The sequence below is a fragment of the Somniosus microcephalus genome, chromosome 22, assembly GCF_052327205.1.
Source record: "Somniosus microcephalus isolate GS21.2 chromosome 22, FLI_Smic_1.0, whole genome shotgun sequence".
In the NCBI taxonomy this organism is placed as follows: domain Eukaryota; kingdom Metazoa; phylum Chordata; class Chondrichthyes; order Squaliformes; family Somniosidae; genus Somniosus; species Somniosus microcephalus.
Window position 1 is genome coordinate 32,186,473 of NC_141008.1, and position 64,825 is coordinate 32,251,297.

The window sequence follows — 64,825 nt, forward strand, 5'->3', positions numbered from 1 at the left end:
CATCCACAAAGGCCCAACCTACTCCACAACTCTATACGTCTAATGTTGAAGCAGAGATACCCAGAGCATCTACCTCCGATCCGGTAATACTGGAATCCGATGAACCTGAAACGGTCCTTCAAGCCGAATCGACCTTGCCAGAAGAACCTACTACGCCACCGAAATCGACTACACCACCGAGGCGTTATCCGGACAGAGTCCGGAAGCCTCCAGAGAGACTGAATCTGTGAACTGTTTCACATAAAGTTGTATATATGTTAAGATGTTATATTAATGGGAATATGTATATATTGTTAACCTAAAAAGGGAGGATTGTAGTGTATGTAACGTTCCACCTTTAAGAGAACTATTTTAAGGGTTGCACGACTTTATCTTGGCTACTGTATACTGTAATACCGGTGGTGACCACACCGGTATATAAGTGCTGTGTAAGGATTTATTGGGCAGATTCGCCCTGACCTTCGAATAGTAAAGTCCTGTTAAAGTTACTCTTGTAGTCTGTGTATTAATTCACCATATAACCCACAGACTTTACAGTTTTCCTTCTATCAGCAGCAGGCAAGTCTGAACGTGCCTTATTCCTCTCAGCTTGCAACTGTCTTGCGGGGGGAGGGGAATACAGCAGTTAAAAGGGGATTATACAGGTTTATCTACATACACACAGTGTTTCCCCAATGTGGCAACGCCACATACGCCCCCCCAGAATCCTCGTTAACTGTAAAAGTCAGTCTCTGCGGAGGTTTGACCAAGCGGCCGTAGCGGCTGCAGTAGCCATCTGGCGTGTGAGGAGGGCTGTCTGGGAGGTCGGCCGGTTGGTTCGTCGGCTGGTCTGGGGGCTGGTCTGCCGGTGGGCTGGCTGGACGGGCTGCCGGCAAAGGTGGGGTGGCAGCCGGGAAGTAAGGTTCTGGCGTATCTTGGTCCTCTTGTGGGGCCACCGCCAACGCGGGAGGTCTGCCCCGCCGTGGGGGAAGAGCCGGCCGAAACGGGAAGCTGAGGTCCAGGAGCGCCGGTTTGAGGCGGTCTACTGAAATAAGGTCCGGCTTCCCGCCGACATCGATAAGAAAAGCTTTATCCCCCGTCTCCAATACTGGGAAGGGGCCGGTGTATGGTGCCTGCAGCGGGCCTCTGTGCGCATCCCGGCGCACGAAGACGAACTCCGCATGTCGTACGTCTCGAGGCACGTAGGACGGCTGCGGGCCGTGTTGCGAAGTGGGTGATGTAAGAAAAAGGAGGCTTACCATCAAGTAACTTTAAAGTAAGCTTTAAGTAACTTATAAACACACTATATACAAGAGAGGTCTTTACCATGCCTCTGGTAGAAGCCTCTTACAATACTGAACAGACCAGTATTTATACCAGTCCAACAGGAAGTGACACATGACAGGAAGTGAGGTATGTACACAGTTCATAGTTCATAGTTCACAGTTCACAGGAAGTGATGACATAACTTCCCGGAAGTTATTATTTTTATCACATTCTTCCCTCCTGCAGGTTTAGGAGGCTGTGGTCTACCTTTTGGTCCACAGCCGCCGAACGAGGAAGAGTCGCACCCGTTTGGATTCCCGTCGTAGAGGGTCGCTGGTCCGCTTACATGCGGTTGGCCATTGGCCAGAGTCCGTGTGGCCTGGATTGCCCTGTGAAGGGTCGGGGAGATCATGGCTTCGAGTACGAGCCCCAATAGGTTCAAAGTCAGACTGCCTCTGTTCAGAGGGAGGTGCAGAGCTGGTCTGTGGCAGACCAGTACTTTCATGCGTGGTACTGGGAGGGTCGCAACCTTGAGCACGGGGTTCTACCAGCACCAAGCTAGTTGGTGTCCGATCAGGATCCTGGAGAGGGGTACCCGATAGGTCCCAAGAGTTTCCTGGTGAAATGCCATCACCCGATGTCCCACTAGGTCCTGGTGGGCAGGGAGCCAGATCCCGTAATGATACGGTAGATTCTCGGCCGTCGGAATATCGTATGTTTGCATAGGTGGGGTTGGCATCGGTTAGTTCGACCTCGTCTACAAGAGGGTCATTTTTAGACGTCCGAACGTATCTTCGGAGTAATACAGGTCCAGGAGTAGTTAGCCATGACGGGAGTGATGTCCCATGAGATGAGCGACGCTGGAATCCAAAGAACCGCTCATGAGGTGTAGTATTTGTGGCTGTAGAAAGCAGGGACCGTATAGAGTGCAATGCATCCGGAAGCACTGTTTCCCATTGCTGGTCTGGTAGGCCCCGAGATCTTAAAGCGAGACGTACGGAATTCCAGATGATACCGTTATACCTCTCTACCTGCCCATTTCCGATGGGATGGTATGGTGTTGTTTTGCTTGTAGCAATTCCCCGTTCTGAGAGGTAGTCCTTGAGTTCCCTCGACATAAAGGATGGACCCTGATCTGAGTGAATATAAGCCGGCATGCCACAGAGAGAAAATACCTGCTCAAGGCAGCAGATTACGGTGGACGCCAGCATATTGGAGCAGGGGAAGGCAAACGGAAAACGTGAATATTCGTCGATCATGGCGAGCAAATATGTGTTCCGAGTTGAAGAGGGCACTGGGCCCTTAAAATCGATGCTAAGTCGTTGCATCGGTTGGGTTGCATGTATGAGTATACCATCTGAGGGGCGGAAGAACTGAGGTTTTAATTCCGCACAAAGCCGGCATTCTGAGCATATTTTCTTTACATCTCCAGTGGAAAAAGGGAGATTCCGTGATCGTACGAAATGTAGCATGCGCGTAACGCCAGGATGGCACAAACCATTGTGGACATCCATGAGGGTGGAGGATGACATAGTGGAGCAGAATGCCTGTGTGAGGGTGTCCGGGGCCACATTCTCCTTGCCAGGCCGATAGAGAATGGTATAACCAAAAGAGGCCAGTTCCATCCTCCAAAGTTGTATTTTATTATTCTTAATTTTGGTTCGTTTTCGATTATCGAGCATGAAGGCGACTGATCGTTGGTCCGTGATCAATGTAAAGTGCTGGCGAGCTAGAAAATGGTTCCACTTCCGTACTGCCTCTATGATGGCTGTGGCTTCTTTCTCAACCGGAGGATAATGTAGCTCGGCACCTTGTAAGGTCCTGGACATAAATGCTACAGGACGACCTTCCTGATTCAGAGCAGCCGAGATCGCCACCTCTGAGGCATCACATTCAACCACGAAAGGGAGATTCTCATCAATGGAGTGAAGAGCCGCTTTCTCCAACTGTTTTTTGAGAAGGTTAAAGGCTGCAACAGCCGCTGTTCCCAGTGGAAATGATCTAGCATGCAGCAAGGGTTGGATTTTGTCCGAAAAATGAGGAATCCATTTAGCGTAGTATGCAAACAGACCGAGAGCCCGACGTAAAGAAGCCGGATTCTTAGGTGACGGGAGCTCTTGGAGCGGGCGAAGTCTTTCTGGGTCTGGCTTAATGATACCATTGCCTACGCAGTAGCCAAGGATGTTGATGGTCGGTTGCGACTCAACAGATTTGGATTCATTCAGGGTCAAATTACGGCGATGGAGGGCATCCCGAAATTTTTGGAGGTTGGAGTCGTGTTCCTGTTGATCGTGACCTGCAATGGTAATGTTATCAAGATCGGGAAAAGTGTCCCTTAGGTTTTCCTGCTTAACCAGGCCATCCATTGCCCGTTGAAAGACAGCCACTCCATTAGTAACCCCGAATGGGAGGCGACGAAATTGGTACAGCCGTCCATTAGCCTCAAAGGCTGTGTACTGCTTATCTGAGACCTTCAAGGGTAACTGATGATAGGCACTTTTTAAATCGTAAGTTGAGAACACTTTGTATTCGGCCAGTTTATTAACCATATCATCAATGCGTGGCAATGGGTAGGCATCCAAGTCGGTATATTGATTGATGGTTTGCGAATAATCGATGCATAGTCGCTGTTTGTGAGGTTTTAGAGGGTTCTTGACAATGACGACTTGAGCCCGCCAGGGCGACGAACATGGTTCAATGATATCCTCTGCTAGAAGTCGAGAGATTTCAGCCGCAATAAAAGATTGGTCTTCCTGATTAAAGCGCCGCGATTTCGTTATTATCGGTTGGCATTGAGGTGAAATACTGGCAAATAGTGAGGGTTCATCAAGTGAAGCTGCTGATAATGCACAAAATGGTAATTTAGACGGTATATTAGAAATAGTAAGTCCGGGTTTGGATCCACCAAACTCAATGGTGAGTTTCTTATGCTGTTTTTGGAAGTCCAGTCCTAAGAGGAGATCACTACATAAGTCCTTGAGCACCGAAAGTCGGGTGGAGGGATACATACGACCATGAAGTGTCATATCAACAACACAAAAGCCGGAGATTCTGGTATTAAGTGATGACTGGGCCATCGCAATTGCCTGGTCCGATGGGAAGACATGTAGTTTCAATTTCGCAACAATCTGTTCCTTAATGAAACTATCAGTACTTCCTGAGTCAATTAAGGCATCTAAGGTATGCCCTTTAATTGAAATTTTTGTGGCAGCATGAGACAGGTTCTGTGGGCAAGCAGCTGTAATTGGTGTCGTTGCACAGAGAGTGGCTAAAACTCTCGGTGTGCTTCTTCGGGAGAGAGCTCGAGAGGAAGCTTGATAGGTCCTAGCTGGAGCATCTTGATAGGCCCTAATTGGGGCAGTTCGGTAGGCCTTAGCTGGATTGGCCCTCGTAGAGGCCCTTGATAGGCAAACTTTAGCAAAGTGTCCTTTTTTCCCGCAATAACTGCAGATTGCATTGCGAGCAGGGCAGGTTTTCCTAGGGTGAAAAGCATCTCCACAAAAGAAGCATTCCTTCCTAGATTGCCAAGAGGCTGCTAAAGTGGGGTCGTCCTCCTCTTCTTCATCAGAATTATCAGAATTAGATTCCCCCATGATAGGGTTCACCTGAGACCGCTTGAATTGTCTGGTTGCAGCTACAGCAGCAGATCGAGATCTGGGCAGCTGATAGAGGTCTGCATTTCTCTTTGCCAAATCCAGTGAACAAGCTAGGTCAAAAGCTTTTTGTAGCTCAAGTGTTTTACTTTCTAGTAGACGCTGGCGTATAAATGGAGAGGCAATCCCGCAGATGAAAGCATCACGAATAATTTCTTGGCGGTACAGCTCAGCTGAGGCTGCCTGGAAGTTACAATCTACGCTGAGCCTGCGAAGTTCTTGCAGGAATTCGTCAATTGATTCCCCTGGCCCTTGTCGGGCTGTGGCCAGTAGATGTCTAGCATAGACCTCATTTGGGGTCTTGGCATACAGTTTCTTAAGTGCCCGAATCACCTCATCGTAATTATCCCATTCATCAACATATTCGAACACTTTTGGGGTCACATAATTGATAAGTATCTTCAATCTAGCAGGAGCATCCGCTTCACATTCATCCAGAAAATTCTCAAAAGTACGGTACCAATGCTTCCATACCCTGCCAGCTGCTGGTGTATTCGGGTCCAAGTCCAGACGAATAGGTCTAAGGATTTTCTCCATGATGGGTGGTTCCCTGGATCCTTAATTCCGAGTTTGTCCGAAGGTCTAGTATTCGTGAGTGTAAATACTAAGTTACTTAAATTGATGTAAGAAAAAGGAGGCTTACCATCAAGTAACTTTAAAGTAAGCTTTAAGTAACTTATAAACACACTATATACAAGAGAGGTCTTTACCATGCCTCTGGTAGAAGCCTCTTACAATACTGAACAGACCAGTATTTATACCAGTCCAACAGGAAGTGACACATGACAGGAAGTGAGGTATGTACACAGTTCATAGTTCATAGTTCACAGTTCACAGGAAGTGATGACATAACTTCCCAGAAGTTATTATTTTTATCACAGTGGGCACTGGACGGAATTGCTGGGCCGCGTCCTGGTGCAGGGAAAGCTGTCTGGCGGCCGACCACAGTTCCGTTGTCAGGGGTAGGAAGTTGCCTGGTACTCTGAGCGGTTGGCCGTAGACCATCTCGGCTGCAGAGGTGCAGAGGTCCTCTTTGGGCGCGGTACGCAATCCCAGGAGAACCCAGGGTAGTTTGTCGATCCAGCTGGTGTCGGCCAGGCTGGCGCGGAGGGAGGCTTTCAAAGAACGATGAAAGCGCTCGCAGAGCCCGTTGGCCTGCGGGTGGTAGGCTGTTGTCTTGTGCAACTTGGTGCCGAGGCCGGCGATGATGGCATTCCACAAGTGGGAGGTGAACTGGGGGCCTCTGTCCGAGGATATGTCGGTCGGCACGCCGAACCGGGCCACCCATGTCGAGACGAATGCTCGCGCGACGTCGGTCGTGGTGGTGGAGGCGAGGGGAACCACCTCGTGCCATCTGGTGGTGCCGTCGACGATCGTGAGCAGGTGTGTAAAACCGTGCGACGGCGGCAAGGGGCCTACCAGATCGACGTGGACGTGGTCGAAACGCTTCTCGGGCACCGGGAAACACTCCAATGGCGCCTTGGTGTGCTGCTGGACCTTAGCGCGCTGACACGCCACGCATGTGTTGGTCCAGTCTCTCTCATCCTTGTGGAGTCCAGGCCAGACGAACTTGGCGGACATAAGTTTCTGAGACGCACGCATCCCTGGATGTGAGAGGCCGTGGATGATGTTGAAAACTCGCTTGCGCCAGGTGGATGGAACGACCGGCCTAGGCAAGGGGACTGAGACGTTGCACAGGAGGGTTGTGCCGGCTGCGTGGAAGTGGATGTCGGCCAGGATGAGGCTGGTAGTTGACGTCCTGAGGGCCTGGATCTCCGTGTCGGCAGCCTGGTCTCTCGCCATGCTGGCGTAGTCGACGCCCAGGTGCACTGCGTGGAGCGAGGGTCTTGAGAGGCAGTCGGCCACCAAATTGTCCTTGCCGGCGACGTGGTGGATGTCCATGGTGAACTCCGAGATGAAGTTGAGTTGGCGCTGTTGGCGCGCGGACCAGGGTTCGGTTACTTTGGCCATGGCGAAAGTGAGCGGCTTGTGGTCCACGAATGCGGTGAACGGCCGGCCTTCCAGAAGGAAATGGAAGTGCCGGATTGCCAGGAACAGGGCCAGGAGCTCTCTGTCGAACGTGCTGTAGGCCTGCTCGTTCTTGCGCAGCTGTCGGCTGAAAAATGCCAGTGGCTGCCACGCGCCTTCGACCCACTGTTGCTGGACGGCGCCGACGGCGTAATCCGAGGCATCCGTGGTGAGGGCGGTCTTGGCGCCCGGGATGGGGTGGGCCAGTAGTGTGGCGTTGGCCAAGGCGCTTTTGGTCTGGTGGAAGGCTGTTGCCATCTCGCTGGACCAGGTGAGTTGCTCTTTGCCCATTTTGCCCCTGGTGGCTTCGTAGAGGGGGCGCATGAGTGCGGCGGCCTTAGGCACGAACCAGTGATAGAAATTGACCATCCCCAAAAATTCCTGCAGCGCCTTAACCGAGGTGGGCTGGGGAAAGTCCGCCACCGCCTGCACCTTGGAAGGTAGGGGAATGGCTCCCCTTGGCGAGATTCTGTGGCCGAGAAAGTCAATTTGGGCTGCTCCGAACTGGCATTTGGCCAGGTTGACGATTAGCCCGTGTTGGCTGAGGCGCTGGAAAAGGGAGCGCAAATGCGCGATATGCTCGGCCTTGCTGCTACTGGCCACGAGGATATCGTCCAGATAGATGAACAGGAAGCTCAGGTCCCGTAGGACGGAGTCCATGAGCCGTTGGAAGGCCTGTGCGGCGTTCTTAAGCCCGAAGGGCATGCGCAGGAACTCGAACAGTCCGAAGGGGGTGATGACCGCCGTCTTCTGGACGTCTGCGTGGTGGACGGGGACCTGATGGTAGCCGCGAATCAGGTCGACCTTGGAAAAGACAGACTTTCCTGCTAGGTGTGCCGAGAAGTCTTGGATGTGCGGAATGGTGTATCTATCGGGCGTGGTGGCATCGTTGAGCTGTCTGTAGTCGCCGCAGGGGCGCCAGCCACCGCCTGGCTTGGGCACAATGTGGCGGGGGGACGACCAAGGGCTGTTCGAGCGGCGGATGATGCCCAGTTTTTCCATCGTGGCGAATTCTTCCTTGGCCACCGCCATCTTGGCTGGGTCCAGGCGTCTGGCTCGAGCGAACACTGGTGGTCCCGTAGTGGCGATGTGGTGCTCGACCCCATGCTTGGCTGCCGCGGCTGAGAAGGTCGGTTGTGTGAGCCTCGGGAAATCTGCGAGTAGGCGGGCGTAGTCGTCATGCGCCGGGGCGGAGCAGGACCCGACGAGGGCCGGGCTGTTGCTCTGCTGGCAGGCCAGTGAAGCGAAAGTTGCTGCGTCGATCAGGCGCCTGTCGCGGACGTCGACCAGGAGTCCGTGGGCGCAAAGAAAATCGGCGCCCAGCAAAGGATGTGCCACCGAGGCCGTCACGAAATCCCACGTAAATCGCTGGCCGTTGAAACAAACCTCGGCCCGTTCCTTTCCGAAAGTAGCGATGGCTGCGCCATTTGCCGCCACGAGGGGTGGGCCGCTGCGGCCTGCCTGGATGTCGAGCTGGGAGGCAGGAATTATGCTGCATTGGGCTCCGGTGTCGCAAAGGAATCTGCGCCCTGAGAGTCGGTTATGTACAGCAGTTTACCCACGGTGCCGATGGCCAACGTGGCGGCGGGGGTGCGGTCGAGCGGGCCTAGGCGGCGGCGCGGGGCTGGTGCGTTGGGCCGGGCGGCCATCTTGGTTTGATCGAAAGAGCAGGGTGCTCTGCAGCGATGGGCCTTATGGCCGAGACGCGCATGGTAGTAGCATAGTTCTGCGGCCTGGCGTGGTGGCGGCGCTCGATGGTATCGGGGAGCCTCGCGGCTGCACAGCCGAGTTGGGCGACGGCGAAAACTTTGTCCGCGGCGGCTGCCAGTTGTATGCAGTCCGTGATCGGGGACCCTGCGAGGGCAGTCTGTACCTGCTGAGGAAGCAGGCTGAGGAAAAGGGCCCGAAACAAAAAGCACTGCGGTTCAGAGCCCAGGAGCGCACGCATCCGGCTCATCAACTGGGTCGGGGTAGAATCGCCGAGGCCTGGTAGTGAGAGAAGCCTGCGGGCCCTCTCCTCCTTGGACAGGCCGTAAGCCTGCAGCAAGCGGCCCTTAATGGTTGAGTACTTGCCGGTCTGTGGTGAGTTCCCCAGCAGGTCGAGAACTTCGGCGGCGGTAGAGCTTGCTAGTGCTGAGACTACGTGGAGGTACCTTTCTTCATCATCTTGAACCCTGCGAAGGGTGAATTGGGCCTCCGAGTGTGCAAACCAAGCTGGTGCTTGGTGTTCCCAGAAGGTGGGGAGCTTCAAGGACGCGGCGCCGGCCGACATCAGGCTGCTGCTGGTTGCCATCGGGTTGTTGCTGGCCTCTGTAGGGCTACGTGAGTCGGGGGCTTCGGCCGCCGACATTCAGGGTCACCAATGTGGGGGACTATGGTCTCCCGCATAAAGAAATAGGCAACACAGCGAGCTACAAGAAATAGGTCTTTACTCCAACTCTCACAATACAGTACTGAATTCGTGAAGCCCGCGAACCTGTGATGACTCACGGATTGGTCACCTGCTGGAACCTGATTGGTTTTCCTTCTATCAGCAGCAGGCAAGTCTGAACGTGCCTTATTCCTCTCAGCTTGCAACTGTCTTGCGGGGGGAGGGGAATACAGCAGTTAAAAGGGGATTATACAGGTTTATCTACATACACACAGTGTTTCCCCAATGTGGCAATGCCACAGTAGCACTCCTGCCTCTGAGTCAGAAAGTCGTGGGTTGAAGTCCCAATCCAAAGACTTCATGTACATAACCTAGGCTGGTATATGATCTGGTGCAGTACTGAGGAAGTGCTGCACTGTTGGAAGTGCCAGCTTTCGGATGAGACGTTAAACCGAGGCACCATCTGTTCTCTCAGGTGGACGTAAAAAATCCCATGGCCTTATTTCAAATGAGCAGTGGAGTTCCGGTGTCCTGGCCAACATTTATCCCTCAACCAACATCACTACAAGAGATTATCTGGTCATTATCTCATTGCTGTTTATGGGACCTTGCTGTGCACAAATTGCCTGCTGCATTTCCCTACATTGCAACAGTGACTGCACTTCAATAGTGTTCCTTGGCCATGAAGCATGTTGGGATGTTTTGAGGTTGTTAAAGGTGCTAAAGGTTAAATGCAAGTTCTTTCTTTCTTCTATTTGCAATGTGACCCCATCATCAAGCAGATTGCGATAACATTGTGGAGCAAATATGACATGACGAGCATCAGCGCTTCACCCCTTTATTACTGAAGAAATCCTTAATCAGACATTCCAATGCAGGCTTATATCTAGACTAGGAATGCCTCTATTTGTACACTCATTGACATCTAATAATTGTAAATTAACATGAATGATGCATTAAATAAAGATCTGAAATTATGACAGTATGACATAGTGCAGTCTCACAATGTAGCTTGACAGGGTCACACACATTGCTTAAAGGTCAAGCTCCCAATCTACTCTGTGCAATCCTGCTGGGTGAAGGGGAAAGGTGTGAAGAACAGAAGCCAGACTAGACCCCCTGCTTATAATGAGGGAGGCTAAACTGGAGTAAATATAACGCTGAATATTGGGAAGAAGCCCGGGACCATGCCCTCACAATCGGGGCGCTGTGTGGAATGAGAAAAAGACTTTTACTTTTCTGCTTATGTGACACACTGTTCTATTACTTTTCTGATTATTGGGTAACACACCACGGTACAAACTCCAAGAGCATATACCTACTACAAGCACAAACTAGGCCCGCACTGTGACTGAATGCCAAAGGAAATCTGGGGAGGAGCAGAGGGCGGATTCACAGCAGCCAATGACAGGCAGTGCAGCTTTCCAGCAAAATATGTTGTGCTTATAAGATCAAGCCAGGTAGAAATTTTTGTTCTTCTTCAAACTCACTAAGGTGCTTCTGTTAACTCTGATTCATCATGGTGAGTACAGCCCATTGTGATAAATTCAATGCAAATGTTCCTGTTAAGTGTATTGCTATGGAAGCTGAGTATGGTAGGAAAGATGGTGGAGGTGCCCTGGGACTATGCATTTATGGATATATAAAATCTCAGACACCAATGTGTCTCATCAGTTCAAGGGAAATAGTCACTGGTCATTGCCATATTCAATTTATTCCAGAGATTGATTTATGACCAGAGTCAAAGGTGGAATCTGGAAAGCAGAAAAAGAAGCTAGAGACCCTTTTCTGCCATGTTTTCTGGTGTACAAGGTCCCACAAGGTCTGGCTAGGTGGGTGCGATTTTGAAGTCGGGCCCGAAACAGGCGCGAAATTGGCGGAGCCGCCACTTCAGCCGTCCACTTGCGCCGGTGAGCGGTCTGAGCCACTTTGAGGGCCAGGCTTCAGGCACAAGCCGCCAGTGCACTGCGAGCGCCAAGTGGGTTTCCCGCTGCACATTGCCGGTTCGGTGAGCGCAGCAAATCAGCCGGATCCCGGATCGCACATTGTGGCCGCCGGCAGGGGAGTGAAGAGAAGCGATCCCGGTATCGGAGGCCTCAAACGGCTCGGTAGCGGGCTAGAGTTTTTTGGGGGGGTTCCTGGGCTGTTTTTTTTTGGCACATTCTCCCCCATTTGTACCTGAGAATCGCAATCTGGGTCTTACAACCGGCGTCGGACCCAGTTTGCATATTAAGGATGCCTCCCGCCTGTTGCCTCCAATTTTTAATCCCTGGTAACCCTGTTTCAGGCGAGAAAGTGGCTACCGGCAGGAATAGTTGGATGGAAATAGTATAGAGGAACAGCAAATGGCTGATGTGTCAAATGATTCTTCCCATCAGTCTTCACAAATGAAAATTGGGGACAAATTGCACATCGAGTCATTTTGGTTCATAGGTAGATGCCAATGAAGCGGGTGTCTGTACCTGGGAGATATCCCCAGGAATTCTCAGAAAGATAATGACAAAATAAATGAAACTTTTAATATTTTTAGTGTCATAGAGTTATACAGCACATTGTGTCCGTGCCGGCCATCAAGCCCTATCTATTCTAATCCCATTTTCCAGCACCTGGTCCTTAACCTTGTATGCTATGGCGTTTCAAGTGCTCATCTAAATGCTTCTTGAATGTTGTGAGGGTTCCTGCCTCTACCACCCTTTCAGGCAATGAGTTCCAGATTCCAACCACCCTCTGGATGAAAAAGTTTTTCCTCAAATCCCCTCTAATCCTCCTGCCCCTTACCTTGAAACTATGTCCCCTGGTTATTGACCCCTCTACTAAGGGGAAAAGTTCCTTTCTATCTACCCTATCTAATGCGCTCATAATTTTGTACACCTCAATCAGGTCCCCCCTCAGCCTTCTCTGCTCTAAGGAAAACAACCCCAGCCTGTCTAGTCTCTTCATAGCTGAAGCGCTCCAGCCCAGGTAACATCCTGGTGAATCTCCTCTGCACCCTCTCCAATGCAATCACATCCTTCCTACAGTGTGGCGACCAGATCTGCACACAGTACTCCAGCTGTGGCCTAATTAGCGTTTTGTACAGCTCCATCATAACCTCCCTGCTCTTATATTCTATGCCTTGGCTAATGAAGGCAAGTATCCCATATGCCTTTTTAACCACCTTATCTACCTGTCCTGCTGCCATCAGGTATATATGTACATGCACACCAAGGTCCCTCTGATCCTCTGTCCTTCCTAGGGTCCTACCATTCATTGTGTATTCCTTTGCCTTGTTAGTCCTCCCAAAATGCATCACCTCACACTTTTCAGGGTTAAATTCCATTTGCCACTGTTCTGCCCATCTGACCAAGCCATCTATATCGTCCTGTAGCCTGAGACTTCCCTCCTCGCTATTTACCACTCCACCAATTGTCATGTCATCTGCGAACTTACTGATCATACCTCCTACATTCATATCTAAATCATTAATGTACACTACAGACAGCAAAGGACCCAGCACCGATCCCTGTGGTACACCACTGGACACAGGCTTCCAGTCACAAAAACAACCTTCGACCATTACCGTCTGCCTCCTGCCACTAAGCCAATTTTGGATCCAATGTACCAAATTGCCCTGGATCCCATGGGCTCTTACCCTCTTGACCAGTCTCCCATGTGGGACTTTGTCAAAAGCCTTACTGAAGTCCATGTAGACTACATCAACTGCACTACCCTCATCCACACACCCAGTCACCCCCTCGAAAAATTCAATCAAATTGGTTAGACATGATCTCCCCCTGACAAAGCCATGCTGACTATCCTTGATTAATCCTTGCCTCTCCAATTGGATACTAATTTTGTCCCTCAGAATTTTTTCCAATAATTTCCCTACCACTGATGTTAGGCTCACTGGCCTGTCTTTCCCTGGTTTATCCCTACTACCCTTCTTGAATAATGGTACTATGTTAGCTGTCCTCCAGTCCTCTGGCACCTCCCCTGTGGTCAGAGAGGTTCTGAAAATTTGTGTCAGAGCCCCTGCAATCTCCTCCCTTGCCTCACACAGCAGCCTGGGATACATCTTGTCAGGGCCTGGGGATTTATCCACTTTTAAGCCTGCTAAAACCGCTAGTACCTCCTCCCTCTCAATACTAATTTGTTTAAGTATATCACAATCCCCCTGCCCGATTTCTATGCCTACATCGTCCTTCTCCATAGTGAACACAGATGCAAAATATTCATTTAAAACCTCACCCACATCTTCCAGCTCTACACACAGATTGCCACATTGGTCCCTAATGGGCCCTACTCTTTCCCTGGTTATCCTCTTGCCATTAATATACTTCTAAAACACCTTGGGATTTTCCTTTGTTTTGCCCGACAGTGTTTTTTCATGCACCCTCTTCGTTCTCCTAATTTCTTTTTTAATTACCCCCCTGCACTTTCTATACTCCTCTAGGGCTTCCACTGTTTTTAGTCCTTTGTATCTGCCAAAAGCCTCCCTTTTTTTCCTAATCCATTCTTGTATCCCTTGACATCCAGGGTTCCCTGGGCTTGTTGGTCCCACCCTAGACATGTTGGCGTTGTACTCTCTCTATTTCCTTTCTGAAAGACCCCCACTGCTCTGATGTGGATTTTCCTACAAGTAGCTGATCCCAGTCCACTTTGGCCAGATCTTGCCTTATCATATTAAAATCAGCCTACCCCCAATTTAGAACCTTTATTTCCGGTCCATCTTTGTCCTTTTCCATGACTACCTTAAATCTCACCGAATTATGGTCACTGTCACCAAAATGCTCTCCTGCTGACACTTCTACCACTTGCCCGGCTACATTCCCTAGAATTAGGTCCAGTACCGCCCCCTCTCTTGTAGGACTTTCTACATGCTGGCTCAAAAAGCTCTCCTGGATGCACTTTAAGAATTCCGCACCCTCTAAGCCTTTCACACTCTGACTATCCCAGTTAATATTGGGGAAGTTGAAATCCCCGACTATTATTACCCTATTATTTCTACATTTCTCTGAGATTTGCCTACCTATCTGTTCCTCTATCTCCCCCTGACTGTTTGGGGGCCTACAGTACACTCACAGCAAAGTGCGTGCCCCCTTTTTGTTTTTAAGTTCTACCCATATGGCCTCATTAGAGGAACCTGCTAAGATATCATCCCTCCTTACAGCAGTAATTGACTCCTTGATTAATATTGCGACACCCCCTCCTCTTTTACACCCCCCTCTGTCTCGCCTGAAGATTCTATACCCTGGAATATTGAGCTGCCAGTCCTGCCCCTCCCTCAACCATGTCTCTATGATAGCAACTATATCATACTCCCATGTGTTCATCAACACCTTCAATTCATCTGCCTTACTCGCAAGACTCCTTGCATTAAAATAAATGTCATCCAGCCTTGCCATACTCCCTTGTGCCGTTACATATTTGCTCTGCCTTCCAGGCTGACTTGTTTTTTCCTCTATATTTGGCTGTGCATCACCCCCTACAACAATTCCATAAGGGTTGTACATGAGCTCTGTGATTCGAATACTCATAAAATGAGTGAGGTGTGACCCTGATAATCATTGATTAACTAGCCAAACTTCTATAGTAGAAATAAATGAGGGAAATATCCTAGAGAGCATTGCACAGGATAAGGGAAATATCCTAGTGAGCATTGCACAGGATAAGGGAAATATCCAAGAGAGCATTGCACAGGATAAGGGAAATATCCAAGAGAGCATTGCACAGGATAAGGGAAATATCCAAGAGAGCATTGCACAGGATAAGGGAAATATTCAAGAGAGCATTGCACAGGATGAGGGAAATATCCAAGAGAGCATTGCACAGGATGAGGGAAATATCCAAGAGAGCATTGTACAGGATGAGGGGAAATTCTCATCTTAAGAATGTAGAGGCCATAAAGAGTGATCAGCATGAATTGAGAAGCAACCTGTCACGTCTCATAAATCTGCTGAAATTAATTGAGGGTGTAATGAGTGACTGAGAGCTATCCAGTGGATCTAATTGATTTGGATTTTCAGAAGGTAAATAATAGTGATGATAAATTGTTAAGAAAATTACTCATTGACCCATGCTGGATTTTCACATATACAAAGATGGGATGTGGGGTGCCATATACATTTCTGGATGCTGCACAAGAAATTTTAACATGCAATATATATATACACCTTGAATTGTGATCCTTGTAGGCTAGATCACTTGACTAAAATAGCTGCATAAAGGTGAAAGTTTCTTCAAGTGAAGTACCCCCCCCGCCAAATGGCCAGTAGCAAGGGCAGATTGAAGTACAGCTTAATGTGTACAGTAAGTTTTCTAATGATCTTTCTCATTTGTTCAACTTCCACGTACAGTGAAGGTTGTACAACAGTAGTACAGAAACTGGCAGTGGGACCGAAGAGCCAAACAAAATGCTGAACTATATTGCCAAATCAGTAGTGTTCGGTGTAACAAAGGCATGGCAGATGGATTTTAATAATAATTAATGGCAGGCCAGGCAGATTGGAACACACAACATTAAACATGTGCACAATGAAGAAGTTCTATTTTAAGCAGGCCAGTGGACCTCTGGGGTTAGAAAAACCTCACTCCACTGAAATACACAGAAGTGTCTCCACTGAAAGGGGGGCACAATGAACAGGTGTCCATCAGTAAAGGTGGCAAAAGAAAGAATCTGGGTGCGGTTATTGATCATTCATTAGTAGTTTCAATGAGAAGCTGTTACAAAGATACCGAGGGACAAGGCCAAGAATACTAGGATACATCTCGAGGCATTTGACTGGAAGTCAAAACAAATTAATTTAGCCTTTCATAGATTTCTGCTGAGGCCACATTTGTATATAGTTTTGTATTAAGAGCGTTCAGAGAAGAAATACAAGGATGATTTTAGAATTCAGGGCTTGGGGAAAGAACTGAACTGAATTTGTTTTCAGATATTATGGGGAGACATGATTCATGTCGAGAGGCAGATAATGTTGATATGTTGGGTTTGTGACTTGGATTGTCTGTTCAGAATTAGAGAACACGCTTAAAACTAACTAGCCTCAAGCAAGTCAGTCTAGATTTTCTGCCCATTCATAGTCAATATTATAGCTACTGTCATGCAGAATAGTTTGGAGGGGACTTCCTGGAGAAGGACTGAATCGTCGACTGTATCGAAGGCTCTGGAAAGATCGAGTGGAATATGGAAGGACAACATGTTGTGGCTGCAGACACATAGGATATCTCTGGTGACTTTGATCAGGCTGCTCTCAATGTTGTAGTCAGGATGGAAATTAGACTGGAATGAGAAGGGAATCAAACGGAGTGGTGAGCAAGGTGAATATGAAGTTGGGGGACTATGATATGTTGGCATAAAATCACTAGCAACTTGCACTTTTATAGAGAGACAGTCCAAGGTGAAAGTCCTGGACCTCCAGTCAGATATGTCCATCACAGGGTCACATGATGCTCTGTTAGGTGACAGTAATATTGTGACAAACTAGCAACTAAATGAAGGGAAATGGACTGTACCACTGTTATGTTGCAGCACACTAAAACAATTTGTTTCCATCTGTTTCAGACTTCCTACACTGATAAAGGGGAGAAGGTATGGTACATCTGCTACTTAAACGCTCAAACAAATTACTGTATTGGTGTTCTGTTTTGTAGCACGTTGTCTGCACTGGGAAAAGGAGAATAACTTAAAATGTTTCTGTTGCAGCCAGAAAAAGGTCGATTTATCAGCTTTCACCACATCACATTCTGGGTAGGAAACGCCAAGCAGGTGAGATGAGCAGCCAGGAGCACTTCCAGGCACAACTAGGTCTGCACGCAACCACATCCGGACACAACTACATCTGGACACAGCCACATCTGCAGACAGCCAGTTCCACACACAACTCTTCCACACACCACATCCATACAAAATGGCATAGAACCTTCCATTTCATTGAGTTCCACTGGTCGATCATAGAATGAAAAATTCAGACTACCTCAAGTTTCAGAATGCTGTTGATATCGAAAGATTCTAGAAACAAACCTAAATTGAAGAAGGTGGCATATGGGGCTTATAGATACAATAAAAATTATATTAAAAAAATAAGAGCGAATACGAGAAAATATGGAAGGAGTTTAAGAAAGAGGTAAGGAAAGCAAGGAGGGATCAGGAGGAGAGAATCGTAAAACATGTCAAATGAACAAATAGATTAGTAAGGAAGAGAGTTGTTAACATAAGAACATAAGAAATAAGAGCAGAAGTAGGCCATACGGCCCTTTGAGCCTGCTCTGCCATTCAATAAGATCATGGCTGATCATTGACCTCAACTCAACTCCACTTTCCTGCCCGAACTCCATATCCCTTGATTCCCCTAGAGTCCCAAAATCTATCTATCTCAACCTTGAATATACTCAAAGACTCAGCATTCACAGCCCTCTGGGGCAGAGAATTCCAAAGATTCACAACCCTCTGAGTGAAGAAATTCCTCCTCATCTCCGTCTTAAATGGCCGACCCCTTATCCTGAGGCTATGCCCCCTAGTTTTAGACAACCCGCAAGGGGAAACAACTTCTCAGCATCTACCCTGTGAATCCCCTTCAGAATCTTGTATGTTTCAATGAGATCACCTCTCATTCTTCTAAACTCCAGAGAGTATAGGCCCATTCTACACAATCTCTCCTCATAGGACAATCCTCTCATCCCAGGGATCAATCTAGTGAACCTTCCTTGCACCGCCTCCAAGGCAAGTATATCCTTCCTTAGATAAGGAGATCAAAACTGTGCACAGTACTCCAGGTGTGGTCTCACCAAGGCCCTGTATAATTGTAGCAAGACTTCCTTACTCTTATACTCCAACCCCCTTGCAATAAAGGCCAACATGCCATTTGCCTTCCTTATTGCTTTCTGTACCTGCATGCTAGCTTTTTGTGTACAACAACTTGTATTTATATAATGCCTTTAATGTAGTAGAATGCTTCACAGGAGTATTATAAAACAAAATTTGACACAAAGCCACATAAGGAAATATTGGGGCAGATGGTTAAAGAGGTAGGTTTTTAAGAGTGTCTTAAAAGAGGAAAGAGAGGTAGAGAGATGGAAAGGTTTAGGAAGGGAATTCCAGAGCTTAGAGCCTTGGCAGCTGAATGGTTGAGCAATTAAAATCGGGGATTCTCAAGAGGCCAGAATTAGAGGAGCGCAGATATCTCAGAGGGTTGTGGGGCTGGAGGAGATTACAGAAATAGGGAGGGGCGAGGCCCTGGAAGGATTTTAAAACAAAAATGAGAATATTAAAGTTGAGGCGTTGCTTAACCGGGTGTCAATGTAGGTCCGCGAGCACAGGGGGGATGGGTGAACGGGACTTGGTGCGAGTTAGGACACGGCAGCCGAGTTTTGGATGACCTCAAGTTTACGTAGTGTAGAATTTGGGAGGCCGGCCAGGAGTGCATTGGAATAGTGAAGTCTAGAGGTAACAAAGGCATGGATGAGTGTTTCAGCAGTGGATGAACTGAGGCAGGGGCGGAGTCGGGCGATGCTTTGAAGTGCAATTTGCACTGAGTAAAGTTTGAAAAGAGTGCTGCGAGTTGGGCCGGTCAATCTCGCAGACCGGCGGCGGTGTTTCAGAGCCACGCCACGATTCAAAAAGTAACACGGGCAAGAGAAAACAGCTAATTGGGTGAATACAGCCAGGTGAGTATTTATACTACTCTATAGTTTGACAGTTAAGGTTAATAGTTTATAAAGTTTAGAAGGTCTTAATTTTTGTGGTTATAGTTTCTAAGGTTTCTGTTGTGTAGCGGGGAGTGCTAGTAAACAAGGGCCCTTGAGTATATCATTTTATTGTAGTGTAATTAGTGGCTTTGATTTGATTTAATTTAATTTAAATTAATTAAAGGGTAAGTCATGGCAGCACAGCTCAGCTCCTTGGCATGCTCCTCCTGCACTATGTGGGAAATCAGGGACACTTCCTGTGTCCCTGACGACCATGTGTGCGGGAAGTGTATCCAACTGCAGCTAATGGCAGACTGAATTGCGGCACTGGAGCTGCGAATGGATATATACTGGAGCATTTGCGATGCTGAGGACGTCGTGGATATTACGTTTAATCAGTTGGTCACACTGCAGGTAAAGGCTGCACAGGCAGGAAGGGCATGAGTGCCCATCAGGCAGAGTAGTAAGTGCAGGCAGGTAGTGCAGGGGTCCCCTGTGGCCATCCCCCTCTCAAACAGATATACCACTTTGGATATTGTTGAGGGAGATGGCTTAACGGGGGAAGGCAGCAGCAGCCAACTTACTGGCACCATGGGTGGTTCTGCTGCACAGGATGGGAGGAAAAAGAGCGGGAGAGCTATAGTGATAGGGGATTCTATTGTATGGGGAATAGATAGGCATTTCTGCGGCCGCAAACGAGACTCCAGGATGGTATGTTGCCTCCCTGGTGCAAGGGTCAAGGATGTCTCGGAGCGGCTGCAGGGCATTCTGGAGGGGGAGGGTGAACAGCCAGTTGTCATAGTGCATATAGGTACCAGCGATATAGGTAAAAACCGGGATGAGGTCCTAAAAGCTGAATATAGAGAGTTAGGAGGTAAATTTAAAAATAGGACCTCACAATAGTAATCTCAGGATTGCTACCAGTGCCACGTGCTAGTCAGAGTAGAAATAGATGGATATTTCAGATGAATACGTGGCTAGAGGAATGGTGCAAGGGGGAGGGATTCAAATTCCTGGGACATTGGAACCGGTTCTGGGAGAGGTGGGACCAGTACAAACTGGACGGTTTGCACCTGGGCAGGACCGGGACCGATGTCCTAGGGGGGAGTGTTTGCTAGTGCTGTTGTGGAGGGTTTAAACTAAAATGGCAGGGGGTTGGGAACCTGTTGCAGGGGGACAGAGGAAAGGAAAGCAAGGATAGAAGCAAAAGACAGGAAGGAGAAAAGCAAAAGTGGCAGTCAGAGAAATCAAGGGTGTAAATCAAACATGGCCACAGTAAATAATAATTCTAAAAGGTCTAAGAGTGTTAAAAAAACAAGCCTGAAGGCTTTGTATCTTAATGCGAGGAGCATTCGTAATAAGGTGGATGAATTAGCTGTGCAAATAGATGTAAATGGATATCATATAATTGGGATTATGGAGACATGGCTCCAGGGTGACCAAGGCTTGGAATTCAACATCCAGGGGTATTCAATATTCAGAAAAGACAGGCAAAAAGGAAAAGGAGGTGGGGTAGCATTGCTGGTGAAAGAGGAGATTAACACAATAGTAAGGAAGGATATTAGCTCTGATGATGTGGAATCTGTATGGGTAGAGCTGAGAAACACCAAGGGGCAGAAAACGTCAGTGGGAGTTGTATACAGACCCCCAAACAGTAATGCTGAGGTTGGGGAAATTAGAGACGTGTGCAATAAGGGCACAGCAGTTATCATGGGTGACTTTAATCTACATATAGATTGGGCTAACCAAATTAGTAACAATACTGTGGAGGAGGAATTCCCAGAGTGTATACGAGATGGTTTCCTGGATCAATATGTCGAGGAACCAACTAGAGATCAGGCCATTTTAGACTGGGTATTATGCAATGAGAAAGGATTAATTAGCAATTTTGTTGTATGAGGCCCCTTGGGGAGGAGCGATCATAATATGATAGAATTCTTTATTAAGATGGAGAGTGAGGTATTTGACTCAGAGACTAGGGTCCTGAATTTAAATAAAGGAAACTACAATGGTGTGAGGCACGAGTTGGCTTGGATGGATTGGGGAACGTTACTTAAAGGGTTGACGGTGGATAGGCAATGGCAAACATTTAAAGATCGCATGGATGAATTACAGAATTTGTTCATCTCTGTTTGGCATAAAAATAAAACAAAAAAGTTGACTCAACCGTGGCTAACAAGGGAAATTAAGGATAGCATACGATCCAAGCAGAGGACATATAAATTGGCCAGAAAAAGCAGCAAACCTGAGGATTGGGACCAGTTTAGGATTCAGCAAAGGAGGACAAAGGGATTAATTAAGAGGGGGAAAATAGAGTGTAAAATGAGGATGTAACTGGTAGAATAGATAAGGGAGAACCAGTGGATGTGGTGTATTTGGACTTTCAGAAGGCTTTCGATAAGGTCCTGCATAAGAGATTAGTGTGCAAAGTTAAAGCACATGGGATTGGGGGTAAGGTACTGACTTGGATAGCGAACTGGTTGGCAGACAGGAAGCAAAGAGCTGGAATAAACAGGTCTTTTTCTGAGTGGCAGGCAGTGATGACTAGTGGGGTACCGCAGGGATCGGTGCTAGGACCCCAGTTATTCACAATATATATTAATAATCTAGACGAGGGAACTAGATGTAATATCTCCAAGTTTGCACGCGACACAAAGCTGGGTGGGCGTGTGTGCTGTGAGGAGGATGCAGAGAAACTCCAGTATTATTTGGACAGGTTGGGTGATTGGGCAGATGCATGGCAGATGCAGTTTAATGTGGATAAATGCGAGGTTATCCACTTTGGTGGCAAAAACAGGAAGGCAGATTATTATCTGAATGGCAATAGATTGGGAAAAGGGGAAGTGCAATGAGACCTGGGTGTCCTTGTGCACCAGTCACTGAAGGTAAGCATGCAGGTGCAGCAGGCGGTTAAGAAGGCAAATGGTATGTTGGCCTTCATAGCGAGAGGATTCGAGTACAGGAGCAAGGTTGTGTTGCTGCAGTTGTACAGGGCCTTGGTGAGACCACACCTTGCGTATTGTGTGCAGTTTTGGTTGCCTTATCTGAGGAAGGATGTTCTTGCCATGGAGGGAGTGCAGCGAAGATTCACTGATACCTGGGATGGCAGGAAATATGTATGAAGAGAGATTGGGTCAATTGGGCTTGTATTCGCTAGAGTTTAGAAGAATGAGAGGGGATCTCATTGAAACTTATAAAATTCTAAAAGGACTAGACAGACTAGATGCAGGAAGGATGTTCCCGATGGCGGGGGAGTCCAGAACCAGGGGTCACTGTCTAAGGATAAGGGGTAAGCCATTTAGGACTGAGATGAGGAGGAATTTCTTTGCCCAGAGAGTGGTGAACCTGTGGAATTCTCTACCACAGAAGGCAGTTGAGGCCAATTCATTAATATATTCAAGAAGGAGTTAGATATATTTCTTGAGGCTAAAGGGATCAAGGGATATGGGGAGAAAGCAGGGACAGGGTACTGAAGTTGGATGATCAGCCATGATCTCATTAAATGGCAGAACAGGCTCGAGGGGCCGAATGGCCTACTCCTGCTCCTATCTTCTATGTTTCAGGAGGTGGAAATAGGCGGCCTTAGTTATTGTGTGGATATGTGGTTGGAAGCTCATTTCAGTGTCAAATATGACACCAATGTTGCGAGCAGACTGGGTCAGCCTCGGACAGTTGCTGGCGATAGGGATGGAGTCGGTGGCTAGGGAATGGAGTTTGTGGCAGGGAGGGACCGAAGACAATGGCTTTGGTCTTCCCAATATTTATTTGGAGGAAATTTCTGCTCATCCAGAACTGGATGTCGGACAAGCAGTCTGACAATTTAGAGACCATGGAGGGGTCGAGAGAGGTGATGGTGGTCAGCATACATGTGGAAACTGACGCACCTCAACTTTCTATTAGGCACTTTGCAGCCATCCAGACTGAACATTGACTTCAACAATTTCAGCTCATAACCTCTGTGCCCATTTTTCCAGAAGGCAGCTGTTGCTGATGATTCTGTTATTCCCATTTACACCTCCTCTAGACCCATCTTCTATTTCTTTATTTGTCCCATTACCACCTCCTTTCACCATGCACCATCATCCCTTTTGTTGTTTACTCTCTCCTGCCTTCCACCCTATCACAGACCTTCCCTTTTGTTCTTTCCTCCAATCCCCCTTTCCCTGCCCCTGCACTTGCTTAAAACCTGTTACATCTTTAACCTTTTCTGGTTCTGACGAAAGGTCATCGAAGAGAAAAGCCAAGTTCATGTTTCAGATATAAACCTTTGTCAGATCTGTTGGAGAGTCGATACCTGAAACATTACCCTGCCTTTTCTCTGTCAGATGTTGACAGACCTGTTGAGGATTTCTAGCATTTTCTGTTGTTTTTATCTTAATATATGTGTCTTTCTTTTGAGTAACCCTACTGAACAGTAAAGAACCACAGTGCCGGACAATACTAAGGGTTAAAAGGGCTGGGGAAAAGGTGACGTAACTCAGGAATTAGTGTTTAAGTGACACGATGCTTGGGTTTTCAAGAGAGATTATTACAGTAAGATAGGGGTGGGGAAACAAAAGAATAATAACCTCAGGAACCTTGAACATCCTTGTACGACTGGGTAGTGCCACTGCAAGCTGCCTGACAATCCAACAAGGTCTAGTCCTCCCCCAGAGACTCCACCTGATTTTCCTCCCCCAAAGTGCAGCGGTTCAATGGGGCCCGAACCTGGGCTAATCTGAGGCTTTCAGTATGAAGGTTCACTCACCCTCTGGGTGCTGACATTTCTTTATCTAGAAGCTTATCGAGGACAGTATGTACAATGTGCAACCTGCCAGACAGCACACAACAGTAACATTTCAACACCTGTTACAAACCTGCTACATAACAACATAAGAATTAGGAGCAGGAGTAGGCTATACGGCCCTTTGCGCCTGCTCCGCCATTCAATATGATCATGGCTGATCTTCAACCTCAACTCCACTTTCCCGCACTATCCCCATATCCCATGATTCCCCTAGAGTCCAAAAAGCTATCTATCTCAGCCTTGAATATACTCAAAGACTCAGCATTCATAGCCCTTTGGGGCAGAGAATTCCAAAGATTCACAACCCTCTGAGTGAAGAAATTCCTCCTCATCTCCGTCTTAAATGGTTGACCCCTTATCCTGAGACTATGCCCCCTGGTTCTAGACTCTCCAGCCAGGGGAAACAATCTCTCAAATCTCTCCAACATCATGAACATTGCTTTCTGTTACAATTGTGTGATTCCATTCCTAATAAAAATGAAAGAAAAATATCTATTTGCATAGCACCTTTCCTGTCTTCAGAATGTCCTTAGAGCCAATGAAGTGTAGTCACTATTATGTAGAAAAACACGTCAGCCAATTCGCACACAGTAAGATCCCACAATCAGCAATGAGATAACTGACCAGTTAATCAATTTTGGTGGTTTATCATTGAGGGATAAATGTTGTGCAGGATACTGGAATCTTTTATATCCACCTGAACAGGTAGATAAGGCTTCAGTTTGACATCTCATCTGAAAGACGGCACCTCCGACAATGCAACACTCCTTCCGTACTGCACTGAAGTGTCAGCTTAGATCATGTGCTCAAGTCTGGGTTTATCACTCTGCTGGATGGTGAACTATCTTGGATTGGCCTGGGTTAATCTCACTGCTGTCTCCCATAAGTGCAGCTAACTTCAGCAGGATGTTCCTGTGCCGTGGGGTAGTTTCCAGACCCTGTTTTACTTTCTCCCCCTCTTATAATCACTGGCTTGATAAACCCCAAGCTTGGTGTCACCTTCTCACTATCTGATTGACCTTATTCTCCAGTAGATTTTTAAACATTGATAGTGCTTTGGCCCTTAATTTTGTTTTCTCGATTTAATTTTTAAATTAAATTATTCGACATTTTATAGATTCTTATTAATTTACAAAATGTGAAGTTCAGCACATTAAAAAGCTCTGACCAGCACACACATGCATGCGCACACACACAAATGAATTGTTGAAGGACTGTTATCAACCCTTTCACTATCAAAGAACACCACAAGTTACCTCTGGTTCAGTACAGTTCATATAAATAAATAAAAATACAAAGAGAAATCAATGAGCAGGCACAAGGACAGGTTGGAGCAGTGGATCTCTGATTAGATTGTCAACAAAAACAGTTAATAGTCAATCAAAGCAGCTCCTCTACAACATGAGTCAGTGGTCAGGAATATGGTTAAAAGTTACAAGGATAAGTACTGGTGGAGATGTCAATAATCCATGGAACATAAAGGCTCCCCAGTCCTGCTGGGATGTAGACTGTAAAGTCAGATTTCCTGGAGTATTCACACCACTGTAATGTTCATAAGTTGGAAGTGAGTTCAGTACAAAGATCACAAAATGGTGATAATTGTTAGGTTTTATTATATGAATATTGTGAATGAAAAAATTACATTAAAAAAAATTCATTCTTGGAATATGGGCATTGCTGGCAAGGCCAGCGTTTATTGTCCATTCCTCGTTGCCTTTGAGAAAATGGCGGTGAGCCGCCTTCTTGAACCGCTACAGTACCTGTGGTGAAGGTACTCCTATTAGATAGGGAGTTCCGAGATGATGAAGGAACGGTGATATATTTCCAAGTCAGGATGGTGTGAGACTTGGAGGGGAACTTGGAGGTGATGGTGTTCCCATGTGCCTGCTGGTTTGGGTTAAGTGCTGGTGAGGTGTAGCAAGGTGGATTTGTAGGCTGCAGCAGCTTCAGATAGATTGATTCTGACTACAAAGCCATGTAGTGTATAGGGCGAGCAATTCCCTTTTATATATGTTAATAATAGTGCCAGACATTGTGAGCACTGGAGAGCTGAGAGTGAGTCAGAATAGGCTCTTATAAATAACGGTCTTCGCTGCAACACAACCAGATTACTAGGAATAATCTAAAGAGCTTAACCAAAGTCAATCATGTGGTGCCCGTTTATGTCCCACTGCAGGCTGCAGCATATTACTGTGACAAGTTTGGATTTGAGCCTATGGCATACAAAGGACTGGAGACAGGGAATCGTGAGATTGTGTCACATGCCATTAGGCAGAATAAGGTAAGGACCAGCTTGCTGAGAAAAATGTCACTGAAATCTGACACTACATCGGAACACTTTGACTGTAAAATTTCAGGGCTGGGGAAGGGATCACGTCCAGGGAACATAAGAGCAGGAGTAGGCCATTTAGCCCCTCGAGCCTGCTCCGCTATTCAATAAGATCATGGCTGATCTTCTACCTCAACTCCACTTTCCTGCACTATCCCCATATCCCTTGATTCCCTTAATATCCAAAAATCTATCGATCTCTTTTTTGAATATACTCAACGACTGAGCCTCCACAGCCCTCTGGGGTAGAGAATTCCAAAGATTCACCACCCTCTGAGTGAAGACATTTCTCCTCATCTCAGTCCTACATGGTTGACCCCTTATTCTGAGACTGTGACCCCTGATTCTTGACTTGCCAGCCAGGGGAAATATCCTCCCTGCATCTACCCTGTCAAGCCCTGTAAGAATTTTGTATGTTTCAATGAGATCACCTCTCATTCTTTTAAACTCTAGAGAATATCGGCCTAGTCTACTCAATCTCTCCTCATAGGACAATCCCCCCATCCCAGGAACCAGTTTGGTGAACCTTCGTTGCACTCCCTCGATGGCACGTGTATCCTTCCTTAGGTAAGGAGACCAAAACTGTACACAATACTCCAGGTGTGGTCTCACCAGGGTTCTATATAATTGCAGTAAGACATCTTTACTCTTATACTCAAATCCTTTTGTAATAAAGGCCAACATACCATTTGCTTTCCTAATTGCTTGCTGTACCTGCATGTTAACTTTCAGTGATTCGTGTACAAGGACACCCAGGTCCCTCTGAACACCAACATTTCCCAATCTCTCACCATTTAAAAAATACTCTGCTTTTCTATTTTTCCTACCAAAGTGGTTAACTTCACATTTCTCCACATTATATTCCATTTGCCATGTTTTGCCCACTTAGCCTGTCTATATCCCCTTGAAACCTCTTTGCATCCTCCTCACAACTTACATTCCCACCTAGCTTTGTATCATCAGCAAACTTGGATATATTACATTTGGTCCCCTCATCCAAATCATTGATATAGATTGTGAATAACTGAGGCCCAAGTAATGATCCTTGCATTACCCCACTAGTTACAGCCTGCCAACCCAAAAATGACCCATTTATTCCTACTCTCTGTTTTCTGTCCGTTAACCAATCCTCAATCCATGCTTGTATATTACCCCCAATCCCATGAGCCCTAATTTTGTTTAATAACCTCTTGTGTGGCACCTTATCGAATGCCTTCTGAAAATCCAAATACACCACATCCACTGGTTCCCCCTTATCTATTCTGCTAGTTACAACCTCAAAAAACTCTAACAGATTTGTCAAACACAATTTCCCTTTCATAAATCCGTGTTGAATCTGCCCAATCCTATTACAGGAAACTTTAGTTTAACCGGAGGTTAAATGTCTGGAAAGCTCTATCCACTGGCAAAATTCAGGAGTCGGTTCAGATAAGTTTTTTTACTTTTCGTTGCTTTTTTTTTCCAGTCGTGGCTCCCAAGCGTCTAGCTGAAGCTGTTGCTTAGCTACAGAGACGCTTGCAAGCTGCGCTGACTGTTTTGAAGCTGTTGCTAAGCTGTTGCTAAGCTTCATACGGAGCTCAGAAGCTCCGCATGTTTTAACATTAGCGCTGGTTTGTCCGGCAGTTTTGATGGGATGGCACCAGCTCGGTCCCGTCGGTGCCGGATACCAGAAAGTTTCCTGTATTATTTTCTAAGTGCCCTGTTACCACGTCCTTAATAATAGAGTCTAGCATTTTCCCTACTACTGATGTTAGGCTAACTGGTGTGTAATTCACCGTTTTCTCTCTCCCTTCTTTCTTAAATAGTGGGGTTTCATTTGGCACCTTCCAATCCACGGGAACCGTCCTAGAATCTATGGAATTTTGGAAAATGACAACCGATGCATCCACTAACTCTATAGCCACCTCTTTCAACACCCTAGGATGTAGGCCATCAGGTCCAGGGGATTTATCAGCTTTCAGTCCCATTAATTTCTCCAGTACTGTTTTTTTCACTAATACTAATTTCTTTCAGTTCTGGGAAGGGGAGGGTCTGAAATCTGGGGTGAAACTTGGATACAGCAGGAATTAGCCCCTTACCACGTTGGAATACCAGTGCTTTCGGGAGTGGGCATATTACAATCCAGTGTAATCGAAGGAAATAGATCAAAAGGCGTATTTTCCTCATTTATGCTCTTAGCAACGCTGCACCTCCGAATCCCTGGCATCCAGTGTTCCCAGGGCCATGGAGGGGGGATTCTGAAATTCTCAGCCCGGTTTTGCATTACTTACACTGGCAGAAGAAACCAGGATTTGATTTTTTTTGCTATTTTATGCACAAGGGCTCCGACCCCTGTGGTCCGTTGATACTGTGGCAAAGTGCCACAAAGAGACTCCTCCCCCTTCCCTCGGGTGGGCGCTCTAGATGCCTCGGAAAATGATTCCCCTCCATGCCCACCTTAGATATGTTAAGTAGCCTGACCCCTGGATTTCCGGTGGGATCAGGGCCCCCCACAATGGAAGCTCTGCTCTGTCCCCAATTGCTTCCCTCAAGGCGTCCCCTGGAATTTTGGGGCCCATGTATTTACAGCCAGCATTTATTGTCCATCCCAAGTTTCCCTTGAGAAGAGGCTGAGATAGGCCCTGTGTCCTATTCTGTTAATCGAGCTAGGCCTCTGTGTCCTATTCTATTACGTGAGATAGGCCCTTGTCCAGTTACATTACCTGAGATACGCCCGTGTCCTATTCTGTATATTGTGCTGTTTCTGTCATCCTTTCTGCTGATCAGAGCTCTGAGAGGATGAGTGAAATTCATTTCCAAACTCAATCCTTTATTCCTTTTTTTCAACAGATTTTCTTTATTTTCCAGTCAGCACTGAACCCTAGTGCTAAGGGTGAGTATTATACTTGGTCTCACATTAGGTTTAATATAGGAACTTACACAGGTTAAACAGCTCCTGTAAAGAGTTATTAAATATGATGTAGAAGGAACTTAAGAACCTGACATTAAGGCGTTTGCTTGTTGTTGGTTTTGGGGCATTGGGCCCTTTGCTGTTGTGTTGGATTACATCCTATGGTAGTAGAGTGCTGGTGAGCTGGGGTACAGCCTGTGTTAATAGTGTTGGTGAGCTGGGGTACGGCCTGTGTTAATAGTGTTGGTGAGCTGGGGTACGGCCTGTGTTAATAGTGCTGGTGAGCTGGGGTACAGCCTGTGTTAATAGTGTTGGTGAGCTGGGGTACGGCCTGTGTTAATAGTGTTGGTGAGCTGGGGTACGGCCTGTGTTAATAGTGTTGGTAAGCTGGGGTACAGCCTGTGTTAATAGTGCTGGTGAGCTGGGGTACGGCCTGTGTTAATAGTGTTGGTGAGCTGGGGTACGGCCTGTGTTAATAGTGTTGGTGAGCTGGGGTACAGCCTGTGTTAATAGTGTTGGTGAGCTGGGGTACGGCCTGTGTTAATAGTGCTGGTGAGCTGGGGTACAGCCTGTGTTAATAGTGTTGGTGAGCTGGGGTACAGCCTGTGTTAATAGTGCTGGTGAGCTGGGGTACAGCCTGTGTTAATAGTGTTGGTGAGCTGGGGTATGGCCTGTGTTAATAGTGTTGGTGAGCTGGGGTACGGCCTGTGTTAATAGTGTTGGTGAGCTGGGGTACGGCCTGTGTTAATAGTGTTGGTGAGCTGGGGTACGGCCTGTGTTAATAGTGTTGGTGAGCTGGGGTACAGCCTGTGTTAATAGTGCTGGTGAGCTGGGGTACGGCCTGTGTTAATAATGTTGGTGAGCTGGGGTACGGCCCGTGTTAATAGTGTTGGTGAGCTGGGGTATGGCCTATGTTAATAGTGCTGGTGAGCTGGGGTACGGCCTGTGTTAATAGTGTTGGTGAGCTGGGGTACGGCCTGTGTTAATAGGGTTGGTGAGCTGGGGTACGGCCTGTGTTAATAGTGTTGGTGAGCTGGGGTACGGCCTGTGTTAATAGTGTTGGTGAGCTGGGGTACGGCCTGTGTTAATAGTGTTGGTGATTGGATACAGTCTGTGTTGATACATTACTGGTGATTGGATACAGTCCGTGTTGATACATTGCTGGTGATTGGATACAGTCCATGTTGATACATTGCTGGTGATTGGATACAGTCCGTGTTGATACATTGCTGGTGATTGGATACAGTCCGTGTTGATACATTGCTGGTGATTGGATACAGTCCGTGTTGATACATTGCTGGTGATTGGATACAGTCTGTGTTGATACATTACTGGTGATTGGATACAGTCCGTGTTGATACATTGCTGGTGATTGGATACTGTAGTGTATGTACCCATCTACCTTTAAGGGAACTATTGAATGTAACCGTTCACCTTTAAGAGAACTACTTTAGGTGTGGCACTATTTGTTTGGCTTCTGTATACTGTAATACCGATAGTGACCACACCAGTATATAAGTGTTGTGGCCGGATTGCTGGGGCAGATTCGCCCGGACCTTCGAATAGTAAAGACCTGTTTGTTTGTTACTTCTGAAGTCTGTGTATTTATTAACTGCACAACCCACAGACTTTACAGTGGCGACGAGTCCGGTCGTACCCTGCGGCAAGACTACCAAAGCAACGAAGAGCGTCGAAGAGAGGCAACCACCCTCGGCGTGCTGCTGAAAGAAAACACGAGGCTGCAGCAGGAGGACGGAGGAAGACATTAGCAACAGGCACTGACTACCCTTCTACCACGGTGCGGAGTGAGCCGATCAGCAGGAAACAAGGCGGCCGCGGAGACTGTGAGTAGGGAAAAGTGTAGAGAATATCCGGAGGATAAGGGCTGTGCACTCGACCACGGTCGAGGGGGGAACGGAGCCGGTCAGAAAGTCGGGTCCAATGGCGTCGTGAGACAGTCGGACCTCGATCGGCGGGAAAAGCCGGGCAGCGACCGCAGCCACGAAGCGCTGAGACTGGGAGTAGGCGCGGGAAGAGAAACCCAGCTGCAGCCGGGGAGGGAAACACCGGTCTGCGAGAGGGCTGGGAGGCGAACAGGAACCGTGCGGGTGGGAGAGAGAGACAGAGCCGAGCAAGGGGAGAGAGACTGCGCGAGAGCCAGTCCAGCGGCTGAGTTGTCCTCCACCAACGGGGTAACCAGAGCCAGTAGAACCGAACGTGCGGGAGTGGGAGAGACAGAGCCGAGCAAGGGGAGAGAGACTGTGCGAGAGCCAGTCCAGCGGCTGAACTGTTCTTCACCAACGGGGCACCCAGCGCCGGTAGAACCGAACGTGCGGGAGAGAGAGCGACAGAGCCGGGTACGGAGAGAGAGACTGTGCGAGAGCCAGTCCAGCGGCTGAACTGTCCTCCGTTAACGGGGTGTACCCAGCGCCGGTAGAGCCGTGCGGGCGGGAGGAAAAGACAGAGCCGAGTAAGGGAAGCTGTGCGAGAGCCAGCCCAGCGGCTGAACCTGTCCGCTGTGGGGAAAGCGTACCCCTTCCACCAGGAAGAAACGCGGGAAGCCGCCATTAGGCGGAGGAGACGACAGAAGCGGGAAACCGCCATTGAAGGGGGCGGGGAGAGAAAGGAAGAGCGGGAAACCGCCATTTTCGTGGGAAAACCGCCATCTTAACTGACATACCGCCAGTGAAGTGGGCGGGGAGAGAAGGAAAGAGCGGGAAACCGCCATTTTCGCGGGTAAACCGCCATCTTAGAAATAAACAAATAAATAAGAATACTTAAAGAAATACTGGTGCTGCTCCCAAGGGAAGAAAGATGCCTAAGAGAGGGAATATTAACGATTTTAATTCTGAAATAGAAGGCTGGGCCACGTACGTGGAGCGCATAGAGATCTATTGCGAAGCCAACAAAATAGAGGAAGACGACAAGGTGATAACATTGCTAAACTCGATGGGGGCAAAAACATACGGGCTCTTGAAGCATCTAATAGCACCAAATAAACCAGCGGATCAGACCTTCGAAGAGATTGTGGCTGTGCTGAAGGACCACTTGAACCCCACACCGTTGATGCTGGCTGAACGATTCAAGTTCTACGCAAGAACGCAGAGGAAAGACGAAAGCAATGCGGAATACTTGGTCGAACTGCGTAGGCTAGCGAAATACTGCCAGTTCGGAGGGAATCTGACAGAAGCGCTGCGGGACAAGTTCGTATGCGGATTGTCCAAAGAAGGGACGCAGAAGCGACTACTGGAAGAGAACGACCTCACACTGGACAGGGCTGTCCTTACAGCTGCATCGCACGAAGCCGCAGCGAAAGGAACGGCGGAAATGCAACTAAAGGCGGCGGCACTCGGGGTGGACCAAATTACTTCAAGCACAACAAAATGCTACCGTTGTGGGAAGACAACGCATGACCAGAATCAATGCTGGTTTAAGAACCAAGAGTGTAGGAAATGTGGCAAACTGGGTCACATCGCGAAGGTATGCCGGTCCGGGAAAAAGACCAACAATCAAAGGAAGCCACCACAAGAAAAGTACAACAAGATACACAAGGTGACTGAGAAGAGTTCAGACGAACAGAATTCAGACTCAGACCCAAACAGCCAGGAGCTGGGTAGTCTGAGAATCCACAATGTGGGTAAAGAAACGGATCTACAGACCATCTGGGTCATACTAAAAATAGCTGGAGTCCAAGTAAGAATGGAGCTGGACACTGGATCAGCTCTATCAGTCATCAACCGAAGGGACTACCACCGGCTATTCTCTCACATACCTTTAAGAAATACCAAGTTCGTATTACAGACATACACGGGGCATAACGTATACCCCGTGGGGAAAATAAGAGTCAAGGTGAGAGATAGGGGTAAAGAACACCCAAGAATGAACTTGTACGTATTACCTGAGGGAGGACCACCACTTCTAGGACGGGAGTGGATTACGAAAATAGACATGGAATGGCATTACCTAAAAGCCATAATGAGGGAGGACTCGGTGCAAGCTATTAGCTCAGATTCTGAAATGGATGATGATAAGACCAATTCGAATATGGAAGACAAGGCTAAAAGGGACTTGCCGATGATGGGGAAGAAAACGAAGACATGCAGAAGGACTTATGGTACCAAGAAGAATAAAGCTGCAGAGCAGAACTCCAGGTTGACAGAGAATTCTGAGCCTGTTCAAGCAAAGGATTCATCCACGACGGAAGAACACCGAGCTCGGACGCAAACTTATGTCAAAGTATGACAACAATTAGAACAGTTGAGTGACCGTCTCGTACAAGAGATGAAAAATATGGAAAAGTTCTGGGACACCGAATGGGAGAACCTGGAAAGACAACAGAGACAGCTAGCTCAAGCAGAGAGCGACCATAGAGCCATCGTGGCCAAATACCAATCACATTCCCCTGATGCTGTTCAGGAACTAGAATATTTACAGAACGAACCAAAGGAAGAGGAATCTTCAGGAAGCCAGGATTTTATTCCAGTTCTTCTCTACGACTCCTTACAAGCAGAGTGTGAGAAGTTGAAAGAACAGTATGAACAGGCCCAGGCTACAATTCTGGAGGGGGTTAACTCGGCAACCTCCGAAAAGCTAGTTTCAGTAGAAGCATATGAACAACTAAAGGTTGAACATGAGCAAGAAGTCCAAAGGCTGCAGGAAATTCTTGATGAGCTCAAGGCCAAGACAGACTCATCGGTAGAAGTTCCATCCATAGATGAGAAATTAGAGGTGAAAAACATGGCAGAGCATGAAAGACAGGATGTCCAAGAACTCATAAAAACATTGAAGGACACCCAAGACAAATATGAGGCGGCAATGACCGAGGTTCAACAACTTGAAGAACAGATTCAACTGGGAATCCTTTCAGTGGAAGAAAAGGAAACTGTAAGAAACTCAGAGACTGTAAGAATGGTCCCTGAACATGAACTAGAGAGCATCAGGGCGCAACTTTTCCGAGCGCTGAAAGCCAAAGTTCAAGAGGAACAGAAGGTGGAAGTATTGGAGGAAAAGGTGGATGAAATGGAGAAGACTCTGATCCACCATGTTCCCAGGGAAGAGTTAACGGTCAGCCAACTCCTTCATATGCTGAAGGACAAGACTCTGCAAGGGGAACAATCTGAACACGAGCTTCAATCTTCAGGGGGAACGAGTTCGGAGCTCTCAAAAGTCACGGAGATAGCTGAGGTGTCAACACAAATTTTACAAGGATGCCAAAAGTACGTTGAATCACGTCAAGGTGAACAGAAGAATGTGGAAACCGTTACTTCAGTAGAAGGATTAAATAGCCTGATAACGCAATTCCCGATGGAAGGGAAGGTATTGAACTCACAAATGAGGTCCGTCGTGAAGGAATGGCAGATAACCCAGGAAGAGCGGGATGAATATGAATGCATGAAGAAGTCTTTTCAAGAAAGATGTCTAGGGAAGGAACCACCGTCAGCTAACGTCCAGACGGGTGAGGAGGAAGAAGAAGGCTCTCTCGCTGGCCTAACTCAGGACAAACCCGAATATTACCATGACCTGTTGAGTGACACTGAATATTACGAGGATGTGGTCTGCCCAGCTTGTGATGAAAACTCCCAAAGTGCTGAAATCCGGATTAAGCACTTAAGGTCTAAGGAACATAGAGAGTTGGTGGCGCTACAGCTGGCAGCCGAGAAAGGAGCTCCGAGAGTTTCAAAAAGGCAGAAAAGAAAAAGAAGAAGCAGAAGATAATAACTGTCTAAAATATTAGCACTTCTACCATCTCAGGCGGGACACTACGAAAGGAGCTAAATTAGTTGAAAAACTGGAAAATGTCAAGACAGCCAGTTGGTTGTAAAAGTCCGCACTGCTGGTTCAACAGGACGAAAGTTCAAGCTGTTACATCAAGAAAAAGGCTATGGAGGAGTCACGCTAGCCAGGTGAACCGGCTACACCAAAGAAATGTTGTTCGGAACGAGTCAAGATCAGAGACTGAATCTATGAACTGTTTCCGCAGAGACTGAACCTGGGAACTGTTCCCACCGAGATTATATCTGTAAATTGTTTTATATGACATTGACTCCACCGAGATTATATCTGTAATTTGTTTTATAGGAAGTTGAAGATATGTATGTTTAACGGGGACTCTGTAAGTAATAAGCTAAAAAGGGAGGATTGTAGTGTATGTACCCGTCTACCTTTAAGGGAACTATTGAATGTAACCGTTCACCTTTAAGAGAACTACTTTAGGTGTGGCACTATTTGTTTGGCTTCTGTATACTGTAATACCGATAGTGACCACACCAGTATATAAGTGTTGTGGCCGGATTGCTGGGGCAGATTCGCCTGGACCTTCGAATAGTAAAGACCTGTTTGTTTGTTACTTCTGAAGTCTGTGTATTTATTAACTGCACAACCCACAGACTTTACAGATGCAGTCCGTGTTGATACATTGCTGGTGATTGGACACAGTCTGTGTTGATACATTACTGGTGATTGGATACAGTCCGTGTTGATACATTGCTGGTGATTGGATACAGTCCGTGTTGTTTCAGCGGGGGTACAGCCTGTATTGATACAACACTGGTACAATTCTGCAGCAAAGTCTGTTTTGGAAAACGGGTAATTCTGCTTACCCAGGAGGGAAGCATATCACCAGCAGTGTGAATTGAACACTGGCATGGAACACTGTAGTCCCAGTTCTCGAATCCATGTTCTCTGTGTGTGCAGATTTCCATTGGAAGTGGAGGATCATGGGATCACTTGCCAAACTATGTATTAACATGATCCACTGATATTCTCACTAGATTGTTAGTGTAGTTTTTTTCTTGGCGGAGAGTGTCTGTCTGCATGGCTCAGTCTGTGTCTGCTCTGTTTGTTCCATATCTGTGCTAGTGAATTCATGTCTTTGCTGCTGGTTCTGTATCTGCACTGCTGGCTCTGTGTCTGGGCTGCTTGGTCTGTGTCTGGTCTCTTCAGTCCATTTTTATGTTACTGTCTTCATGTCTGGGCTGCTTGGTTCATGTCTGCACCCCTCTGGCTGTGTCTGTTATTTTGCATCTTGCTCTGCTCTGAGCTGTGTTCTGATGAGTTGTGTTATGTCTGCTTTAGAAATGATAGAACATTTAGGGAATCACGGGGATGGTGTGAAGGACATCGCATTCCAAGTGGAAGACTGTGACTCCCTGGTGAAGGTACGAACCAAAAAGGGGCATGAAGCATGATGTCTGTCGGTGGCACAGTGTCTGTCGGGGGATGGGGAATTTTCCTTGGAAACAGATCCCCGTTACGGTGTCCACCCATCCAGGTTTGAACTGGATCCTGTGGATTCGGGATTGGTTGCTCAGTAATTTTGATGATTAAAAGGGGAACAGTAAATGGTGCTGCGTTAGATAAATGATGTATGCGTGTCTAACTGAGTGCCCTTTTGGTTTTCCACACAGGCACTGTCAAGTGCACAACATTGTTTTAAAAACGCTCCTTCCTGTCCACTTCTGGACTTGGCTAAACATGGTACAGCAAGTGCCCATTACCAGCACGTCCTCACCAGTACAGGAGTATGTGATGTGCTGCTCTCCCAGTCACTCCGAGTTAATGATTTCCTTCTGACGCAGTCATAGTGGAAACACAGAGTTCATCATCCTCACACCAGCTATTTCTCAATCGTTCTCCAAACAGCTCCCATCGATCGTGCCCATTCCAGGTCTTTGCCAATGCAGCTCGAGGTCAGTGCCTGCCCTCATTTCACTTCTCCCCTTTCAGGTGCCACAAACTGTTCCCCAGCTGATGGAGTCGGAAGGTGGACTTTCCGGCCCTAAGCTAAGTGGCTCTAGGTGGCAGCCGAGCCTCCCTGTGCTGAATCACCTGAAGTTTTCTATCCTTCCTGTGGGAAAAGCATATCCTGGCTCACCAAGAGCTCTGAACCTGGGCAATTCCTAAGTGGGCATTCTCCTGCTACTATCCCTGCCCCTTACTCTGAGGTGTAACACTTTACAACAATAACTTGCATTTATATAGTGCCTTTAACACAAAGAAATGTCCCAAAACATTTCATAAATACTCATAAGTTAAAACAGACACTGAGCCAGGAAGGGAAAGATTGAGAGAGGTTAGAGAAAATGTGGTTGAAGAGATGGATTTTGAGAAGGTTTTAAAAGGTGGAGAGAGGCTGAGAGCTACAGGGAGGGTGTCCTAAAGAGTAAGACGTAAATTTCTTAGGCTCTTGAGGGGGTGGGGGGGGGGGGAAGGGGGAGGGGTGGAGGAAGAGAGATACACAGAAGACCAGAATCAGAGGAATGGAATCTTTTCGAGGAGATGTAAGGCTAGCGAAGATTTCAGGCGTAGGGTGTGGTGAGGACATGTAAGGATATATAGATGGAGGTGAAGTTGGAGGATGGGGAGCTAGTGTAGGTCAATAAGAGTGAGGGTTCTATGCAAATAGTGTGGACATGATACAGTCTCCAGAGTTTTGTACAGGTGGAGTATATGGAGGGTGGAGGATGGCAAGGAGAGTGTGAGAGTGATCAACTCTAGAGGAGACAGAAGCGTGCATGAAAGTTTCAGCAATAGAGGAGTTGAGCTGGAGCAGAAATGAGTAATTTTGTGGAGGTGGAAGTAAGTGATCTTGGTGATGGAGATGATGTGGGGCTTAAAGCTTAAGGCTGAACAGAGCCCAAGGTTGTGAATTGTCTGGTTCAGCCTGAGATAGTGGCCAGGGAGGGGCTGGGGTCAGTGACAGGGGAGAAGAGTTTGTTGCAGGGCTGAAGACAATGGCTTCAGGCCTTTCCAATGTTTAGCTGGAGGAAGTTATGACTCATTCAAGCAGTCTGACAGCACAGAAACGGTCAAGGGGTTGAACGGGATTGTGGAGAGGTAGAACTGGCTGAACATACATGCAAAAGTTGACTCTGTGCCTATGGATAATATTTCTGAGGGGTAGCATATAGATGACAGGGGCCAGGGATAGGTGCTTTGGACTTTCTGTAGGTCACAGTCTGGGGAAGGAAGAGACACCATTGCTGGAGATGTACTGGCTCCATTGAGATAGGTAGGATTGGAACCGTGAGAGTCATCTCATGAAGCGCAATGATGAAAGAGAGACATTGGACGGGGTAATGTTATAAATTCTATTGAATGCTATGGAAAGGCCGGGGAGCGATTATGTACGACAGTCATAGTCACAGCCATGCATGACTTTGGCTAGGGCCATCTGGTGCTGCATAAACTCATAGGCCTTGAAATTTGGCTCAGTAGCACCCGGATTTTCAGCACTAGACGTGCCGTTTTGGGTCCAAAATGGCGTCCGCGCCGAATGCACACTTCTGGTGCAGGCCATACCGGATACCATTTTGGAGTGGTTGTTAGTGCGGGTGCTGGGAGCATGTGCTGGAAGTACACAGAGTAGACAGATCATGGCATCAGTCCGGGTGTAACGCTGATTTGACGCCACGCTGCCATTTTCAACCTCGATGCTCCAGCTAACGCCCTCTATTAAACATGCACGGCTCAACATGAATTTAGCAGCAGGAGGGATAGCTCTTTTTTGGCTGGCACAGACACGATGGGCCAAATGGCCTCCTTCTGTGCCGTAAACTTCTATGGCCCTATGATTCTATGGTGAGCCACCTTGTCCTGCAAAAGAGAGGGAAGTGTGTCTGTGAGTGTGGCGCAATGTGTTTGGGTGATGTGCCTGTCATGGATGAATAGCTGACCATGTGTTCAAGCTGTGAGGTGTGGGTGTGAGGCTTACAGCAGTGGTAAGTGTGTGAGGGTGAGGTGAAGCTATGAAAGGTATGAGTCGTGATTGATAGAGATTGTTGATAGGTGAGTAAAGGGTGGGTGGTGAATTGAGCAGTGTCTGAGCCTAGTGGTTCAGTTGCAAGGATATGGTATTTGAAGATGAATTCACTGACCTTGACCACTCGTGTGAGGTCATTAAACTTCTTGCGACACTGCATCCAGGACCTCGGGGCTACGCTGCTGGCATTGACCGCGATGGCTATCTGCTCCCATTGCCTTCTCATAGATTGTCTCAACGGCCTCCTGGCCCCCTGTGGATAGAGGACCTCTCTCCTCCCGTCCACCTCTTGCACCAAGCCCTCCAGTGCTGCTTCGGAAAATCTTGGAGCCCACGCTCTCCCCTGTTGTGCCATTAGTACGTCTTCTTCCTGCTCAGAATGTCTTCCCCAACCACTTCCAGGAGCTGCTCCAGCCAGATTGCACCTCCCCTTTAAGAGGTGCAGGCAGGCTTTAGGTAGTGCAGGCTAGCTTTAAGTGGTGCTCGGCTTGCACCCGCTGAGGCGTGCAGCCACTCAACAGTGTGTTCAGCGCTGGGCTGAACGCTACCATCATTTAAATTAGCAGCCAGCATGAAGTTTACGTGCTGCCTGCATTGGACTCAATGGGTGTGGGTTAATTGCACATTGCGATACCTGTGCCCATTTTTGGGGGCTATCAAATTTAGCCCCCCACAGAGTTTAAATTGTAAAAGGGATCATCAGAAAAAATTACTTTTATTTTAGTGGTTAGTTAACCCATTGTGCTTGGTGTTAAATGGTGTTGACCAACATAATACAGTGGAAGACCCAGAAGTACAAGTCCTTAAACGGTGTGGAATGTAGTGGGTTCCCATGAACGTGTTCAGTGTGTCATGACCACAGTCTGAAGCCTCACCTAGGAGCCGGCGGTGAGATGATAGTGGGGGCTGGATTTCACTCATCATTTTGTGCCTCTATCACACTGAGTCCTGTTTTCAGAATCCAGCTTTATTCCATTTCTGATTTCTGAGATGAAACTGTTTTCAGAAATTCTAGGCAGCCAGTGTCCAACTCATCCACTTTGAATGGCAAGATAACAATCTCTTGCTGATACTGTACTGATAAATATCAGCTTCACACTTTCCTTTGTTACCGGAGAAGGGAAAGCAAAAGAACACTATGGAGGCAAAGCAAACACAGGTTCATAGCAGCCGAATGTTCCCCATAATTTAGTCCTGTGGTCACACCAGCTGCTTTTATAGCACAGCCAATTACCATATTTGTAGGGTGAGCCCCCTTCTGTCAGGTGATTTGTTTGTGACAGAAATGCTGCTTTGAATAATAAGAATATTCAGGCCCAGATCATTTAGATTCATTTTTGGGATGCAGGCGTTGCTGGCAAGGCCTGCATTTATTGCCCATTGACAGTTGCCCATGACAAGGTGGTGGTGGGCCTTTTTGAACCGCTGCAGTCCATGTAGTGAAGGTGCTGTTAGATAGGGGGTTCCAGGATTTTGACACTGCGACAAACAAGCTCACCTGTTTTTCAAGTTTGTGTTGTGGCCCCAGATTATGTCGAGTGTGAGATTGAGTTACAGCTGGATATTTGAGGATTTGCCCAAAACTAAAAACCACAATGATTTCACCCAGCCCAGGTCCCATTACCTGCAGTTTACTGAGTGTGTGAGGACTTTGCAGCGTACAGCTCTGGGCTGATTACAGACCTGCCCTCCCCCTTAAATAAAGTGAGATTTGCATTTATATAGCGCCTTTCATGATGTTCCAAAGCGCTTTACAGCTAATTAAAGTACTTTTGAAGTGTAGAAATTGTTCTAACATAGAAAAGACAGCTGCCAATTTGCGCACAGCAAGCTCCCACAAACAGCAATGTGATAATGACCAGATATTCTGTTTTAGGTGTTGATTGAGGGATAAATATTGGCCAGGACACCGGGGATAACTCCCCTGCTCTTCTTTGAAATAGTGCCATGGGATTTTTTTCGTCCATCTGAGAGAGTGGACGGGGCCTCGGTTTAATGTCTCATCCAAAAGACGGCACCTCTGACAGTGCAGCACTCCCTCAGTACTACACTGGAGTGTTAGCCTAGATTTTTCTGCTCAGGTCTCTGGAGTGGGACTTGAACCCACAACTTTCTGACTCAGAGGCGAGAGCAGTACCCAGTGAGCCACAGCTGGCACACTATCCCTCACTATCGTGTTGTAACCAGGTGTTAGTGTAGTTCCAACAGGCTCAGGTACATCAGAGACTGCAGTGACTGCCAAAACAGACCCAATGTTTAGATACAAAACCAAAATACTGCGGATGCTGGAAATCTGAAATAAAAACAGAAAATGCTGGAAATACTCAGCAGGTCAGGCAGCATCTGTGGAGAGAGAAACAGAGTTAACGTTTCAGGTCGATGACCTTTCGTCAGAACTGGAAACAATTAGAGATGTAACAGATTTTAAGCAAGTGTCGGGGCAGGGAGAGGGGGAGGGGAGGAAATAACAAAAGGGAAGGTCTGTGATTGGTGGAAGGCAGGACTGAGTAAATGACAAAAGGCATTATAGTACAGAGCAAAAGGAGATGGTAATGGGACAAGTAAAGAAACAAAAGATGGGTCTAGAAGAGGTGTAAATGGAAATGGCAGAATCACCAACAGCTGCCATGTGAAAAAATAGGGGCAGAGGTTATGGTCAGAAATTGTTGAACTCTATGTTGAGTCCAGAAGGCTGTAAAGTGCCTAATCGAAAGATGAGGTGCTGTTCCTCGAGCTTACGTTGAGCTTCGTTGGAACAGTGTAGAAGGCCGAGGACAGAGAGGTCAGAGTGGGAGTGGAGCGGAGAATTAAAGTGACAGGCGACCGGAAGCTCAGGGTCACCCTTACGGACTGAACGGAGGTGTTCCGCAAAGCGGTCACCCAATCTGCGTTTGGTTTCTCCAATGTAGAGGAGACCGCATCGTGAGCAGCGAATACAGTATACTAAATTGCGAGAAGTACAAGTAAATCGCTGTTTCACCTGGAAGGAGTGTTTGGGGCGCTGGACAGTGGGAAAGGGGGAGGTAAAAGGGCATGTGTTGCAACTCCTGCGCTTGCACGGGAAGGTGCCGGGCGAAGGGGAGGGGGTGTTGGGGGTGATTGAGGAGTGGACCAGGGTGTCGCGGAGGGAGTGGTCCCTTTGGAATGCTGAAAGGGGAGGTGAGGCGAAGATGCGTTTGGTGGTGGGATCGTGCTGGAGGTGGCGGAAATGGCGGAGGATGATCCATTGAATGTGGAGGCTGGTGGGGTGAAAGGTGAGGACAAGGGGAACTCTGTCGTGGTTCCAGGGGTGAGGGCAGAAGTGATAGAACGGACACGGTCAAGGGCTGTGTCAACCACTGTAGAGGGGAATCCTTGGTTGAGGAAAAAGGGAAGGGAAGATTCGGAGATGGACCATGTGAAGGTGAGGGAAGGGTGGAAATTGGAAGCAAAGTGAATGAAATTTTCTAGTTCAGGGCGAGAGCAGAAAACGGCACTGATACAGTCACCGAAAAAAGTGGAGAGGGAGGGGACCTGAGTAAGACTGGAATAAAGAACGTTCCACATATCTGACGAAAAGCCAGGCATAGCTAGGGTCCATGAGAAGGAGAAGAAGAAGGTTCCCATAGCAACACCTTTAATTTGGAGGAAGTGAGTGGTCAAAGAAGAAGTTGTTCAAGGTGGAGGAGGATGGTAGTGGATGGGGACTGGTTGGGCCTCTGTTCAAGGAAGAAACGGAGCGCCCTCAGGCCGTCCTGGTGGGGATGGAGGTGTAGAGGAATTGGACATCCATAGTGAAACGGAGACAGCTGGGGCCAGGAAACTGGAAACTGTTAAAGTGGCAGAGGGTGTCATAAGAGTCGCGGATGTAGGTGGGGAGAGACTGCATAAGGGGAGGAAAAAGAGTCGAGATAGGATATGTTTAGATATGTTGAGAATTCACTGTAAAAAGAGAAATCATGATTTCTGATACTGAAATAAAAACAGAAAAGGTACAGCAGGTAGGTCAGCATCTGAAAGGGAGGTTTATTTTCAGAACTCTGTCTCTCTCTCTCTTTGTTTCTGTCTCTCTCACCATCTTTCTCTTAGAAGTTGTGTGTTTGCAGCATTTAGTTGTTGAGGCCTTGGACAACGTGGACCACTTTCCATACCTCAGGAGTCTACTGTCAACAAGGGCAGACGTCAACGACGAAGTCCAACACTGCCTTCAGTGTGCCAGTGCAGCCTTCGGTCGCCTGAGGAAGAGAGTGTTTGAAGACCAGGGCCTAGAAATTCAGTGGCCTGTGCCACCAGTTTGCGCCTAAAGAGGGCTTTTGCGCCACTGTGCAAACCTACCGCGATATTTAGCGGGGCGCTAATGGCGGCGTTAGCCATTAGCGCTGCGCCGCCACCGATGACGTCATCGGTGTGCGCAGCGCCCCGCTGGCCATATTTGGTTGCCGCCGCCTCCACCGCGCCGGCCGCAAACAGCGACCGGTACACGGGGCCTACCTGTGCCGGTAGTGGGGCGAGTTAAGGTGGAGGTGCGGCCGGCCGCTTTTTCGGCGGCCGCCTGCCCGCACCTCCTTCCCCGGCCTCCTACACCCCCCCCCCCCCCGCGGCATTGCCGGCTGTTTCCAGAGAGCCCGGCACTTCTCCTTGGTGCCGGGCTCATTTGCCGGCACTCGCGAGCGGGGATCGCGCTGCTGCAGGCACCTCCCCCTTAAGAATGAGAGGAAGGCCTGCAGTACCGCAGGCTGCCGTGCCGCAGCGGGTGGCGCTGCGGCACTTTACACGCCGATATTCAGTTTCAGCGCCCCAAGCGGGGCGCCGAAACCCTTGTTTAGCGGCCGGCTTCCACTTGGGGCGCTGAAACTGAATTTCCCGCTGGCGCAAGTGGCTCCGCGCGCAGCGGTAATTCCGGCGCCCAGGCGAGCTGGGCGCCCCAAAGTGAATTTCTAGGCCCAGGACCTCAAACCCGGCACTAAGCTCATGGTCTACAGAGCAGCAGTGATACCCGCCCTGCTGTATGCCTCAGAGACATGGACCATGTACAGCAGGCACCTCAAAGCACTGGAGAGGTACCACCAACGCTGCCTCCGCAAGATCCTGCAAATCCATTGGCAGGATAGGCGCACCAACATCAGTGTTCTCGCTCAGGCCAACATTCCCAGCATTGAAGCTTTGACCATGCTCGACCAGCTTCGATGGACGGGTCACATTGTCCGCATGCCCGATACGAGACTCCCAAAACAAGCGCTCTACTCGGAGCTCCGACACGGCAAGAGAGCCCCAGGTGGGCAGAGGAAACGCTTCAAGGACACCCTCAAAGCCTCCTTGAAAAAGTGCAACATCCCCACTGACACCTGGGAATCCCTGGCCCAAGACTGCACCAAGTGGAGGAGAAGCATCCGGGAACGCGCTGAACACCTCGAGTCTCTTCGCCAGGAGCAAGCGGAAGCCACGCGCAAGCAGCGCAAGGAGCGCACGTCAACCCAAGCACCACGCCCACCCGCCCCTTCAACCACCGTCTGCCCCACCTGTGGCAGAGACTGTAGGTCCCGCATTGGACTCATCAGTCACCTGAGAACTCATTTTTAATGTGGAAGCAAGTCATCCTCGGTTGCGAGGGACTGCCTAAGAGAAGAGAGAGTTGTTGAGGTGATTTATTCACTCAGACTCAGTCCCATCATCAAATAGTCCCATTTACTTAGAGCTCTTTAATCTGAATTACTGCTGACACAGATTGGTTGGATAAGACTGAGTGGGGAAGGACTGAGGCTGGTGATGATGTTTTACCTCTGTATTTGTAGAAAGCGAAGGAGCACGGAGCCATCATTGTGAAGAAGCCCTGGATTGAGGCGGACAGCAACGGCAGAGTGAAGTATGCCGTTTTGAAAACCGTAAGTGTTGTGGTAAATTCCTGGTCAATCCCTCCAAATATAATGTTTCAACAGTAAACACGCACTCGAGTTCCCATTAGCCCAGTGTCTTACTGATCCAACGTTCCTGGGATAGGGATGGAGATCCAAGTCAGGCACGGGTTCCCATTCATGGTCACTGTTGAGTGATTCCTGCTGGACAGTGTGTGGAGATGTGGGGTGAGGACAGGATCAGACTCGACTGTAAGCCCTCCAGTGTCAAATATTCTGCTGACACTCACTGCCTGGGTCAGAAGAGGAGCAGTCACTCCGGCCGAGGTACTGTTGAGCAGCCGGCAGCCACCGAACTCTTAACCCAGTGACACTCGCCGATTTCAGGAGAGGCGGGGAGAAAAAAGGAAAAATAATTACATAAACAATGCTATTTAACGTCACGACGCCTGCCTGCACCTAGTTTACTGTACGACACGGGGGATAGTTTATCCAGCCCAGCCTGGTATGGTTGTGCTGGGTCAATCTAGTCCAGATCGGAGTGAAGCTTTGTGATGCCTGCAATACAGGACAGCAACCATTCCCAGAAGACAGTGGGGTTGCTAAGTGACCACAGTTCTGATTTATCCACCAATGAGGCAGCAGCATTCAGCCCTTCCAAAGCTCCAGGCCCACGAAACTCAAACAGGGCAAATTGGCAAATGAAAAGTAAACACAAGTAGGACTGAGTTGCTTTGACTCTGCCAGGGCTCAAGGCCTGCAGCTGGGCACCCTGGATTATTTTAATAAAATCTGAAAATGTAATGTTACATTAATGTGCAACGAAGGTTCACTCGACTGATTCCAGGAGGAGATTGACCCATGCGGAGATGTTGAGTAGACTGGGCCTACATTTCCTAGAGTTTAGAAGAATGAGAGTTGATCTTGTTGAAACATATAAAATTCTTAAAGGGCTTGACAGGGTAGATGCAGGGAGGATGTTTCCCCTGGCTGGGGAGTCTAGAACCAGGGGTCACAGTCTCAGAATAAGGGGTCGGCCATTTAGGACTGAGATGAGGAGAAATTTCTTCACTGAGAGGGTGGTGAATCTTTGGAATTCTCTACCCCAGAGGGCTGTGGAGGCTCAGTCATTGAGTATATTCAGGACGGAGATCGATAAGTGCTGGTATACTAAGGGAATCAAGATAATGGGGATAGTGCAGGAAGGTGGAGTTGAGGTAGAAGATCAGCCATGATCTTATTAAATGTGGAGCAGGCTCGAAGGGCCGAATGGCGCCCATTGTGGTCCCCACATGGTGAGCCCTGGCTTTTCAACAACGTGTCTGAATAAGATCATGGATAGCATAGTTTGGTTCTAACATCTGTTGCTCTGCTTTTGCTTACAGTACGGGGACACAACACACACCTTTGTGGAGTATCTGGGTCCTTACCGTGGCCTCTTCCTGCCCGGATACAAGGAGCCTCTCTCCAGGGACCCACTCCTTACCAAACTGTAAGTGGATCAATACATTTGGAAGCTTTTACTTTGGGACAGATTTTAGAGGACTGTCCAAAGGGTTGGGGCATCAGCAAAGCAGGACCTATAGAGCTGGGCTCCCATTTCCTCCGGTGAGCACTTGGTCCTTACTGAGCTTTTTGAAGCCCGTGTTTGTGCGGCTTCCAATAGTTGGTGCCAACATGTGACCAAACACACTGTGCTGCAGCATGTTAAGACTTGAAGCTAGTGGCACGACCCATCCATGTCTTTTGTTTACTCACATCCCAAACCAAGCTGATTGCAAGCCTCCCTTATATAGGCAGTGCGATATAGCTGGAGCAGACTTTAAGGTGAAAGGTCAGTCAAAGTCAGAGGAAGACACCACAGCTGAAATTAAGCAGTGTACAGTAGTTACTAATGTTTTGTCGAGGACCATTATCCCAGCCAGTGCCTCATTCGAGTTCCACTCTCGGAAATACTGTAACACACAGCGATGGGTGCAACACTATGCTGTGTATACTGTACTCGGGGAAGGTACTTAAGTATAATGTACTCGGATGAGGTACTCATATATATTGCAGACTGTGCACTTTATGAAATGATGGTTGTCTTGATTGCTGCTGGCAGTGCTCTGATATTTGTCTCTCTGTTCCAGGCCCTCTGGGTATCTGAATTTCATTGATCACATTGTGGGAAACCAGCCGGATGATGAGATGGTGTCAGTGGTAGAATGGTATGTGCCAGTCTCTCATATACAATCAAAACGCACCAGCTGTTTTATCCTCTATAATCAAAAAGAGTGTGATCTGGGATGTGGTGCCTTCACAGTGGGCACGGGGAGGTCTAGACATGGAATCTACGCAGCACGGGGAGGTCTAGACATGGAATCTACGCAGCACGGGGAGGTCTAGACATGGAATCCACACAGCATGGGGAGGTCTAGACATGGAATCCACGCAGCACGGGGAGGTCTAGACATGGAATCCACACAGCATGGGGAGGTCTAGACATGGAATCCACGCAGCACGGGGAGGTCTAGACATGGAATCCACGCAGCACGGGGAGGTCTAGACATGGAATCTACGCAGCACGGGGAGGTCTAGACATGGAATCCACGCAGCACGGGGAGGTCTAGACATGGAATCTACGCAGCACGGGGAGGTCTAGACATGGAATCCACACAGCACGGGGAGGTCTAGACATGGAATCCACACAGCACGGGGAGGTCTAGACATGGAATCTACGCAGCACGGGGAGGTCTAGACATGGAATCTACACAGCACGGGGAGGTCTAGACATGGAATCAACGCAGCACGGGGAGGTCTAGACATGGAATCTACGCAGCACGGGGAGGTCTAGACATGGAATCCACGCAGCACGGGGAGGTCTAGACATGGAATCCATGCAGCACGGGGAGGTCTAGACATGGAATCAACGCAGCACGGGGAGGTCTAGACATGGAATCTACGCAGCACGGGGAGGTCTAGACATGGAATCTACACAGCACGGGGAGGTCTAGACATGGAATCCACACAGCACGGGGAGGTCTAGACATGGAATCTACGCAGCACGGGGAGGTCTAGACATGGAATCTACGCAGGACGGGGAGGTCTAGACATGGAATCCACACAGCATGGGGAGGTCTAGACATGGAATCTACGCAGCACGGGGAGGTCTAGACATGGAATCCACACAGCACGGGGAGGTCTAGACATGGAATCTACGCAGCACGGGGAGGTCTAGACATGGAATCCACACAGCATGGGGAGGTCTAGACATGGAATCCACGCAGCACGGGGAGGTCTAGACATGGAATCTACGCAGCACGGGGAGGTCTAGACATGGAATCTACGCAGCACGGGGAGGTCTAGACATGGAATCCACGCAGCACGGGGAGGTCTAGACATGGAATCCACGCAGGACGGGGAGGTCTAGACATGGTATCCACGCAGGACGGGGAGGTCTAGACATGGAATCCATGCAGCACGGGGAGGTCTAGACATGGAATCTACGCAGCACGGGGAGGTCTAGACATGGAATCCACACAGCATGGGGAGGTCTAGACATGGAATCCATGCAGCACGGGGAGGTCTAGACATGGAATCTACGCAGCACGGGGAGGTCTAGACATGGAATCTACGCAGCACGGGGAGGTCTAGACATGGAATCTATGCAGCACGGGGAGGTCTAGACATGGAATCCACGCAGCATGGGGAGGGTGGTTTGGGACAACAACACCAACGATGGCAATTTGCATTTATATAGCACCTTTAATGTAGAAAAAAAATTCCAAATCGGTTCACAAAGCCATAAGAAAAACAGATGCCAAGCCATAGAAGAAAGTTTGGTTGGGGGTGGGGGGGGCGGGCGGGGAGGGGGCACGGTGACTGGTCAAGGAGCTTGGTTTTAATGATAGTTTTAAAGGAGAGGTGGAGAGTTTTAGGAGGGGATCCCAGAGCTGAGGACCTGGGCAGCTGAAGGCACAGGCACTAATGATGGGGCAAATGGGAGGGGAAAGGTACCAGGTTGTGAACAGTCTGATTGAATCGGAGACAGTGGCCAAAGAGGAGGAGTGAATTGGTGGCGAGCGCATAGAGTTTGTGTCAGGGCCAAAGCCGATGGCTTCGGTCTTCCCAATATTTTGCTGGAGGAAGATGTGCCATTTGTATTGTGCATGTGATAGTCTGGGACGTGGACTCCACACAGCGAGATTGGTGCAGCCTAGATCATGAACTCCATGCACTGAGGGCAAGGCAGGGCTGTCTTGGTTATGAACCCGCATGCAGTGATAGTGGGGCAATCTGAATCATGAACTCCATCCAGTGAGGACAAGGCGGTTTGGGTCACAGATTCCACGCAGCAAAGGTGGGCAGTCTGGATCATGGAGTCCACATGGTGCTCTGGGATATATGTGGTGCTCTGGGATATATGTATCAGTGGAAAATCCTGTACACTCAGAGAATCCAACACAGGCACATAGCATGACAGCAGGATCTATATAGAAAAGCCAGGAGCATCACCCAGAGGGAGGACAGTGCACTGTTACACATCAGTTTGTGTCTATGAGGGAGACCCTGTGAAGAGTAGCAAGGGCACAGAATGTACTCTGGTTGGGGGACTTCAATGTCCATCACCAAGAGTGGCTCAGTCGCACCACTACTGACCGAGCTGGCTGAGTCCTGAAGGATATAGCTGCCAGTCTGGGCCTGCGTCAGGTGGTGAGAGAACCAACACGAGGGGAAAACCTATTTGACCTCGTCCTCACCAATCTATCTGTCCACGACAGCATTGGTAGCAGTGACCACTGCACAGTCATTGTGGAGACAAAGTCCCGTCTTCACACTGAGGACACCCTCCATCGTGTTGTGTGGCACTAACACCGTGCTAAATAGGATAGATTCAGAACAGATCTAGCAGCTCAAAACTGGGCATCCATGAGGCACTGTGGGCCATCAGCAGCAGCAGAATTGTATTCCACCACAATCTGTAACCTCATGGCCCGGCATAACCCTCACTCTACCATTACCATCAAGCCAGGGGACCAACCCTGGTTCAATAAGGAGTGTAGAAGAGCATGCCAGGAGCAGCACCAGGTGTACCTAAAAATGCAGTGCCAACCTGGAGAAGCTGCAACACAGGACTACATGTACGCTAAAAAGTGGAAGCAGCATGCTATAGACAGGGCTAAGCGATCTCACAATCAACGGATCAGATCAAAGCTCTGCAGTCCTGCCACATCCAGTTGTGAATGGTGGTGGACCATCAAACAACTAATGGGAGGAGGCGCCATGAATATCCCCATCCTCAATGATGGTGGAGCCCAGCACGACTGCAAAAGGCAAGGCTGAAGCGTTTGCAACCATCTTCAGCCAGAAGTGCGGAGTGGATGATCCATACCGGCCTCCACCACAGAAGCCAGTCTTCAGCCAATTCGATTCACTCCATGTGATATCAAGAAACGGCTGAGCGCACTGGATACAGCAAAGGCTGTGGGCCCCAACAACATCCCGGCTGTCGTGCTGAAGTCTTTTGCTCCAGAACTAGCCGCGCCTCTAGCCAAGCTGTTCCAGTACAGCTACAACACTGGCATCTATCCGACAATGTGGAAAACTGCCCAGGTATGTCCTGTTCACAAAAAGCAGGACAAATCCAATCCGGCCAATTACCGCCCCATCAGTCTACTCTCAATCATCAGTAAAGTGATGGAAGGTGTCATCGACAGAGCTGTCAAGCAGCACTTACTCACCAATAACCTGTTCACTGATGCCCAGTTTGGGTTCCGCCAAGGCCACTCTGCTCCAGACCTCATTACAGCCTTGGTCCAAACATGGATAAAAGAGCTGAATTCCAGAGATGAGTTGAGAGTGACTGCCCTTGACATCAAGGCAGCATTTGACCGAGTGTGGCATCAAGGAGCCCTAGTAAAACTGAAGTTAATGGGAATCGGGGAAAATGCTCCACTGGCTGGAGTCATATCTAACACAAAGGAAGATGGTTGTGGTGGTTGGAGGTCAATCATCACAGCCCCAGGACATCGCTGCAGGAGTTCCTCAAGGCAGTGTCCTAGGCCCAACCATATTCAGCTGCTTCATCAATGACCTTCCCTCCATCATAAGGTCAGAAGTGGGGATGTTCGCTGCTGATTGCACAGTGTTTAGTGCCATTCGCAACTCCTCAGATAATGAAGCAGCCCATGCACGCAGGCAGCAAGACCTGGACGACATTCAGGCTTGGGCTGATAAGTGGCAGGTAACATTCGTGCCACACAAGTGCCAGGCAATGACTATCTCCAACAAGCGAGAGTCTAACCACCTCCCCTTGGCATTCAACGGCATTACCATCGCCGAATCCCCCACCATCAATATCCTGGGGGACACCATTGACCAGAAACTTAACTGGACCAGCCACATAAATACTGTGACTACAAGAGCAGGTCAGAGGCTAGGTATTCTGCAGCAAGTGTCTCACCTCCTGACTCCCCAAAGTCTTTCCACCATCTACAAGGCACAAGTAAGGAATGTGATGGAATACTCTCCACTTGTCTGGATGAGTGCAGCTCCAACAACACTCAAGAAGCTCGACACCATCCAAGACAAAGCAGCCCGCTTGATTGGCACCCCATCCACCACCTTAAACATTCACTCCCTCCACCACAGGCGTACCGTGGCTACAGTGTGTACCATCTACAAGATGCACTGCAGCAACTCGCCAAGGCTTCTTCGGCAGCACCTCCCAAACCCGCGACCTCTTCCACCTAGAAGGACAAGGGCAGCAGGCACATGGGAACACCACCACCTCCAAGTTCCCCTCCAAGTCACACATCCTGACTTGGAAGTATATCGCCGATCCTTCATTGTCGCTGGGTCAAAATCCTGAAACTCCCTAACAGCACTGTGGGAGTACCTTCACCATACGGACTGCAGCGGTTCAAGAAGGTGGCTCACCACCACCTTCTCAAGGGAAACTAGGAATGGGCAATAAATGCTGGCCTTGCCAGCGAAGCCCACATCCCATGAACCAATAAAAAAAAAGACTGGTCAGGTACATTATTCTTTGCAAATGCTGTATTTTGGAGAACCTCAGAGACTTTGCCGTTCCCTGCAGTAGTAATGTCGAACCTTGTGGTCCAAAATGACTGACTCAGCAACATGAATTCTGACCTTTTTCCTCAGGTACCAGAAGTGTCTGATGTTTCACCGGTACTGGTCAGTGGATGACAAACAGATCCACACGAGTTACAGCTCCTTGCGCTCCATTGTCGTGACCAACTACGAGGAGACCATCAAGATGCCCATCAACGAGCCGGCTCCAGGAAAGAAAAAATCCCAGATCCAGGTGTGAGCACCACTCGCTGCCTCGTCAGCAAACTCTCCTTGATGCACACTATTGAGCATCAGTGCCTGCACTTTCAGTGTATTCAGAGGAGCCACTTTTTGCCAGGGAGAAGGTGGGGGGGAAGAAAAGACAGGGATGGACTGGAAGTTGGGGTGGGTCAGGCTGGGGATGACCACCAGATGTGGGATTGGATGTTGGATTTGCCAAATAAAATTGATTGAAAGTCTCACCAAGTGTGAGACACAGCAGTAAATGGAAAGGTTGGACTTAGGTTGTAAAATCATAGAGGCCGATTTTCATCTTCATAGCGCTCTGATTTGAGGCGCTAGTGGGACGGTAGAAGTTGAAAAAACAGCTCCGTCGGATTCCTTCCCCGTCTTCCGGTTGGGCCTGGAGCGGGCATCTGATGCTCCCTCCCAAAGCAGGCAGGAGCTTCATTACTATAGGTAAAAGGAGGCCGGGAGGGGCGGGCACCATTTTCTGACCCACAGGCGTGCTGGACGCTGAGTCTTTAGCATTCCCATGAAAACCTGATGGGACAGAGGTATCAGGCAGACCTCTAGGCAGGCATAGATTTTAAAGGCCTTTGTTGTAGTTTGTTTTTCCCAACTGGCATTAGTCTTTATGCTAGTTGCTGTTACGATTATTTTGCCCCGAGCTCCCTTTATTGGCACCAGAATGTTTGCCAGCAGTAATCTTTTGAGCTGACTTATTCGGAGGGGAAAAGGGGACGGCAGAAGGATGCCAGACAGGTCAGGTGCTCTGTGCCCTCCCGCTCGCACCCACTCCCCCACATCTGCAGCGAGGGGTATCATACCTCATTGGCAGAAGCTGTTGGTGGAGGCTCCTCTTCCCAATAACGGCTGCATCAGCGGACCCCCAGAGCCATCGCAATGAGATCCGAATGCCTATGTAACCCTATTACTGGAAGGTTTTTCAGTAGCACCCAGGTCTTGCACATGGTGCTGCATGAAGGAAGGCAAGTCAAGGTGATCAGGAGCTAGCGTTACTTGTCTAGTTGCACCTGCCAAGATGCCACCACCCATTTCTGTAGACCCTGGGAAACCTACCTGGAAATGGCTGCAGGAATTGTCCCTCTCAGGTCTGGGTCAACAGAGGGGAAGATGTCAAGCTCTGCTGCGAGGGCACAATTCAGTTTGGTGCTCGCATACATGCAGGGGCAGTAATGGTCAGCAATGGCCTGAAAGCTGGCTGCACCATTTTGTAGGTATGCTGCAGGGCTGACCTATGGGATGGTGCTATGGAGTGGCACAGAGGAAAACTCTCACCAGCTTCCCACACAGTACCACCTATATACAGAGTGGGGTAAGGAACAGCAGTGCCTATTATGCAGAGTGGGGTAAGGAATGGCAGTGCCTATTATGCAGAGAGTGGTAGTGCCTGGCAATGAAACACACCATGGCTCCACAGTGTTTGAAATGGGAGTTTTTGGTGGGTTGTTTGAGTGATTTCTCTCATTTTACATTCTTCTCTCGCTCTAGGAGTACGTAGATTACTATGGTGGACCCGGAGTGCAGCACATCGCTCTCAACACCTCTGATATCATTCAGTCCGTGAGTCACATGGTTATATTTCCACCTTAGTCCTCAGTTCATCCCATGTAGCCCAAATGTAATCATTGTACTTCTTTGTATCACGTATAGCTGGAATCAAATACAGACTGTGATTAATGAGATGCTCCCCGATAGTTGGTTGATTGTAGAGATGGACCCACAGAGCCTTTGTATCAGAGTGTGTGTTGCTTAACCAATAGGAAGGTGGCTTCTGATAGGTTTCGCTCTGTATTGCCCATTGTTCTGCTGGTGCTAGATAGGGGCCACCCATTGAAATGCTACCTTGGAGTTTCCCCACCACTTGATGCAATTCCAGTACCAGCCATTAAACAGCATGAAGACCTACAAAGCTCACCAGGTATTAGGGGCTTTACAGCATTCACCACCCTCCATTAGCCTTACCTAGAGTCTAATAACATTGGTCAACAGCCATAGAAAGGCCTAAAGCAACCAAGCATGTTGTTTGCTAACCACCAAATTACAGGCTGGCATCTAATTGAGGGATTTGGATGGTTTATGGATCGACCACTCACTGATGCTGACAATTTCTTATTTTACTCCCGACTTCATTGTGGAGAAACATGAGATATCTTAATGTTCCTTTCCTGTTACAGGAGGCGGCAGCACTGCAGATATTGGGGGGTGATATTCGTCTTGGGTGGGATTGAAAACGGGCAGTAGTGAATCAGTCGTCTGTTTTACACTCTGCCCGATGGAGAGGAAAATCAGGCGGTGTATAAAACAGGCTTCTGATTCGCTACCACCGAAGACCAATCACTCTCTGTGGTTCAGTATGTAGTTTCCTGTCTATATCGACAGGTGGCGCTCTGGCACTTTCTACAGGCTTTAAAAAAATATAGACAGACACGTCGCCCTCTGCTGGCAGCAGCTGGAATAACACAGACTCTTCTGAGCCTCCCCCATCTCGCTGTTGTAGTTTAAACCTAGAATAAGGACAGACACTCCTCAGAGACAGGGGTGCCTGGTGCCACTTGCACTGGGGTGCCTGGTGCCACTTGCACTGTGGTGCCTGGTCTCAGTGGCTGTTTTTCATGTGGGAACCTGGAGAGTGAGTGTGTTTGCTATCTGACTGAGAGTCTGATCACATCCTCACCCAAAGTCCACACAAGCGCATTTTCCAAAGGATCATTAGTTAGTGATGAGGATAAGGGACCCTGGCTGATTAATACCACTCTGGACCAGGGAGCTGAGGCCAACTGTCGTGTTCCTGCTTTGGTTGGACTCATCACAGAGCAGAAACTGAACCTGGGGGGATTCTGGGATGTGTGTTCCCAGTAGGGATGGGGTGTTACGTTATAACTTCACGGAGACATAAGAATCAGTGGCATCTTTAAACTGTAATTTGAGAGATTCCTTGTTGGTTTCTGAAAGTGACAGGCGGAGGCGACAAATATTGAGATGTTATAAATCTTCATAATTCCATTGGGGAGATTTTTCAGTTACCGATGTGTCACATGGCACAAGATTGTCTCTCAGATTGTGTTAGGATGTGGGGAGACTGTGACTGTGCCCATGTGCTCACGCCTCGGACTGCATTAGGACGCAGTGATATCATAACTGTTCCCACCCCTCGAGCTGTGATATGAGACTGTGCCCATCCCTCAGATTGTGTTAAGAGGTGGAGATATTGTGACTGTGCCCCAGTGCTCCCCCCCTCGGGCTGTGTGATTCTGTTCCCATCCTCACAACCTTTTGGTGCTACTTCTCATTTTTAAGGGCAGGGAGCTGCGGTTTGATACATCACTGATTCCCATTCCCATCTGTTGCCAGATTATAAATTTGAAAAGCCGTGGGATGGAGTTCCTGATGACGCCAGACTCCTACTACGATCAGCTGAAAGAACAATTAAAGACTGCGAAAATCAAGGTGAAAGAGGACCTGAAGAAGTTACAGGTACATCTGAAGAGACAGATTCCAGATCCCACATTGCAGAGACTAAAGACAATGCTGAGCCAAACAATTAAACAGGCAGCCTCAGCAATGGGGAAATCACCTCCCATCACAGCATCTCGCTCAAAACATTACACGTATAAGGTTTCACATAAAGGAACTGAATACTTGGACAAGAACGTGCCCTCGATGGTGTTCATATTACAGCAGTGCCTGTGGAGGCAAGCCGACTATGGAAAGCAAGCCCGTAATATAAACGATGCAGTACTCCTGCCTCTACAGGGAACACCATCACACAGAATCCCCACAGTGCAGATAGAGGCCATTTCGGCCCATCGAGCCCTGTGAAGTGGTTTTGACCCTTGCCCTCAGGGTCAAAGTGCCACTGGTGATGACTGTTGCCAGCCATACGTCCAATTTTTTTCTGGTGGTAGCTGGGCTACAAATTCAACTTTTGAGCAAGCGCATGTCTGATATTAATTTCCACCGAACCTTCCGTCACACATTGACGAACACTGTCCCTAAAAGCTTTCACAGTGTTTCCCATTATTGATTTCTGCTTTAACGGCACAAATTGTTCTGTGTTCTTTGCGGTCATAAAGAAGTAAAAATAAACCCGTGTTTATTTTAAGTTCCCTGGGCCAAATGCCATTGCTGAATTGATGCCTCGAGGCTCTACTTTTTAGTCCAGCGGTGAAGAAGTTATGCATTGTCAGAGCCAACAGTCCTGGCAGTATCGACTATCTCTGTCGAAACGCCTGGCTGCTTCGTGGCACCTCCAAAGAGACCGCACCCACCCCCCAACCCCGAGATCTCACCATGTTGGCAGTTACATGCCCGAACTTGCTGGCCCCAATCCCTGCGAGCAATCAATGTCCCCTGGAGCGTATCTTACATTGAAGCAGGAAGACCTTCTAACTAAACTGCATTTCTGCATGCACAGACACATACCATCATGAGCCAAAACAGTAGAATACAAGTCCGAGTAGGCAATGATCGTACTTTATAGTGCTCCAGTCACACTGTAATGTGAATACTTCTCTGCAGTCCTGGTCGTCAAGAGGCATAAACCCAATCCCCAGACCCAGGGAAGTAACTTATAAGGAAAGGCTGGATAAACTTGGGCTTTTCCACCGAGAAAGAAGGCGACTGCGAGGCAATGTTCTAGAAGTATACAAGATTGTTCAGAGTATCAGGAGAGTTAACTCAGAACACTACTTTTATTAAACTGGGGGAATAGATCCAGGAGACACAATTAAAACTAGAGAAGGGCAATTTTTGGACAGATACCAAGAAATTCTTCATTACGCAAAGAGTAATCAAGATGTGGAATAAACTTCCAGATCGAGGAATGCATGCCAGCACCCTGGAATCACTAAAGAAACAATTGGAAGCTAGAATGGGAGAGGGGGAGGCAGGAGAGGGAGGGCTAGAATCTCTGGATCGATGAATTAATCAGGGACAAATAGCCTTCCTCATCCATAATATGATTAGACGTGTGGCTATTGGGAAATGTGGTTGAGAGGGAAGGTGGGAGGTGGAAAAGTGGCCTCGTTCAATAGGTCAGGGAGACAATGGGGTTGATTTTGATGAGTCTCGACCCTGCTGCCGTCACTGAGGTCACCGCAAGCTACCCCAGGCCAAGCACTGAGTGGCTGAACGCCAGTCTGAGTCACGCAGTAGGCCCATTTACAATTGGTCTGATGACACATGCAGCATCCCGTTTGCCATTTTCGGAGAGTACTGGGTGGAGTGTGTGCGTATCAGCCCAAACGGAGCCAACAGGTAAGTTCCTGGTCATCTTTGTGGGGCAGGAAAGAGCAGGAATCCTCCTCCCCTTGGCTCTAGCAAACCAGCCTGGGCACTACTACTGCTCCGAGTCCTCCCCTCCGCCCTCACTACCACAACGGACGTTTGGAGGCTGGCGGTGCTACCCGCCTGAGATTGTGGCGGCCCAGAGCTGGCGGGCTGCTCTGTGGATCACGTTTTCCACCCGCAACGTGCCTCCTGAATGCTAATAAGGTCGGGCCCTCAAAGTGGACTGGACCTCCCACTGGGACTAGCGGCGGCCGCTAGTCTACCCCACTGTGTCCGGAGTAAGTAGGATCATTTTCCTTTTGTCGATAGTACAGTTAATGGCCGTCGGTGAGAGTGTGCGTCATGGAAACTGCTCATTGTGTGTCGCTGTTTGTAACAGGAGCTGAAGATTCTCGTGGATTTTGATGAGAATGGCTACCTGCTGCAGATCTTCACCAAACCTGTCCAAGACAGGCCCACGCTCTTCCTGGAGGTCATACAGAGACATAATCACCATGTGAGTACAGTCCTTCTGATATAATCACCATGTGAGTACAGTCCTTCTGCACCCACCAGTGCGAATGCAGATTACAGCATCAACCCCAGCCCTTGCCCACATGCACATTACAGCACCTCTTACTTGCGCACATGCAAGTTGCAGTGCCCCAGCCCTGTGCAACTGCACATTAGTGTTCTTTACCTGTAAAGATGTGCATTACCAGTGTCTTGCACCTTCAACTGCATATTAAACCCCCCCACCCCCACTTATTGTTTGTTACTGTATATCAGCATCCAGTCTGCAAACATGCAAATTAATGCTGCAAAAGTTCTTTATGAATTCGTCACCTTTATAAACATTATTATCCTCATGTCCATTCCTAAACAATCAGTTTCTTTTGCAATCTCGTTCCTTCTATGGAACGTCTACAAAAGCTGACCTTTCTCAACGTCCTTGATTGTTCCAGTCTGAAATGATCCCCGGCCTCACCCTTCGCCCCGTCACGGGGCTGGGGGCTTTTAGTAATCACAGTGGGACTCCAGTCACGCATGGAGTTTTAACTTAGAGCCTTGTATAGTGATGCCACGTGGATACCTGTGTATTGATGGTGTCACCGTCCCTGTGGCCGGGCCCTCACCGTCACCGTCCCTGTGGCCGGGCCCTCACCGTCACCGTCCCTGTGGCCGGGCCCTCACCGTCCCTGTGGCCGGGCCCTCACCGTCACCGTGCCCTCACCGTCACCGTCCCTGTGGCCGGGCCCTCACCGTCACCGTGCCCTCACCATCACCGGCCCTGTGGCCGGGCCCTCACCGTCAACGTCCCTGTGGCCAGGCTAAAATGTTTATTTTCTTCTCCTGAAGCTGTTGACTGTTACTAGAATAAGTTTCCACGAGCATTAGCAGCTCCTCCATTACCACACCCATGTGGCTATGCTTCAGGTGTGAGACTAGACAGTGAGGAGAGAGCCTTCAATTGTGGGGGTATCAGCTCAGCCCCATCCAACATACCCACACACTGGATAGTCACTGGATAGCAATCAGGAGCAGGAACAGCAGTTGAATGTTTCCCTCTCTATAGACAATGGGGCCAACTGCAGCACTCTACCTGAAAACTGACCCTAGAGCAGGGAGCGAACCTGGGCCTTCTGGCTTTTATACTTTGGTGCTTTTTCTCACTAAACCATTGTTGGGAAGAGAGGTGCAGCTTAAATCGATGCAGGACACTTCACCTGGCTGTGACTGTCAACTGATTTAACTGAACAAATGAAAAAAAAATGTGCAAATACCACAAAACTGATGGACAGACCTTACCAGACAATAATCAGTGACTCACGCAGAATGCAGTAACACGATATATTCATTGTTGCTGCACCGTGGAGTTGCCATCATGTTGCAGGCTGGGTACAGATTCAGTCCTTCTGCCCTCAATCAGCAACACTGCTCCATTCAGAACCTGTTTAGCTGCCAGTGTATCTGTGAACATCATCTCTGACTAACAATGTGTCTTATACGTCATCCCTTTTCTTTTTGAAGGGCTTTGGGGCTGGAAACTTCAAGTCATTGTTCGAAGCTATTGAACAGGATCAGGATGCAAGGGGAAACCTCACTGCTTACACGGCCGACAGCAAGGGACAGCCATTTTATTAAAATAACCAGCCAGCAAATCATAGAACTTGCTTCGAAACAGCACTTCTGTACTCTGTTAGTACAAGTAACTCTTCACCTTCCTCAGCCTTTCCTTCCTCCTACAGTCTTTAGGAACTTAAACCCAAGTGTGGTGCCACCTAATCATGGTTTTAATTCATCTTTCTCAACCTAGATGGATATTCTGCACTGTGGCTCTGGCCTTTTCTTCACCTCAGTTTCTAAATATATAAATCTATTGTATATCTTAATAGTACTTATTGTGATATCATCAAAGGTCACAAGCTAAATATGGAATAGGGAGGCCATTTGGATCATTCGAGCTCATTGATCCAAAAACAGCCTACAGTTCTCCCCTCGCCCTGTCGCAGTATCCAACTAGTACCAACACACACATACATTCACACCCACCGCACACCTGCTGGTGCACACATACATTCACATCCACTGCACACCCACTGGTGCACACATTCATTCACACCCACCGCACACCCGCTGGTGCACACATTCATTCACACCCACCGCACACCCGCTGGTGCACACATTCATTCACACCCACTGCACACCCGCTGGTGCACACATTCATTCACACCCACCGCACACCCACTGGTGCACACATTCATTCACACCCACCGCACACCCGCTGGTGCACACATTCATTCACACCCACCGCACACCCGCTGGTGCACACATTCATTCACACCCACCGCACACCCGCTGGTGCACACATTCATTCACACCCACCGCACACCCGCTGGTGCACACATTCATTCACACCCACCGCACACCCGCTGGTGCACACATTCATTCACACCCACCGCACACCCGCTGGTGCACACATTCATTCACACCCACCGCACACCCGCTGGTGCACACATTCATTCACACCCACCGCACACCCGCTGGTGCACACATATTCACACCCACCGCACACCCGCTGGTGCACACATATTCACACCCACCGCACACCCGCTGGTGCACACATTCATTCACACCCACCGCACACCCGCTGGTGCACACATTCATTCACACCCACCGCACACCCGCTGGTGCACACATTCATTCACACCCACCGCACACCCGCTGGTGCACACATATTCACACCCACCGCACACCCGCTGGTGCACACATATTCACACCCACCGCACACCCGCTGGTGCACACATTCATTCACACCCACCGCACACCCGCTGGTGCACACATTCATTCACACCCACCGCACACCCGCTGGTGCACACATTCATTCACACCCACCGCACACCCGCTGGTGCACACATATTCACACCCACCGCACACCCGCTGGTGCACACATACATTCACACCCGCTGGTGCACACATTCATTCACACCCACCGCACACCCGCTGGTGCACACATTCATTCACACCCACCGCACACCCGCTGGTGCACACATTCATTCACACCCACCGCACACCCGCTGGTGCACACATACATTCACACCCACCGCACACCCGCTGGTGCACACATATTCACACCCACCGCACACCCGCTGGTGCACACATTCATTCACACCCACCGCACACCCGCTGGTGCACACATTCATTCACACCCACCGCACACCCGCTGGTGCACACATTCATTCACACCCACCGCACACCCGCTGGTGCACACATTCATTCACACCCACCGCACACCCGCTGGTGCACACATTCATTCACACCCACCGCACACCCGCTGGTGCACACATTCATTCACACCCACCGCACACCCGCTGGTGCACACATATTCACACCCACCGCACACCCGCTGGTGCACACATTCATTCACACCCACCGCACACCCGCTGGTGCACACATTCATTCACACCCACCGCACACCCGCTGGTGCACACATTCATTCACACCCACCGCACACCTGCTGGTGCACACATACATTCACACCCACCGCACACCCGCTGGTGCACACATTCATTCACACCCACTGCACACCTGCTGGTGCACACATTCATTCACACCCACCGCACACCAGCTGGTGCACACATACATTCACACCCACCGCACACCTGCTGGTGCACACATACATTCACACCCACCGCACACCCGCTGGTGCACACATACATTCACACCCACTGCACATACGCTGGTGCACGCATACATTCACACCCACCGGTGCACACATTCATTCACACCCAAAATGTTTGTGACTCCCTGAACCAGTTAGATAGGAGCCACAGCACTTTGGGCAGTACAAACATACAAACAATAACCGACAGGTAAAGACCCTCTGGTCCCACACAATTGTGATACCTTGTGTATCACAATATATACATTCCACCCCACCCCAAACCATGTGATCTCCTGGGAGATGCAAAAAACAGATAAAAACCCAATTTGGGGAAATTCCTCTCAGACACATCTCGGCGATTGAAACTAGTTCAGATCACTGTGGCCCTGAATTCCCTGCAGCACCTACCTTTTGTAAGTGGAGATGTCCATCACAGCCAGAAACAGGTCCAGCTCTCACTTTGAAGGAATTCAGTGAATCCGTGTCCACTGCAGGAGCCGGCAGTGTGTTCCAGAGGTCCACTGTTCTCTGGGAAAAGAACCACCTCCTGACATCTAGCCTAGATCTGGCCTGAAACAGCTTAAAATTGTGACCCCTGGTCCTCCCTAACCTATTTAATTGGAACAAAGTGCCAACTGGAACACAATCTATTCCCTTCATCTTATCAACCTCAATCATGCTTCTCTTCGAGTCCCAACTCTTAGCCTATCTTGATAACAAAGATACTTTATACTGAGAATTTGTCCAGTGGCCCTCCTTTGCACCCTTTCCAAAGTTCGTATTTTAACAGGAAATATTCCCCCAGGTCAGCCTGGGAATATTGCATACTCCTGCTCTACACAGTGACCTCACTATCTGCTTTTTTGTGCGTTTGAGATTTTTTGGTGCAGAATTTTGCTGACAATGTCCCTTACCAAAGATGGCAACTTTATGGACCAGATCCCCGTTCACTCTGAAGCAGCGCATTCCAAATGGTGTCCCCAGCACGGATATTCCTCGGCTCATCGGGGGGTATATTTCCCAGTTAAATGTTTGCATTTAATAATAAAAATAATGTATTTTGCTAATTTTAAAACAGCTTTTTACTTCATCAGTGATAGATTCTTAATGCGGGGTAGTGGTGGGGGGGTGGGGCAGGGGGGCAAAGAATTCTGCTAATTTATGAAGTTGGTCACCAATATTGGTGCTCACAAGGACAGTGAGCAGCACTTTTGAACTCATTCATTTTTAACAAACATTTTCATGAACAGTTCCATCATTATTTTACGGAGAAACATACATTGGGCAAGTTACAGCTTTAATATTAAAGCTCATTCCAAAGACGCGTATGCCCCTAGAGTTAGAAGGGCAGCCAACCCAACTAGATAACTGGTCATGCCCAAATACAAATTAAACTTATTAAGCAGAAATATTTTTTTACAGGCTTGAAAAAAAAAACGAGGCTGAAATGGACTTTTGGGTGACTGACCAGTAGAGGGCGATGGCTGATCTTCCATACCCACGGCAAATGAGGCGCCAAACGGGCATCCCCATGGAGCTGGCCAGATTGAGGCCTCCGGCGGGAGCCCACTGGTAGCCCCCTTCCAAAATGTTGCCGGCCTCTAACTGGGCAGTCAGGCTGCCGACCCCAGCTTGAGGCCGTTACCGCCCCGGAAACCACCTACAAGCACTTTCAGCAGCAAAGACCCACATATGAATAAAATAACACCTGAGCAAGTTACTGGAGGGTGACACCGTCAATAAACTGCTTTGAGGGGGCCGGGGGGGGGTGAGATAAGAAAAACACATTTAAAACAGGGTTAACAACAGAAAATGTTGGAATAAACGGGTCTTTTTCCGAGTGGCAGGCAGTGACTAGTGGGGTACCGCAGGGATCGGTCCTAGGACCCCAGCTATTCACAATATATATTAATGATCTAGACGAGGGAACTAGATGTAGTATCTCCAAGTTTGCAGACGACACAAAGCTGGGTGGGCATGTGTGCTGTGAGGAGGATGCCGAGAAACTCCAGTATGATTTAGACAGGTTGGGTTATTGGGCAGATGTAGTATAATGTGGATAAATGCGAGGTTATCCACTTTGGTGGCAAAAACAGGAAGGCAATTATCTGAACGGCAATAGATTGGGAGAAGGGGAAGTGCAACGAGACCTGGGTGTCCTTGTGCACCAGTCGCTGAAGGTAAGCATGCAGGTGCAGCAGGCGGTTAAGGTGGCAAATGGTATGTTGGCCTTCGTAGCGAGAGGGTTCGAGTACAGGAACAAGGATGTCTTGCTGCAGTTGTACAGGGCCTTGGTGAGACCACATCTTGAGTATTGTGTGCAGTTTTGGTCGCCTTATCTGAGGAAGGATGTTCTTGCCATGGAGGGAGTGCAGCGAAGATTCACCAGACTGATACCTGGGATGGCAGGAATGACGTATGAGGAGAGATTGGGTCGATTGGGCTTGTACTCGCTGGAGTTTAGAAGAATGAGAGGGGATCTCATTGAAACTTATAAAATTCTAACAGGACTAGACAGACTAGATGCAGGAAGGATGTTCCCGATGGTCGGGGAGTTCAGAACCAGGGGTCACAGTCTAAGGATAAGGGATAAGCCATTTAGGACAGAGATGAGGAGGAATTTCTTCACCCAGAGAGTGGTGAACCTGTGGAATTCTCTACCACAGCAGGCAGTTGAGGCCAATTCATTAAATATATTCAAGAAGGAGTTAGATATATTTCTTAAGGCTAAAGGAATCAAGGGATATGGGGAGAAGGCAGGGACAGGGTACTGAATTTGGATGATCAGCCATGATCTCATTGAATGGCGGAGCAGGCTCGAGGGGCCGAATGGCCTACTCCTGCTTCTATCTTCTATGATTCTATGAAAAACTCAGCAGGCCAGGCAACATCCGTGGAGAGAGAAAGAGAGTCAACGTTTCGGGTCGAAACCCTTCTACAGAACTCTATTTCTCTCTCCACGGATGTTGCCTGGCCTGCTGGGTTTTTCCAGCATTTTCTGTTATTTCGGATTTCCCGTATCCACAGTATTTTGCTATCGTTTTAAAACAGGGTTGTCAACTTTCAGTTTTTGATGAGACAATTCAGTTTTAAATGAGCTGAACAGGAATTTCTAAAATGTTAACCGGATGCAAAAATCTTTCTGTAAATAGAAGCTCATCCTTCCCCCACTTATGTATTAGTGTTAAAAGTTTCTAAGCACCGCCAACAAACCAAGCATCAGAACCACGATCTCATCCTTTGCTCTGCCCCGCTGGCAAAAAGTGGGAAGCCCAGTTTAAAAAAAATAAAACTCCTGAGCTGTGGAGACAGGTTCAGGGAACAAAGATTCGTCTAATTACTATAAAGAATGTGTATGATTCATGTTTCAGAAAGAATGAGGAGAGTGGATAAAAGTGGAAATGAGTAAAATTCTTTACACGGAATCAGAATGAGGGTCATGGTTTCAAACTCAGAAAAGCTCCTGCTCAGGGCTGTTGGCTTGTGGAATAGGCTGTCACCTGGTGC

At 48.4% G+C, this 64,825-nt stretch overlaps 1 protein-coding gene across 1 annotated transcript; it reads left to right on the top strand.

Annotated features, from left to right (window-relative positions):
* The first annotated feature begins 10,739 nt into the window (after positions 1-10,739).
* On the top strand, positions 10,740-59,654 carry hpda (4-hydroxyphenylpyruvate dioxygenase a). Its single transcript, XM_085964425.1, has 14 exons — positions 10,740-10,819; positions 16,841-16,867; positions 16,982-17,044; positions 25,926-26,030; positions 28,908-28,950; positions 36,043-36,125; positions 44,500-44,589; positions 45,945-46,051; positions 46,692-46,769; positions 51,709-51,871; positions 53,374-53,445; positions 55,237-55,359; positions 57,554-57,670; positions 59,185-59,654. Exons 1-14 carry the CDS (start codon positions 10,817-10,819, stop codon positions 59,296-59,298), a joined length of 1,188 nt encoding a protein of 395 aa, XP_085820551.1. The 5' UTR covers positions 10,740-10,816; the 3' UTR covers positions 59,299-59,654.
* Positions 59,655-64,825: the final 5,171 nt, after the last annotated feature.

Excerpts from the sequence above, each read along its gene's own strand:
- hpda (XM_085964425.1), top strand. Across the intron at positions 16,868-16,981 it reads ACACTGATAAAGGGGAGAAG|CCAGAAAAAGGTCGATTTAT; the intron begins GTATGGTACATC and ends TTTCTGTTGCAG. Across the intron at positions 53,446-55,236 it reads CCTCTGATATCATTCAGTCC|ATTATAAATTTGAAAAGCCG; the intron begins GTGAGTCACATG and ends ATCTGTTGCCAG.